At 37.3% G+C, this 72,089-nt stretch overlaps 4 protein-coding genes and 1 pseudogene across 7 annotated transcripts; 3 read left to right on the top strand and 2 right to left on the bottom strand.

Moving 5' to 3' along the window:
* The first annotated feature begins 940 nt into the window (after positions 1-940).
* Positions 941-3,742, top strand: LOC105045566 (NADPH:quinone oxidoreductase). Its single transcript, XM_010923899.4, has 3 exons — positions 941-1,105; positions 1,183-1,374; positions 3,210-3,742. Exons 1-3 carry the CDS (start codon positions 973-975, stop codon positions 3,512-3,514), a joined length of 630 nt encoding a protein of 209 aa, XP_010922201.2. The 5' UTR covers positions 941-972; the 3' UTR covers positions 3,515-3,742.
* An 11,744-nt stretch (positions 3,743-15,486) lies between these two features.
* On the bottom strand, positions 15,487-27,367 carry LOC105045565 (putative cytochrome c biosynthesis ccmC-like mitochondrial protein; annotated as a pseudogene).
* Positions 27,368-36,928: 9,561 nt separating this feature from the next.
* On the top strand, positions 36,929-47,799 carry LOC105045564 (NADPH:quinone oxidoreductase). Of its 3 annotated transcripts, XR_012141589.1 has the most exons (6): positions 36,929-37,035; positions 37,246-37,395; positions 37,493-37,684; positions 46,239-46,666; positions 46,847-46,903; positions 47,017-47,799. XR_012141589.1 is itself a non-coding variant. In XM_019850312.3 (3 exons), the coding sequence occupies exons 1-3, from the start codon at positions 37,284-37,286 to the stop codon at positions 46,541-46,543; spliced, it is 609 nt and encodes a 202-aa protein (XP_019705871.1). In that variant the 5' UTR covers positions 37,128-37,283; the 3' UTR covers positions 46,544-46,833. The 3 variants fall into 3 exon arrangements, 1 of the variants encoding a protein (XP_019705871.1); XR_012141588.1 differs by lacking the exon at positions 36,929-37,035 and having other exon boundaries at positions 37,128-37,395; XM_019850312.3 differs by lacking the exons at positions 36,929-37,035; positions 46,847-46,903; positions 47,017-47,799 and having other exon boundaries at positions 37,128-37,395; positions 46,239-46,833.
* A 57-nt stretch (positions 47,800-47,856) lies between these two features.
* LOC105045563 (NADPH:quinone oxidoreductase) lies at positions 47,857-56,071 on the top strand. Its single transcript, XM_010923896.4, has 3 exons — positions 47,857-48,942; positions 49,018-49,209; positions 55,493-56,071. The coding sequence occupies exons 1-3, from the start codon at positions 48,843-48,845 to the stop codon at positions 55,795-55,797; spliced, it is 597 nt and encodes a 198-aa protein (XP_010922198.1). The 5' UTR covers positions 47,857-48,842; the 3' UTR covers positions 55,798-56,071.
* Positions 56,072-57,792: 1,721 nt separating this feature from the next.
* Positions 57,793-71,070, bottom strand: LOC105045562 (protein RETICULATA-RELATED 4, chloroplastic). 2 transcript variants are annotated; one of them, XM_010923895.4, is made up of 8 exons: positions 70,514-71,068; positions 66,400-66,468; positions 63,563-63,694; positions 63,422-63,475; positions 63,251-63,295; positions 62,022-62,161; positions 58,318-58,443; positions 57,793-58,217 (listed from the first exon to the last, which is right to left on the bottom strand). In XM_010923895.4, exons 1-8 carry the CDS (start codon positions 71,021-71,023, stop codon positions 58,169-58,171), a joined length of 1,125 nt encoding a protein of 374 aa, XP_010922197.1. In that variant the 5' UTR covers positions 71,024-71,068; the 3' UTR covers positions 57,793-58,168. The 2 variants fall into 2 exon arrangements, with proteins under 2 accessions (XP_010922197.1, XP_073114237.1); XM_073258136.1 differs by lacking the exon at positions 63,563-63,694 and having other exon boundaries at positions 70,514-71,070.
* Positions 71,071-72,089: the final 1,019 nt, after the last annotated feature.

The following is a 72,089-nucleotide window of genomic DNA, read 5'->3' as shown; positions in this document are numbered from 1 at the left end:
ATTTCTGAAAATGAAATTATTAACCTACTTAAAGAAGAGAAAGGATGTGACTGTTTATATACCATCCGGTTTACAAGATTTTAGATGATACCATACCCGTAGATGTCCAACATGTATCCAAACCAGCATCTTAGCCTTAGAATGCTTAAAGATCAAAAAGGTAAGAGGTTGGAGCAGCTTTCAATTCACTGGTTAGTACTGAGATTGGTGAGGTGTGGGAGGTAGGTGGTGTGGTTTCCATAGAGACTGAAAAGGAATAAAAAAAAAAAAACAAAATAAAATAAAAAAATAAAATTAAAAAAATAAAATAAATAAAAAAAAATAAATAAAAGATAGAAGAGCTCAGATTCTAAATGAATAAATTCAAATTTGAAAGAGATCATTCTAATCATTGAAGAATGAAGGGTAAAGATTTTTTTTTTTTTTTTTTTGGTAATGTATGTATGGAACTTTATTAGTCAAGGGTAGTATAGGATAAACAGTATATGGTGCAGAGAATGTTCCAGCACCAGCTCCATGAACATCATCCTATCACAGCTGAAGCCCAAGAAGACAAAAGTGTGATCCAAAAAAATCGATGACTCTATCCAGATAAGCCGAAAAAAAAATTTTTTTGCACCGCATCTACAGTGATTGACTCATACACAAGGTCGGACGGTATACGAAAAAAAAAAATTTCATTGGATTCATGCGTGAATCAATCACCGCATGCATGCGAAGCACAAAAAAATTTTTTAATCCAAAATTTTTACCGCATATGCTTGATAAAAAAATAATTTTCTTTTTTAGTCTTCAATTTAAACATGATTGAAATGGGTGACACTTAGAAGTTTCTTGCAGCACCATGCCTCTGTCCTCAACGTCGAGGCGTATGTGACAGCCTACGTCAGGTTCAACAGCGATTCCCTGCCACAACATTACGTAAAATGATTTCTTTCCTTTCCGTGAAACCGCCACTGCCATATATACCACATGTGTAACCTTGGAAACAAGGAAGAGATGGAAGCAGCAGCGGCAGCGCTGGCAGCGAAACCGGTCATCAGGGTTGCAGCCATCTGCGGCTCTGTCCGCAAAGCTTCCTTCAACCGCGGCCTCATTCGCTGTGGTCAGCTTTGTTTCTTCTTTCTTCTTCTACTTGTTTTATCTCGCTAACACTGACTCCCTTTTTGTTGTGGAGTGAAGCCATTGAGCTCTGCAATGAATCTATTCCTGGAATGGAGATAGAGCATGTGGATATTGAGCTCCTTCCCTTCTGCAACCCCGACCTCGAGATTGATGGCAAGTGTCCTCCACTTGTCGAGGCTTTCCGACAGAAGATCCTTGAAGCAGACAGCATCCTCTTTGCTTCACCAGAGTACAACTACTCCATCCCAGGTAATGAATTGTTCCAGCCCTCTGGCTCTGTTTTTGTTCTACAGTTATTGAGTTGAGTGCTGGTTTCAAGATTATGTTCCATTTTTCTCATCTGTAAGGATGATTCAGTTGTTTGCTTCGGAAAAATTTCGGTAGGGAAGAACTATGCCAACTTGATGTGCATGACAATTTAATTTTTGGGGGTGCATGCCGCAACCAGTTCTTGCTTGAAGTGCTAATAATGGACGAGTAACAAAAGAGTGCATAAAGTTGTGCAAAGGTATATCATCACCAATTGTCATAATGAAAAACAATGTGAATCTTGACATGGTCTCCAGAATAAATCACTTTCAGATAATAAGTGCTCTTAAGTTATTTCTTGCATTAGATAGAAACTTAAGTAATTTTTAAACTTTCTTTATGTTTCGATTCTATTAAGGATCCAATCAAAAAGATGAATTTGCAAAAGTGTTTATATCCAACTTGGAAACAAGATTCGGAGTTGGTTTTCGATTTGAATTTCTTTCCAGACCTTTCTTGCAAATGATCAGCAAAGGGAGGATATCATGATGTTCCAGAGGCAAAGGTTGAGTTCGAGGCTGGCAAATAATCTTCCTAAAACCAAAGAAAAGGGATTAGAGGAGAAGGGAGAATAAAAGAAGAAATTCTATCATTTTTTATAGCTCTCTTTTCCTTCCTTTTTCTTTCTACTTCCCAAGAGAAATAGGATATGAGAAATGAACGGTAGTTGTGCGGCTTTCTCTATGGGGACCATATCCTTGACTTGCTACGAGCATGCAAACTTGGATAGTTGATTGTTGACTAGCAATGATCGAGGAAAATAAGCATATGAAAGGGCAAAGGTGCTTAGCATGTAGCCTCCTGGAAAAAAAAAAAACAAAACAAAAAAATAGAGAGATAGGAGTATATGTCCAAGTGGATGATGCACAGGATAATGAATTCCTGAAGAGCCAATTTAAGCCTCAGCCTTACATTTAATGTGATTGTCTGATCTAGCTAGAATTACAGCTTTATGCAAAAATTTCTCCAAGATCCTCTTCAAGAAAGCTGATTGATCAAGTTATATCGAGAAACGAGCTAGGGAAACTAATGGTTAAACTAATGGATTGTTGTACCACCCCAAACTGCTAATAAGGGGTACACCGCATCATACCCGAACGGAAATGATACGAAACTCATGTTTGGGTTGGTACATGCCCTATATCATCCTATACTGATGTGTACCGAGGCATACCAACTTGCACCGAGGTGTACTGAGATAAAAAATGAAAAAAAATAGTTCGACAGCCATTTCAGTATGAAGCGCATATCATACAGTATCGAATTAGTGAGGAACTGGTATGGTAACGGGTACCGAGATTGCAAATCTTGGTTGACCTGCTTCAACTTTTAGCATATTTTGATGAATTCTCGATGTTGAAATTCAGAAAATAAGACCAAAACACACAGCAATAAATGTATTGGTTCGTGGAACTAGAGGAACTCCAACATGTGAAATTGATTCTATATAAAACTAACGATTAAGGTGCAAGTCACCAGCTGCGATAATAGGACAACTCAGTTCTGCTGATTTTTCTGATTAACAGAGTCATTATCTCCAACTATTTCCAGTTTAAGTCTTACTTAATCAATCTTTTCTGAAATGTCAGAAGAACAATATCCAATATAGATCACGCTTTTACATAGAACTAATATTCTTGTTTTTCCTTCTACAAAATAGCAGGTACGTCAGCATTTGTAGACCTGGACAATAAGTGAATATAGAAATTTACTGTAATCTGTCCGTGGAAACATGGGAATGCCTCTAAAGTAATTCCATTCTTGTGAATTTGCAGCTCCTCTGAAGAATGCTATGGACTGGGCCTCTAGACCCCCAAATGTTTGGGCGGACAAGCCTGCCGCTGTAGTAAGTGCTGCAGGAGGCTCTGGAGGAAGTCGCGCACAGTACCATCTGCGTCAAGTTGGGGTCTTTCTCGATCTTCATTTCATCAACAAGCCTGAATTATTCATTAAAGCATTTGAGCCTCCAATGAAGTTTGACAGCGATGGGAATTTGATAGATCCTGAAAAAAAGGAACAGCTAAAACGTGTCCTCTTGTCATTACAGGCATTTACCCATAGGCTGTCTCACAGATCCTAAGTTAGAACTTTGTTGCACATCAAAATATTCTAAATTAGTCTTCTCTGTTATATTTTATGTGACCATTTTTGTTTGACCTTTTGTGCTTACTGCTAGCATCATCCTAGTCAGATATGTCTCAGTGAGGAAAATATCAGTACAGGTTTGTTAGCTGTCAAATATTTGTCCTTTTTCATTGATTTTTTGGAGAAATCTCTCATGGAATAATTCAGATTGGTATTTGAACTATACTTTTGGTGTTTATGGCATAAGATACACAGAACTACAAAAACGAATTATTGCTTACTGTTCGACTCCAGATCTATTGTATTTTTTTTTTTTTTTGATTAATAGATCTATTGTATACTTGCCAGTCATGTATAATCTTGCAATGTCATTCTTGGCACGGATTGTTTTCTTCTAACATTTTTGTTCCAAAGTTTCCTATTCTATTCTTTTTCAATTTATTCTTTGCCTATGACACCGCAGGATGAAAAGAAAGTTGATGATTGATGTATGTTCTTTGCTTGGACATCGAAGACATTGATTATAGCTGGTATCATTTCATAAGGAAATGTAACAGTTTCTAGTTCTTACACACACACACACATATATATATATTGCAGTCAAAGACTCATGGCTCAACACATGAGGTATTATCCATTCTGATCCATAGACCTTAGGATTTTATCCTTTAAAAGATGCCTCATATGGGAATGATGGTTCCATCCTATATAAATCAGAGTCTTTCTTGACTCATAACTAATGTGAGATTAATGATGCCCTCCCTTCTACACCATAACATAGCTCCTCGTCAAGGGAGAATATTTACATGGATGAAAGGTGTCTTTCTCTTTATTTTTACCACAGACTAGTGTACAAGCGGGAGGTGCCCCATAATTATTGGGGTAGTTCCTTTTCTGGTGCGCCATTATTGCAATCAAAGACTCATGATTCGGCACGTGAGGTATTATCTACTCTGACCCATGAACCTCACGATTTTGTCTTTTAAAAGGCACTTTATATGAAAAAGATATGGAAACATAGCCCCTCCAGTCAAGGAAGAGTCTGTGTACAGATAGGATTTCTTCTCCTCTTTATTTTTACCATAAACTGGTATACAGGCAGGAGGAGTCCCATAATTATAGGACTGGACCCCTATCTGGTGTGCCACTATTGCAGCCAAGGGCTCATAGCTCGGCACATAAGCCATTGTCCACTCTGACATATGGGCATCATAGTTTTGCTTTTTCAAAAGATACCTCAAGTGGAAAGGATGGTCCCCTCCGATATAAGCCTGAGTCTCTTTTGATTCACAACCAATATGGAATTAATAACGCACTCTCTTCTACACCACAACAATATATATATATATATATATATATATATATATATATATATATATATATATATATATATATATATATATATATATATACAATAATGCCTTAATGTAATTTTTTCTATCATAAGCATTCTATCTAATTTTTGTCCAACGTAGGCCATGCCGTGTTTTGCTTTTCTAAATGAAAAAGCTGGTCGGTGATTTGTATAGAACCTAATTGCATTAGAAAAAATAGATTGTTTTTTTATTTGGATAAGACCGATCATTCATATAATACGAGGATGAATGCAGTCCAAAAAATTAGAAAAAAGGATGTCACAAAAGGATATCGACAAAATAGATACATCAGACCAAATGAAAGAACAAATTATTCATCCTTTCACAAAACAGCCTACCTAACATGCTTTGTGCCCTCTTTTGGTAATTCAAGTTGCAACTAGGGTGCATGATAGATTTTGATAGTCAAAAATGAATTTACAAAAGGTTCTTTTTCCATTTAAAGTTGACTTCTTCAGTAAATTGTATGTGGGCAGATATGCAAATTCAATAAAACTCTGTTGAATATCTCCACTCTAGGAATTTTCTGAGTAGTGTTCTAGAAAAATTATACTGGCTTTAAGTGCTAATAAAAATGATTTTTAAAACAAATTACCTTTCTATCTTTCATGAAAAAGATTACTGTCTTAGTGTTTGATGTTTGTCTTATACCAGGGGTAAAAGTGGTATAGATATTATCCGTCCAGATCTATTTTTATATTTGAATCAATCTGTATATAGACAAAAATTTGAGGATCTGACAAATATCTATATCTGTATCCATATCCATCAAAGAAAAATAGATATAGATATAAATAGACAACTATCTGATCCATATCCGAATATTCGAATCTACATATAATCCTATATAATTTTATAAAATACTTATTAATTTTTTAGAGAAATATGTAATCATATAAATATGTTATTAACTTAATTTATCATCTATTTAATAATATGTTTGATTGTGTCATGATAAAGTTTAATTATCTAAATTATTATCCATAATTATATCCATACTTTTCATATCTGACCTACATCCGTATCTATTTAAAATAAATATGGATATAAATTTTTGTATCCAAATAATATCCATATGTGTATTTGTATTCGTCAGATGAAACAAATATGGATATGGATATGCTGGTATTTGATCTGATCTGATTTAAGCCTTACTTTATATGCACATTGAGTGTAGGGAAAAGCCGCTATATACGGCAAGTATACTTGGTATCATCTGGTTTTCCTAGGTCCTTCCATAAGTACTCGTGCTACATAAGATTTTATCACATGCATCCTGCATAAACAACATCCTCCACTCGTGTACAGTTTCTAGTAGTGTAACATCCCATGAGTGCAACATCCACCGTTACAATCCAGACATGTCATTCATTTTTTAAGCTGGATTATTGAGAGAAAATATGACCTATACCATGGGAACATATATTTAGTATGTACGTACATGTAGGTTTAGTTTCCTCTTGTCTATGCTACTCTAGCACAATCTATGTGATTATTTGTCTGTATAAAGGTGGCAATTTACTCCGCCCCATCAAATCCTCAACTAGATTTGAACCTAATTAGGAGGTGGGTTCACTCAACATACAGCAAATCCGAGATGGGTGTGGGTAGTGGTAAAACCCGCTCCAAACTTTATCCAGATATGTATAACTATTCGCAAATCCTCTCCCCATCTTTTGCTTTAGTCACTCCACTCATGAGAAAGGTTGAGTATATGAAAGTTTATATATTACTATCAAAATAGGCTGGCCCGACCCGGTCCAGCCCATAAGGGCCTAAAATTTCATGGGCTGGGTCGAACTAGGCCCAGCCAGAAAAAGGGACACAATATAACTGGCCGAGCCCAGCCCAGCCCAGCCCAGCCCTTTAAGGGACGTGGGCCGGGCCAGGCCAGCCCATGGGCCTTGAACCTCAAATGACTGAAGAGTGAAAAAAAATATATTTAAAACTTGATTGCTCCTAATCTTTGATGCGTGAATTACTTGTAGAATTTCAGTTAAATAGAGATTATCCTATTGTTCTATGGAAAAAAAAAATTACATATTCAAGTGACAAAAAAGCTAATTGCCTGAGATTATTGATGACTCTCTATCTTTTCTTCTTTTGTTACATAAAGTTTCTGAATACTAATATTTTCTAGCTCAATTCATTTTTCATGGCCTACTTGAAGCAAAGAACCAACTAACATAGTTCATGCATTGATAACACTATCAAGTAAAAACCAACATATGTTGAGTATTTTGTCTGCTTGCAATTCAAAGTAAAAACCAATAATCTGATAAAAAAAATTAACATATCCTCAATTGAAAGTTGAAACATCATCAATTCAAACATCTAAAATTTAAAAATTTAATCCAAACATTAATAAAGTAGAAATTAAAAGTTTCAAACATCACCAATTTAATAATTCATCACACCAAACCATGTAAAATACTAAAATTCAATATCTACAATAAATCATATTTCACTATCTTCATTGGCCTCTTCCTCAAGCTGCACAACATTTGAATCTGCTTTTGATACACTTGTCTCAAGGCTATCCTCTTCATCTAAAATTCACAATAATAAAAGAATGAGACAATCAATCCCATTGAAAAATAAAAATCAATCATTAGTCAAGACATTAAAATAAATCCAAAGAACATAAAAAAAAATATCATTTGGAGCAAAGCCATGCAACCAATTTCACGTGCAAATAAGAGTTTGGACATTTTCAGAAAGAAGAGAGCTTCTATACTTATTCAAAATATGACCTCCAATACTAAAGACAGATTCAGATGCTACTGTAGTAATTGAAATGCTTAGCACATTACGTGCCATAATTGAAAGATCATGATATTATGTAGTATCCCTCCAATACTTGAGTACATCTAAATTACTAAAGCAGTCATAATCAAGTGTTCGCTCTTTCAAATAAAGATCCAATTTAGATTTATCATCATTAGATTTAGTTACACTCCTATATTTCTTGAACTCCTAAAAAATTTTAAATACATTTACAACAAAAAAAGAAAAATAGATGAGATATCAGATATCAAATAACATATAACTGACAAAAAATTAAAATTTTAAAATAATAAATTTTAAAAAATATTCAAAACTTACACTAAAAACTTTTGTATCCTTGGTTTTAGCTCCTCCACTTGGCCTAAGCAAAATATTGGATTGAGAATCATGTGCACTTGCACTTGATGATGCACTGGACTTGCTTGCATATTATTCATAAAGCTTGTACAATTTTATCTTCACAAAATCTCTTTTCTCTTTAGCAATAGAAGGATCAATCTTTGAGTAATAAAATTCTAAAAATTCAAGCATCATGCGTGGGTCAAGAATAGCTCCAAATACAAGCACTACACTATACTCCTTCCAATATTTGTCAAACTTTCCTTTCATTCTTTGAGTCATGTCCCTGATAATTCCATCCTCACAATACAAATTATCATTCAACATACATTCAATTTTTCAAACCTGCAAAAAATATAAGTTGAAGATCGAATAAGATGAGCCAAAGATCTTATTAGTAGTCTCATAAAATAGTTTCAAAAATTCATATATTTTCTCTCCTCTCCTCCATTCATCATCTGTTGGACAATATTTTAAATTTTTATCAACCAATTGGAGACTAGCAAAAACCTTTTCATATTTAAGTACACTATCAAGCATCAAATATGTTGAATTTCATCTGATTGATATATCTAACCTTAAACCAATTCCTACATCAAGACCCATTTGCTTAACACATTCTTGAAATTTTTTCATCCCCCCATCTGATCTCCTCACATATTTGACACTCTCTCTGATTTTATACAGGGATTCACTAGCCACCTTCGAACCTTCTTGAACAATGAGATTCAGTATGTGAGTAGAGCAATGCACGTGAATGAATTCTCCATCACACAATAAGCAATTTTGCAAATAAAGATGACCTTTCAAAATATCTACCATATTGTCGTTAGATGAAGCATTATCTAAGATAATAGAAAAAAAAATTTTCTATATCCATTTTTTCAAGCAATCAAATGTAGTTGAAGCCATTTCAACTCCAGTGTGGGGAGGTTTCATATAAGCAAAATTAAGAATTTTATTATTTAGTTTTCAATTTTCATCAACAAAGTGAGCAGTTAAACAAATATAATCTTTAGTGGTGCATGTTGTCCATACACCAGAAGTCAAACACACTCTATTAGGAATCTTAGCCATAGCTTGTTTGAGCTTCTCTTTCTCTCTCAAATAAATTTTTTAAACATAAGCTACAGCAGTATTCCTAAAATTTATCACCACATCTGAATTTATATACTTTGCCCAAGCTCTAATCTTATCATATTCAATAAAATTATAAGGCAAGTCATATTTAATGATAGCTTCTGCAAGCATTTCATGAGAAATCATTTGATCTATCTTTCTAGACCTTATTTTTCCTACTTGATCCATGATCATTTCTCCCATATTATGATATTCAACCATTTTACAACTTTACAAATAATGATACAAATGTGAAGTTTCATAATTTGAACCACCAGGTTTAGGATCAACTTTATACTCAAGCTTGCAATCATTATATGTTGCTCTTTCAATTCCATCTTTTGCTTTACCAATTTTTGTGAAAAAATTTCAAACATCTGATGTTCCTATTTTCTGCTTCTTATTCATTAATCTAAAAATATTAGATTCAATTTCAGTTTCGATTAAAATTTCTGACAATTGAGATTCTAAAATTTTTCAAAAACCATACATAAAAATCATAAAATATAATAAACAAAAGGATACTATCATTGATTCAATCTATCATGACTAATGAAATAGTTATTTAATTAATAATTTAATATTAATTTAACATCAAAGATGATGAAGAGTAAACTGTAAAGCCCGAGAGCCAAGAGGGAGAGTTGGAGAGAGAGCTGGAGCAGATCATACCGAACGAGCCCGAGAGGGAGAGAGGGCTTGGACTCTGGTCCCTAGAGTCTGGAGCGAGATGGAGATAGATCGAGAGAGGCAGAGAGTCTGAGAGGGGGAGAGCCTCGAGCAGTCGTGCCTGGACAGTGGAGAGAGACCAAGAGAGCCTGAGGGAAGGCCGAAGGTGGCACAGATCTGACTCGGAGAGTGGAGAGATCGAGAGAGCCCGAGGAGGAGAAGAAGCCACCTCAGATTTGACTTGGAGGTGGCGACGCCTTGAGCGATCAAGCTTGGAGAGTGGAGAGAGATCGAGAGAGTCCGAGGGGAGGCGGCGTAGATCTGACTCAGAGAGTGGAGTCGAGAGAGCCCAAAGAGGAGGAGCTGCAATCAGATTTGACTCGAAGGTGGCAGCACCGACGACGAGGATAAGGAGGGGGATCACCCAGAGGTTGGATGGAGAGGCATCTGTCAGCGGAAGGGGGAGGGGCTTGGAGGAGAAGGGGGATCGTCCGGAGGTTGGATGGAGAGGCATTCATCGACGGAAGGGAGAAGGGGGCCGACGTATCTTGATTCATGATCGGACTCGAAGGCTAGAGGTGGCAGCACAAACGACGAGGAGGATGTAGAGGGAGGATCTGTAGAGTTGGGAGGTGAAAAGGAGAGGAACCGGTGGAGGCGATCGTCCTGCTGCTCTGCGACAGCGGCCGATGATGTGGGGCAGCGGAGCTCAGGAGTCAGGGTCCTAGGGATTAAAAAATAAATAAGATTTTTTTAAAATTTTCATGGCCCATCTGGGCTAGCCCGATCTAACCCATATATGCCCTTGAGCTGACGTGCGGTGGGCCAAACAGGCCCAGTTGTTATTTGGGCTATTCATATGGTAGCCCTGCCCACCCCATTTATAGGGTTGGGTCGGGCCGGCCCTGTAGGCCAAGCCCATTTTGACAGCCCTAAGTTTATATGCCACATACCTAGTTGTTTATTTTTTTTAGTTGATTTTTTTCTTAGTTTAAGAGATATTTGACCTTTTAAAGAATAATATTTTTGTTTGTTATGTTTCTATTATTAACTCTAGGCTTTTGAAAAAGAAAGCTCCCTATCTTGGGGTGGGAGGCTCGCCCTTGTTAACTTGGTCTTGACTACCTTCCGTCATACTCTGTCAATATTTAAACTACCGAAGTGGGTCTTAAAGAGAATTGATCGCATGCACGGGGCCTTCCTTTGGAAAGGGCAGGATCAGATTAGCGGATTCAAATGTTTAGTCAATTGTGATGTTGTATGTAGATTGAAATAGTGAATCGGTTTGGGCATCAAAAATCTTGAGCAGATGAATCAAGCTCTTCTAGCGAAGTGGGTATGGAAATACACTTTGGAAGGCAAAATTTGGATTGAGAGCTAGAAAGAGCATCTCTAGAATGTCGTCATTGTGGAAGGATATATGCAAATAGTTGAGTGCGTTTGAGAACTGTCTCTCCTTTGACTTGGGAAATGGATCACATATTCAGTTTTGGGAAGACAATTGGTGTGGCCCAGCCTCCATGTTCTATCTTCACTGAGCTACACGGAATGGCCGTGAACTAAAATGCTCAGTGGCATCTCAATGGTCTTCGAGAACCCTCTCTTGGAATACCAAGCTTAAAGGTCTGCTTTCTATGGCCCAAACAAGACTGTTGGAAGTGCTTAGAAGCAACCTTGCCTCTATCAAATCTTCCAGGCTACTTGACACTCCCTCATGGAAACTCACTTCAAATGGCATTTTTGTTGTTAAGTCCTTCTATCAGTTTATCAACAATGGAGGTCTAGTATGCCCTTATTGTTAGAAGTTTTTCCATGGATCTCATGCAGAAGATTAAAATATAAAGTAAATTATTTAACAATAGATCCCAACATATAATAATAACAACAATCATCAATCTATTATATCTTGAGATTCCTGAGCAGCCATTGATAATCACTATTGGAATGTCCAGCAGGAGAAGAAATCAAGACGGAGTAGATCTTCCTCTTTGTCTCCACCTTATGCATGTCTCCTCAATAGGATCAGTTCATCCTAAGAATGCAAAGATCTTGATGCTCAGGGTTTCACAACAGGTAGATATATATAGAAGTGAAGTGGGGGCCTAACTCAATTAGTAATGCTAATGGATCCACCCATCATAGCTCTATTAACTGAGTCAGGCCTACCCCGATATCTGCTACATCATATGACTAAGATAATAGGATCCAAAATAATATAATTATAAATAATTAAGGGCTCCTTAACTATTCATTCAAACGACAACTTAGTCGATATTTTTGTAACAAATTAGAATAAAAAATTAGTCTATAATCAATAAAAGCCCACCTTATGAGAATTTCAACATTCTTCCACTTGGACAACATTGATTAAGACCTTCCTCTTTTTTTAATTAAAAAAAAATATTTATTATATATATAGTTTGAAAATGACTCTCGGGCTAAGTGCACCTCATGTGATCGTATATGCCAATGTCTTGAATGAATAACATCTTTAGTCAAAAATCCGATCTGCTAAAACCACTAACATTTAATCATAGCAGTTTTCATACTATTTATTGATATAAGATCCCTCTATGGTTATAAATAGTAGCAATCTCATCAACATGAATTCCAGTGATATAGTGCAAGTAGTACAAACTTTATTTTCATGTGATGAAAATATACAAAACTCATCATGAATCCACTTTATAGTTTCAAATGAAATGCCTTTATATTTTCAAATAAAAGCTACAATAATTTTAAGCTTATGTCATAATTTCATCATATATCTCAAGACAAATCCTCTATATCTCAAGGCAAATCATGATATTAATGATATCAATTACAACATAAGCAATAACTTTATGCTTAAGACTTTATTTAAATAGAATTTACAATCAACCATATGTGCACAAATGTAAATATCATATTTCATTATAAAAATAATAAAAAATAAAAAAGTTTTATAACATCCATATGATGTTCCATATAAAAAATGCTCTTACTAATCAAGTACATCAAAAGATTGCAATAAACCTATGTTTTCAACATGTTTCGCAAATACAACAAATTTAAGTCCTTTAGTCAATGGATTTACCAACATTGCATCAGTCTGTATATGTTCAATTATAATATCCTCCTTTTTAACCAAATCTTTGACTACAACGTACTTTATTTCTGTATGTTTTGAGGCACTGGAACTGTTATTATTCTTTGAAAGGAATATGATTGCACTATTATCACAATAGATTTTAAGTGCTTTAGAGATAAAATCTACAATCAGAAGTCTAGATATGAAATTTCTCAACCAAACAGCATGAGTTATCGCTCCATAACAAGCCATAAATTTTGCTTGCATGGCAGATGATGCCATAGTTTATTTTGAGCTTTTCTAAGAAACAACCCCTCTAGCCATCGAAAAAATATAGCCGAAAATGGATTTTATATCATCTACACAACTAGTAAAGTCTAAATCACAATATCCAATCACATCAATATAATCATACCTTCTATAAGTTAGCATAAAATCGTTGATTTTTTGTAAATATCTCATACCCTTTTTTGCTATTTTCCAATACCCTATGCCTAGATCTAACATATATCTACCGAGCATGCTAACAGCATATGCTATATCTAATCTGGTGCAAACTAATGCATACATCAAACTACCTACGATATTAGAATAAGGCACACTTTTCACAGATTCTCTTTCTATATCATTCTTAGGATATTGATTCCTGCTGAATTTATCTCCCTTAAAGATAGGTATGTCTCTAGGTTTCCAATCATGCATGTCAAATCTGCTCGGTACACGATCGATATAAGTTTTTTGAGATAATCCCAACAAGCCACGATCTCTATCCCTGTGAATCTCAACACCAAACGCAAATGAAGCCTCTCCAAGATCCTTCACATCAAAGATCTTAGATAGCAAATATTTAGTCTTATACAACAATACTATGTCATTATTGGCAAGTAAGACATCATCTGCATATAAAATAAGAAAGATAAATTTACTCTCACTAACCTTGAGATATATGCATTGATCTACTTTAATTTTTGTAAATCCAAGGGAATTTATAATGTTATCAAACTTAAGATATCATTGTTTTGATGTTTGCTTAAGACTGTAGATAGATTTCTTAAGTCTGCATACTATATGCTCCTTTTCACTTTCAACAAAACCTTCTAATTGAATCATATAGATTTCTTTATTAAGATCACTATTCAAAAAAATTATTTTAACATCCATCTGATGAAGCTCAAGATCAAAATAAGCCACCAGTGTGAGAATTATTCTGAAAGAATGTTTACAAGAGATGGAAGAAAAAGTGTCATTGTGGTCTATGCCTTCTTTTTGTGGGAACCCTTTTGCAATCGGTTTGACTTTGTAACATTCAATATTACCATTGGAGTCCCTTTTGGTTTTAAATACCTATTTATACTTTATAGATTTAAACTCCTTAGGTAATTCTATGAAATCCCATATATACTTCATTATTAGCCATGGACTGCATCTCATCATGCATTGCTTCATCCACTTGTTTGATTGGAAACTTATAATAGCCTGATCATAAGAGACTGGATCTACTAGATGATCAATATCATAATCATTCTCATCCAAATAAAGCACATAGTTATTGGGAATGATAGATCTCCTTTCTCTAAGTGATCTCCTTGCTAACATATCATTAACTAGATGTGGAGGTGCTATGATCGGTTCACTTGTCTACTGCTCTTCAACTGTTCTTTCAATATGATGAAATATGATCTTTTTCTAAACAATAGGAATAGAAAAAATTACCTATCCTTCTTTTGATGTCATATTTTTGGTATGAGAGTATCTGCTATCATCCATATCAGACTTCAAAAATCTGGCATAGATAGACTCAACAATCTTTGCACCTCCATCAAGGTAGTAGAATCCGTATCTTTTAGAATTATCTAGATAGCCAATGAAATAACAAGTGGTTCTAGGTTCAGATTTACTTTCTATTGGATTATAAATTTTAACCTCAGCAGGGCAGCTTCAAACATGAAAGTGATTAATACTAGATTTCCTGCCAACCCACAACTCAAAAGGTGTCTTGAGAATTGTCTTACTGGAAACTCTATTTAAGATATAGATAGTGGTTTTTAAGGCCTCACCTTAGAGATATCATGATAAATTACATCCACTCATCATACTTCTAACCATATCCTTAAAAGTACGATTACACCTTTCAGCCACACTATTTTGCTCAGAAGTTATCGTGTATTGAGAAACTATCCCACACTCCTGCAAGAATTTGGCAAATAATCTCATTTGTTAGTCGGATATTCACCATATCAACCATAATATTTGCCACCATGGTCAGATCTCACAACTTTAGTAATCTTTCAATGCTATTTTTCAACTTTAGTTTTGAAGATTTTAAACTTATCGAGTGCTTCAAATTTTTCTTTTAGAAGGTAAATATATCCAAAGTTAGAAAAGTCATCAATAAAAATAACAACATATCTACTACCATAAATAGTAGGTTCCAAAGGTCTACTAATGTCCATGTGAATGAGTTCTAAAAGGTCATTACTATGTGTGGACTCCTTTATTTTAGTTTTATAAATTTGCCCCTAAGACGGTTAACACAGGTGTGAAAGTCAATGAAATCAAGAGAATGAAGAATTCCATTATCAACTAGTATTTGAATCCTTTCTTTAGAAATGTGACCTAATCATTTATGCCATAATATAAAGGATTTACTTTTGGCTAGTCCTCTTGTAGGGATAATACCATCTACATGCATAGAAGAAAAATCATTCCTAGAGATAGCATTCAGGCCATATAAATCATCACATAAAAAACCTCTACCAATAAATTTAGAGTTCAAAAATAATTCAATTTTTTCAGTATCAAAAGCAAATTTAAAATCACTAGAATCAAGTTTAGAAAAAGAAATCAATTGCAAATTCTGCCTCATGGATGGTATATAAATAGTATTCTCTAACGCAAGTATAAAACTAGACTCTAATTCAAGCCTGACATTTCCCAAGGTGGGGTGCCCCGACTCAAAGCTGTATTCCCCAATTTGCCAGCCAATGTTGTAACCATTAAGCGCCATGGATGCAACATAGAGAGAATTGTCAATCTCAGTGAGTTTTCTAGGTTTTTTGGTATTCCTTCTTGAGCTTCTATTTCTTCCATTAAGGGAGATTTAGGAAAAGATGGAATAGGAAGACATGTTTCCAAAATGAACAAGATACGGGTGGAGAAGGGAAAGTTAGCAAAGTTAGACAAGATTGGAATGGGCATAGGAACATGTAATGATGTACCAAATCGGCTAATGCTCCTAGGTTGATGCGATGTATTCCACTAGTTGACTGGAGACTTTATTATTGATATATCGATCGGTCCAGCATGGATTGAAATAGGAGCCGATTCGACAGGAAGCTTTTGAAAACACAGTGATGAATACAGAAGTTAAATGAGCATCCCACACCTGAAAGATACCCCACATAGGCTTTCCCCGAAACCCCCCAGTCACTAAGGTAAACAAAGTAGAAAAAGCATCAATTTCTGTACCAGTTCCGAAAGAGCGAAGAAAAAGGGGATGTTTTGTTAATGGGAAGAAGGAACTGTTGTGGAAAAAATTCAGTGCAGGGGTAAAATGATAATTTTAAAACTTTTTTAAAATTATTATTTTATAGAAAAAATTATTAATTAATCTAATTAATTAATAAAAATTTACCCTACACTATAATCTAAATATGATATATAGCATGCATGCATTTAAATTTGAAATTCGAATTTGAACAGTAAACACTTTACTGTAATGTGTTCAGAATACAATACCTTTGTGCGGGTAGTAGATCGCTGCAATCTGATCATCGTCGGGAGAGTCTGATCATCACGATGCAGCTACATAGTATGTCTGGCCTCTGTGGATCATCCACATGAAGCTTCTGATCTGATCGACTCCTCACGAGTGCTAGCTCGTTGTAGAGCCCTTTCGACGGTCGATGCTGATCGAACTCCTTCGATCGATGTCTGCCGATTTTTTAGATACTCCAAATCGTCAGCAGACATACTTGAGAGGATGTTGAAGAACTCTCTAAAATTTGATAGGCTCACGATACTCGTAGCTCACCTTCTCACTTCCCGAACTCCAGGCTGAAACCCTGAAGAACTCACTGAAACCCTGCGCACACTTTTTCTTTCTTTTCTTTCTTTTTCTCTCGGAAGGATATAGACCATCACCTTGCACACAAGGATTCCTCACGCCCAAATTTTCTCTCCAAAATTTTTCTTGCACCCGCCCCACTCTTCTCCTCCTTTTAAAACAATGTCAAACGTCTTATCCATGTGAGAGGATAAAGATGAGTAATTACACATTTGAATTCAAATCAAATTTTGAATTCAAATGGAAATCAATTTATCCTTATCCACTAAGGGCGTGAGAAGAGGAGGGCGTGGCTTAATTTGTGCATGAGTGATTTCATGAGAAACATTTTCTCGTATAATAAATGGGGTGCTAAAAGAGGATAAGGTCAGGGCGCTAAAAGAGGATAAGGTCAAGGCGCTAAGATTGATTGCTCATTCAAATTCAAACTTTGTTTTGAATTTGAGTGGCCAACCAATCATCCTTACCTACTCATTTGGCACATTAAAGTAGGACATGAGGAGGGCTTTGCGTGATGAAAAATTCATGAGAACTTTCTTCTCGTGAATTCAAATAGGCACAGTGGAAGTGAGGTGGCGCAGGGAGAATGGGTCAAGGTGGTTTCATTATTTAAACCAACCTAATTGAACCAAATAAGTTAGGCCCAATTAGACTAATTTAAATCCAACTTAATTAGACTTAATTAGGCTCAATAAAATTTTAATCAAATCAGAAATTGATTAAGCCCAATCCCTGATCAAATCAGGGACCAAACCATCTCGACGATTAGGTCAACTCTTAACCTAATCGGGTCAAACCCAACTGAATCCAATTCAATTGGACTTGATCCAAAAATAATTACTCAATCAAATTGAGTTAATTAGCGATCAAATCACTAATTAAACCTCTCATAAATATTAAGTCCAAATCCGATGGGTAATCGGGCATCAAAATTTATCGATATGTAACCCTGATCGAAGAGTCCCAAACCAGTGGGACTCTTGACCCCGGTACCCAAAATGTGTGGGATTCATGATCAGAGAATCCTGATTCTCGATCACAGAGTCCCAGACACGTAGGACTCATAGTCCACGAGCATTAAGACTCTTCATAAGCCATCAGATCAGATAGAAACCTCTAATGTGTGTGACCCCGTAGGTTCGAACCTAAGCCGATAGCACAGGAATCAATTTCTGTACTAATCGAAGTGACCATCTAGCAATGGTATCCGATGACCGGATAGGTCGAATAGTCGCAATTGCAACACTCAGAACCTACATGAATATGATTATTGTATAATTCATCTTTTTGACCTCTGTGTTTAGAACAACTCAGGATTAAACTGTCAACCCTGATTAGATCATCCGAATCGTGCTCAACTCAAACAGTCCTGTGACTCCTCACAAAGACTACCCTGACCAAGGTTTTGCTAAATTGAAACATGACTGTACACAGCTCCTGAACTGGAGTGGTCAATCCCATCTTGACACACGCACCGACAAGTCAAGTACTTGACTACACCCAGCAGCTTTCTGTCACTGAATTAGAAATTCAGGTAGTCCAGTGCCTAAGTGCAGTGAGTTGCTTGCAAGTCACCGTGGCGGTCTCAAGTCGGAGGGATATTTATCCCATATTCTATCGGAGTAAATCTTGACAGCAGAAATAGCTCCAGAGTCGGTCACGTTCAGTGCAGATGTACCCTTATATCTCACCTGTATGCCATACCAGTGTCTCCACACTCATTGGTTAAAAGGACAACCAACCTATATGGCACACAACGACCTATGCTTGATAAACGTTGTCGTCCTTGGTAACAACGTATCATTTGGTCGCGAACAGATTTAAGGACAAAACGACAAATCCTCCTTTGTCGAGTCTAAATAGTCCTAAGGACTTCACCACAACATAGGAGTTCATTAGAAGATGAAATATTTTATGATGAAAAATATCAAAATAATTTTTATTAATTCATAATTCATGTACATATACAAAAATAAGCACAACCGTCAACAGGTTTACGATTGACTTTGGAACACTATTCCCAACAATCTCCCACTTGGCCTAAAGTCAATCGGTGCAGTATCTAATATTCATCTTCGACTTGTAGTCATCGAACTCCTTCACCGCAATGGCTTTAGTGAATGGGTCGGCCAGATTCTCCTTTCCGTCGATCTTCAGAAGGTCGACGTCACCTCGATCCATAATTTCCCGGATGAGATGGTAGCGGCGCAGAATATGCTTCGTCCACTGGTGTGCCTTGGGTTCCTTCGCCTGAGCAATGACTCCAGAGCTGTCACAGTGGAGCAAAACTAGACCAACAAGGGAGAGTGCTACTCCGAGCTCGGTGATGAATTTTCTCAGCCACACCACTTCTTTGGCAGCATCTGATGCAGCGACATACTCCACCTCGCAAACTGAATCAGCCACTGTGTATTACTTGGAACTCTTCCAGCAGATAGCCCCACCATTAAGGGTAAAAATAAATTCCGACACACTTTTGCTATCATCATGATCAGATTAGAAACTAGAGTCTGTAAACCCTATAAGTCTCAAGTCTGATTCACCATAAACAAGCTACTGATCCTTAGTATTTCTTAAATACTTCAAGATGGTTTTAACAACCTTCCAGTGATTCTCCCCTGGATCAGATTGGTATCTACTCACTATCCCTAGTGAGTATGTCACATCTGGTCATGTACATATCATGGCGTACATGATAGATCCCACTGCCAAAGCATATGGAATCCTACCCATATGCTCTCTCTCTTGAGGTGTTGTCGGACAATCCCTCTTCGAGAGAGAAATTCCATGACCTATCGGTAGATAGCCTTTTTTGGAATTCTCCATGCTGAACCTCTTCAGCATAGTATCTATGTACGTAGACTAGGATAATCTAAGCAACCTTTTAGATCTATCCCTATAGATCCTCATTCCTAGGATGTAGGAAGCTTCTCCCAAATTCTTCATGGAGAATTGTGACGACAGCCAAATCTTTATTCCCTGTAATGCAGGGACATCATTTTCGATTAAGAGAATATCATCCACATATAATATAAGAAATATCACTACTGGACCATTAGCCCACTTATAAATGCAGGGCACTTCTCCATTCTTAACGAAGCCATACGTCTTGATCGTCCTATCAAAATGTATGTTCCAACTTCGGGATGCCTGCTTAAGTCCATAAATGGATCTCTGTAGTCTGCATACCTTAGACTCATCAGTGGATGTGAATCCTTTAGGTTGTATCATATACACTTCTTCATCCAGCTCTCCATTTAAAAAAGCTGTCTTCACATTCATCTGCCAGATTTCATAGTCCAAATGGGCAGCTATCGCAAGTATAATCCGAATGGATTTGAGCATTGCCACAGGAGAAAATATCTCATCATAGTCTATACCATAACGTTGACGATATCCCTTGGCAACCAGACGGGCTTTATAGGTTTCCACTTTTCCGTCTGCACCCCTCTTCCTCTTGAAGACCCACTTACACCCTATGGGATTTACTCCTTCGAGTGGGTCAACCAATGTCCACACATCGTTGACCTTCATGGACTCCATTTCGGATTTCATGACCTCTAGCCATTTCTCAGAGTCGGATCTCTGCATTGCATCCATGTAGGTGATCGGATCCCTATCATTTTCATCAAGTTTGATAGGATCGTCGTCCCGGACCAAGAAATCATAGTATCTGTCCGGTTGACATGGTACTCTACCAGATCGTCTTAAGGGTGCTTGAACAATGAGCTCCGGATCTAATCTAATCAAATCCGATTCAGGTTCAGCAACTTGTATCGGTTTTTCCACCTGTCGAACTTCGTCAAGTTTGACCTTAGAGGCAACAGTCCCTTCACCAAGGAACTCTTTTTCTAAAAAGATTGCCTTAAGGCTGACAAATACCTTTTGCTCATCAGTCAGGTAGAAATAATATCCTTTGGTCTCTTTTGGGTATCCTATAAAATTATACTTGTCAGACCTAGGTCCTAGCTTGTCCGTAATTAAACGTTTAACATAAGCCGGACACCCCCAAACCCTAAGGTGCGAGAGTACTGGCTTACGTCCTATCCATATCTCATATGATGTTTTGGTTACAGACTTACTCGAAACTCTATTTAGAAAGTAACAAGCCAATTCGAGCGCATATCCCTAGAGAGAGATCGACAGACCAGCAAATCCCATCATGGATCGAACCATGTCCAACAAAGTCTGATTCCTCCTTTCAGATACACCATTATGCTGTGGTATTCCAGGAGGAGTCCATTGAGAGAGAATCTCATTCTCCCTAAGATATGTCAGAAACTCATTGGAAAGGTATTCACCTCTTCGATCAGATCGAAGAGTTTTAATATACTTCTCAATTTATTTTTCTACCTCATTTCAGAATAGTTTGAACATTTCAAACCACTCCGACTTATGCTTCATTAAATAGACATACCCATACCTCGATAGATCGTCTGTGAAGGTTATGAAGTAGAAATATCCACCTCTTGTACTTGTGCTCATGGGTCCACATGCATCAGAATGTACCAGACCCAAGAGTTCACTGGCTCGCTCACCTTTTTCAGTAAAAGGTGACTTGGTCATTTTACCAAGAAGACAGAACTCACAGGTTCGAAGTGATTCACAATCACCTACTTCAAGAATTCCTTTTTGAGCCAACCTGTTTATCCTGTTCTTATTGATATGACCTAGCCTACAGTGCCAAAGGTAGACTTCTGACATATTATCTATTCTAGGGTGTTTACCGGAGGTTTGAACCACATTAACAGGTTGTGATAGAAAGTAAATTCCATTATAAAGTTGTCCAATAAACATTGTAACACCATTCAAAATGATATTGCAAATATTTCTTTTTATTAAAAATTGATAACCGTTCATGGCCAAAAGGCCTACAGAAATAATATTTAATAAAAAGCTTGGACAATAGTGACATTCACTCAGAATTATATTTCGAGAATTGATTACAAGGTTCATGATTCCTAATGCTAGAACTGAAACTTTGCTTCCATCTCCAACGTTCAGGAACCTCTCGCCTTCATCAAATCTCCTACTGACCTGCAGACCCTACATCGAATTGTAAATATGATAAGAGCTTTCGGTATCCAATACCCAGGCAGTAGTATCACAAATGAAAAAGTTGCAAGGGTTATCATATAAGTACCTTGCTTCTTCTTTGGCTTGTTCGGGTCCAGTGAGGCAATGTATAGAGGACAGTTCCTCTTCCAGTGCTCCTGCTTCTTGCAAAAGAAGCACTCCACCTGGCTCTGGTCGGGCTTGCACTTTTTGGTCTGACCCTGTGCAGACGTCCCAGCATGCAGCTGCACCTTCTTATTCTTCTTCTTCTTGTTCTTTTTTCCTTTCTTAAAGGGTCGATGACCAGAAGAAGACCCTCCCACAACATTCACCGACTCCTTATGGAACTAGTGATCCTTCTCAAAGTTCTGCAGCAACCCCCAACAAGCCGTGGTAGTTCACTGCAGGCTTTGTCATTCGAAAATGAGTAAGGAAGGGAAGGAAGGACTTGGGCAGAGAATTAAGGATCGCATCCTTACCGAGCTGCTCGTGCAGGGGAAAACTTAGTTTACTTAGATGCTCAATCATTTCGATCATGTACAGTACATGATCAGTGACTGAGGCTCCATCCCTCATCCGAGCATTGAAAATGGCACAACTAGTTTTGTGCCTTTCAACGTCGTCAGGCGTGCCAAAAGAGTCGTTCAACATTTGAAGCATCTCCTGTGGCTGGGCGTTCTCGAACCTGTGAGTGAACTCATCATTCATTGCTGCCAGCATTATGCACCAGATATTGGTGCGGTCGTTGAGCCACTTCTGGTAAGTGTCTCGGATCGTCCCTCTAGCGTTCAGGGCTGGCTCCTCAGGTGCCGGATCCATTACTACATAAAGGATCTGCTCATGCTCAAGGACGATTTTTAATTTTTGATACCAGCTATCGAAATTAGGTCTCATGAGCTTGTCATTATCTAATAATGATCGGAGCGACAGGATAGTGGCCATAGCTGCATAAAGGAAAATCAGACCTATATTAGTACATAAATTATTAATGCTAAAGACTTGGACTTTAGTCTAAAGTTTCTCTCAGTATTTTTATGAATTGGTAGCCTCAACCTCCAATTCGAGGAATTACTTTAATTCCTTAGTGGGTACTAGAATCCACACAGACTACACACGAGCCCAACTTTGGTTGGTCAATCCATGTGCATCTATGGGTAGGTTCATAACCAGTTTTTCTCTAAACAACTTTTAGTAATTAATTTTGCCCCAGAACCTAATCAGTAGGCTTTGGCCTCCACTGAAAAAATCTGGTTAGGTCCAACCATTAACATGATTTGATTTGGTGAATCAGACCAATAAATGATCACGCCCGACTTTAGTCGGCCAACCTAACCACCATCAGAAAGACTCAAACCAAATTATCATACTATGAATGATAATTCCATTAGTCAATAAGCACCAGGCCTTTGGGCCTCCAATGATTATTAAACTAATGGACTCATTATCACTCACTTAATGGGAGGCTATGACTTAGTTATCAATATAACTTAATCATTTTTAGGACCTAATAATTTTTTTTTTTGAGGATTTTATTAAAGAATAGATGAGAAGAAAATATCCAGCCAATTTCAATCCTTCCACTGACTTCACCAAGTCAGATTAAAAAGGATTTACTTAAAGCTGGTATTAGGAGCACCTAAATCAGTCAAACTGATTTACCTAATGACATGGGTGAGCCCTAATCACCAAGTGATCTAATCAAAATCTAATTCACTAGGTTGGCCAGGTAAGTGAGATCAGTGGTGGGGATAAGCCATTAACTCGTCAGAGATCGAATCACTGCGAGTAGCTCCCACTTAAAAATCACTGGTCAAACTGCCAAACTTACCTTAGACACCAACCGGTTCATTAGTTTTAATTTGATCAACTTAGTAAATAGGATTCCACCGCGTAGCCATAAATTAAGTCCATCTTGGTCTAGTTAAAGACATGGACACATTCAACTACAACTATTAGAGTTGAGTCTAGAGTATCCTTGACCTAATCTAATTCAACTTTTGATTAGATTTGATCAATTACTCTAATTTAGTCCATTTCTTTAAGCTAACCTTAGGTCTAACCCAATTATGGACCTAATCCATCTAACCCATTGACCCACAAGTTTATGCAATTATCTTAGGTCTTAATTCATAATTCTAGACCTACTAGACAATACTTAATTCTTTTAATTAAGTATTTAGGCTGATGGGTCAGGGTTTGGCATTTCAAAAATAATTTTTAAATTTGAAAGATTTTATTTTCTGTTCACCAAATATGTTGACTTATTACACAAATATATCAGCACATTTCATAAATAGCAATCTTATTGCTAATTACATAATAGAAAATAACTCAATCAAAATAAATTATGAATATTCCTTTCGCTACTTCATCTGCATGGGATATAATTGCATCGGCACCCCTATCGCCATAGGAGACCCCATCAAATGGGAAGAGAAAGCCTTTAAACTCTACTTTTCTCCTATGATCGGACGGCCATGGCAACCAACCCAATTCGATTACTTGCTACTTGGATCAAGTATATCTAAATATACCAATTTTAAAATTTAAATTTCAAATTTCAAATTTTAAATTTTAAATTTTAAATTTCAAATAAATTTTAAATTTTAAATTTTTCAATTTCAAATTTTAAATTTCAAATTTTAAATTTTAAATTTCAAATTTGAAATTTCAACCAAATTTCAAATTTTTAAATTTTAAATTTTGAACAACTTTCAAAATTCAAATTTTAAATTTTAAATTTTAAATTTCAAATTTAAACTTTTAGATTACAACTTAATCTACGTATGTAAATATATATATCATATCTAAGAACCCGCTCTGATACCATTTGTGGAAAAAATTCAGTGCATGGGTAAAATGGTAATTTTAAATTTTTTTTAAAATCATTATTTTATAGTGGAAATTATTTATTAATCTAATTAATTAATAAGAATTTACTCTATACTAGGATCTAAATATGATATATAGCATATATGCATTTAAATTTGAAATTCGAATTTGAACAGTAAATACTTTACTGTAATGTGTTCAGAACACAATACCTTTGTGCGGGTAGTAGATCACCGCAATCTGATCACTGTCGGGAGAGTCTGATCATCACGATACAGCCACACAATGTATCTGACCTCTGTGGATCATCCACATGAAGCTTCCGGTCTGATCGACTCCTCACGAGTGCTAGCTCATTGTAGAGCCCTTTCGACGGTCGATGCTGATCGAACTCCTTCGATCGATGTCTGTCGATTCTTCAGATACTTTAAATTATTAGCAGACATGTTTGAGAGGATGTTGAAGATCTCTCTGAAATTTGGTGGGCTCACGACACTCGTAGCTCACCTTCTCACTTCCCGAACTCCAGGCTGAAACCTTGAAGAACTCACTGAAACCCTGCGCACACTTTTTCTTTCTTTTCTTTCTTTTTCTCTCGGAAGGATATAGACCTTCACCTTACACACAAGGATTCCTCACGCCCAGATTTTCTCTCCAAAATTTTTCTTGCACCCGCCCCACTCTTCTCCTCCTTTTAAAATAATGTCAAACGTCTTATCCACGTGAGAGGATAAAGATGAGTAATTGCACATTTGAATTCAAATCAAATTTTGAATTCAAATAGAAACCAATTTATCCCTATCCACTAAGGGCGTGAGAAGAGGAGGACGTGGCTTAATTTGTGCATGAGTGATTTCATGAGAAATATTTTCTCGTGTAATAAATGGGGCGCTAAAAGAGGATAAGGTCAAGGTGCTAAGATTGGTTGCTCATTCAAATTCAAACTTTATTTTGAATTTGAATGGTCAACCAATCATCCTTATCCACTCATTTGGCGCATTAAAGTAGGGCGTGAGGAGGACTTTGCATGAGGAAAAATTCATGAGAACTTCCTTCTCGTGAATTCAAATGGGCGCAGTGGAAGTGAGGTGGCGCAGGGAGAATGGGTCAAGGTGGTTTCATTATTTAAACCAACCTAATTGAACCAAATAAGTTAGGCCCAATTAGACTAATTTAAATCCAACTTAATTAGACTTAATTAGGCTCAATAAAATTTTAATCAAATCAGGAATTGATTAAGTCCAACCCCTGATCAAATCAGGGATCAAACCATCTCGATGATTAGGTCAACTCTTAACCTAATCGGGTCAAACCCAACTGAATCCAATTCAATTGGACTTGATTCAAAAATAATTACTCAATCAAATTGAGTTAATTAGTGATCAAATCATTAATTAAATCTCTCATAAATATTGAGTCCAAATTCGATGGGTAATCGGGCATCAGAATTCATCGATATGTAACCCTGATCGAAGAGTCCCAAACCAGTGGGACTCTTGACCTCGGTACCCAAAATATGTGGGACTCATGATCAGAGAATCCTGATTCTCGATCATAGAGTTTCAAATACGTAGGACTCATAGTCCACGAGCATTAGGACTCTTCATCAGCCATCAGATCAGATAGAAACCTCTAATGTATGTGACCCCACAGGTTCGAACCTAAGCCGGTAACACAGGAACCAATTCCTGTACTAATCGAAGTGACCATCTAGCAATGGTACCCGATGATCGGATAGGTCGAATAGTCACAATCGCAACACTCAGAACCTACGTGAATATGGTTACTGTATAATTCATCCTTTTGACCTCTGTGTTTAGGATGACTCAGGGTTAAACTGTCAACCCTGATTAGATCATCCGAATCATGCTCAACTCAAACAGTCTTGTGACTCCTCACAAAGACTACCCTGGTCAAAGTTTTGCTAAATTGAAATACGATTGTACACAGCTCCTGAACTGGAGTGGTCAATCCCATCTTGACACACGCACCGACAAGTCAAGTACTTGACTATACCCAGCAGCCTTCCGTTACTGAATTAAAAATTCAGGTAGTCCAGTGCCTAAGTGCAGTGAGTTGCTTGCAAGTCACCGTGACGGTCTCAGGTCGAAGGGATATTTATACCCATATTCCATCGGAGCAAATCTTGACAGCAGAAATAGCTCCGGAGTCGGTCACATTCAGTGCAGATGTACCCTTACATCTCATCTGTATGCCATACTAGTGTCTCCACACTCATTGATTAAGAGAACAACCAACTTATATGGCACACAACGACCTATACTTGATAAATATTATCGTCCTTGGTAACAACGTATCATTTGATCGCGAACAGATTTAAGGACTAAACGATAAATCCTCCTTTGTCGAGTTTAAATAGTCCTAAGGATATTAATTCATAATTCATGTACATATACAAAAATGAGCACAACCGTCAACAGGCTGACGATTGGCTTTGGGACACTATTCCCAACAACTGTTTATAGCCATTGCGATATAAAATACTATACTCATCCGAGCCGCAGGAACATGTACATACGAAAAAAATCAACTTGAACTCTTTCTCCATTTTTGACAAATAGATTTACTTCATTCTCAGTTGCTTTTTATTTATTTATGAACCCTTTCAAAGAATTAGCAAAATGAATAGACACCCCACTATCTAACCACCAAGAATGTAATGGAATATCCATCAAACTAGATTCAAAACAAACAAAGGCTAACGAGTTACCTCTTTGCGTATTATTCTTCTCTAACCAATTCTTATATTTGAAATATTCAAATTTCTTATGACCTTTCTTCTTGCAAAAAAAGCACTTGAAAACTTTCTTAATAGCGGCTTGTGGGCCTCCAGGATTTTGATTTCCACTCTTAGGATTGTGACTTTGACTGTTTCTTTTGGAATCATTACCCTTCTTCTTTTTGTAATTGGAACCCTTAGGATGTGGCTGATACAAATATTAGCACTCTCACCTTTTTCTCTAAGATATTTTTCTTCTTCTTGAGTACAAACAGAAATGAGTTCATTGACATTCCACTTATCCCTTTGTGCATTATTAGCAGTTTTAAGCTGGCTAAATTATGCAGGAAGAGAATTAAGGGTCTAATGAACAATAAAATCTGTAAGGATAAGGATGTCAAGGCTCTTAAGTTTGCATACAATAGTCTCTAATCTCATGATGTAAGCCCTAATACCACCAGTACCATCATATCTCATATTAATTAATTTTTCCATCAACTCTCCAGCCTCAGCTTTATCAGATTCTACGTATCTCTTACTTATGGCATCAAAAAATTATTTAGCATTACCATTGTCGGGTATGGCATCTAACATGGAATTAGATATGGATCTCTTCATAAGCGTTAAACTCAAGCGATTCACTTTCTCCACTTTTCATAGGCAACCTTTTATGTTATAGTACTATTATCAATAGTCTGAGTTGGAAGATCATCACACAATGCAACATTTAAATCCATCAAACCTGGTGCTAACTCAATGTCATGCTTCCACCTTTTATAATTTGTTCCAATCATAGTTTCAATTGAAGCAGTGGTGTTATTCATCGTAAATGTTATAGCCCAAAACCTATTTCAGCCCACAAAAGCCCAAAATGAGAAAAAAAAAATAGAGGAATTCAAAACCGAGAAGAAGACTCCCGATAGGAGTCTCCTTCTCCGACGAAATTCGAGCAAAATCGGACTCCTAGGACCCCTCGGAGTCCTAGGGTTCCTTATAAGAATACCCCCTCCCTCTTGAGATCGACCATCAGCCTCTTCTTCCCCTATTTCTCTCCGATTTTTCCGAAGAAGAGCCGCGGGCACAGTTGGGTTTCTCGCCGTATTTTCTCTCCGACGAGGTCCCAGGAGGCCGAGGTAAGTCCTTCTCTTTTTCCTCCCTTCCTTCCTCTTTCCCTCGTGTGTTTGTGCGCAGTGGCCGACGACGAGCGTCGTCGATTTTTGGACGGGAAAAAAACTCTGTTTTGGGCCCTTTTTGCGTGAATTTTCGGTGCCGGTGATCAAAATTGACCGCCGGCCATGTTTCCTCCGTGACCGGAGGAGTGGCCCCATCGGCCGTCGGCCTCCGCCGTGGCGGCCATGGCCCGAACGGCCGATCAAGGCCTGAGGACCAAGAGTCCTCTGTTCCGGCGCGGGAAGAAGAAGAAGAAAAAGAAGAAAAAGAAAAAAAAAGGAAAAGAAAAAAAAAGAAAAAGAAGAAAAGAAAAAAAAAAGGGGGTGGAGAGAGAAACTCTCTCTCTCTAGATTTTAGGATTTATGGAATTAATTAATTAAAAAAAAATTAGCAATAAAAATAAAAATAAAATTAGGATGTCCATGGATTAATTCAAAAATCGGGATGCTGTCGACGAATTGATCCTAGTGGGGATATTAGATTTTAATAATTTAGTTATTTTTAATTCGATGAAATTTTTGATTTAAAATATAATATTTGACGTATCAGGTTCTGAGAAGGATTTTCGAGATCCCTAAAATTTCTAGTTTGGACTTTCTTTTGAGGTAAGTAGTGTTTACTTTTATTGAATTTATCTGATAAATTATGAATTAAATAAATTTATGCATGCTTGTGATTGAAATTATTTATTAAAATAATTGTTAGAATTATTTATGATGAAAGTTAATTGTAGAAAATTATTTATGATTGAAGTTATTTGCTGAGCAATTATTATGATGATATATGATCTCAAAGAAGGTTATAATTGATTTGACTTAAATATTAAATAATTTTATTATTTTGAAAATAATAAGTGAATTGGAAGACAATATGAAATTGACAATCTGACTGTGTTGAGGACCCCGCCAACGGGGGCATAGACGTTGGCAATTGACTGTCCTGAGGATTTACGTCGTCAGTAAGACCAGCGACATGTCGCCAGATAGACCAGCGACAAAACCGCCAGTTAGACCAGCGGTTCCAAAGGACTTTGCTGCCAGATGATTCGCAGCCCACCGCAAGCAGATACGTGGTATTATGACCCTGCCACAGGATAATGTGGTCATAGTCATGGTTGGTAAGAAGAATTTAAGAAATTGATGAAATTAAGAAGAAAAGCATAATTGGAAATTATGATGAATTGACTTTTATATATGATTGACAGTATGAATATGATTTCATGAAATTACATATTGATTTGTTATGCATAGTATTATTTGCCTGATTTATTTAGTTAAAGGTATACACTGTTTACTGGGCTGTTTAGCTCATGATGAGTTTTATATTTTTTTTACAGATCCAGAATATTAGCTTGATGCGGGATTTCGGTTGAGAGAGCGATTAGAGATGGAGTTAACTCATTGATTTAGGATTTTTCTCAGAATTGATTCAAAACTTTTAGTTTTACTTTTTTTTAGTGCTGACTTTGTCAGACAGTTATTTTCTTTTGAACACTGAGATTTGATTTGTTATTTGAACTAAGGTTTGATTATTAAATATTAAAAAATTTATTTAACTAATTGTGAAGATATCATGATGAGATGCCTTGCATGCTTATGGAAAAAGTATTCTATAAGTATGCGGCGGTTGCCATGACCCTCGATTCAAATCTTCTTCTTGATTATATCTCTTAGCAACTAATCTAATTTTATTTCTTATTATATTATTATTTTCACCTAGTTTATTTCTGAATACCCACTTAGTGCCAATAATTGAATGATCAAGAGGTCTATCAACAAATGTCCACACTTTGTTTCTTTCAAATTAATTTAATTCCTCTTGCATAGCAATTAACCAATTAGGATCACTTTTAGTTTCTTCAATAGTTTTAGATTCTATTTGAAAAACAAAAGCAAGATAATCATGATTTTCTCTAAAAAAAATCTCTAGTTCTTATCCCTTTAAAAGGATCTCCTATGATGAGATCTTTAGGATGATGGTGTGCATACCTCCATTCATTAGGCAAATCACCTTGCTCTTTATTAATGTTTTCTTGTGAATCCTTTTCTTGCTTTTTACCTTTTTCTTCTTTCTCTTCTTGACTTGGTTTCTCCTTCAAGTTGAATTCTTTTACTCCATTTTGGAGAATCTCTACATCATCATCAAAAGCATCTTTCTTTCTTGAGGAAGAGTCGTTAGTTTCATCAAACACCACATGTGTAGATTCTTCAATAATCAATATTCGTTTGTTGAAGACTCTATACGTCTCACTGGATGTGGAGTATTCCAGGAAGATATCTCATCCAACTTGACATCAAATTTTTTATTATTTAAAATAAAATATTTACATCCAAATATATGAAAGTAGCTAATGTTAGATTTTCTATCTTTTGAAAGCTCATAGGAGGTTTTCTTTAAAATTGATTAGATTAAAGCTCTATTAAGGATGTAATATGCTGTGTTTATGACTTCAGTCCAAAAATATTTAGGTAGTTTTCCTTCACACAATATGGTATGAGTCATTTCTTTTAGAGTTCTGTTCTTTCTTTCAACTACACCATTTTGTTAAAAGATTCTCGATGCAGAAAAATTATGTTCAATACTATTTTCATTACAAAAATCTTCAAAAAATTTATTTTCAAATTCAGTGCTGTGGTCACTATGAATACAAACTATAGTTGAATTCTTTTCATTCAAGATTTTTCTATAAAACTTTGAAAAGACAGAAAAAGCTTCATCTTTGTGTGCCAAAAATAAAACTCAAGTAAAACATAAGAAATCATCAATTATCATAAGTTCATATTTCTTCCTACCAAGGCTTGTAATCCTAATGAGTCCAAACAAATCCATGTGAATTAGTTCAAGTGGCCTAGAAGTTGAAATAATCTTTTTGTATTGAAAACTCCCCCTACTTTGTTTGTCGAATTGATATGCATCACAAACATGTTCATTTTCAAAATTCAATTTAGGTAAACCTTTAACTAGGTCTTTTGCAATCAATTTTAATAAAGTATGCATACCTGTATGGCATAACCTAGATACCATTGCCAACTAATTTCTTTGATCTTAGCATTCTTAGCAATAAGACATTGGCCACTCTTCATGGCTATCTCATCAAGATCAACCAAGTAGATGTGTCACGTCTATGTCCAATAAATTTGATACTATCATCAAAGGGACTAGTGACTACGCATAAAGATGATTTAAAAGTTACTTCAAAGCTTTTATCACACAGTTGACTTATACTAAGTAGATTATATTTTAAATTATCAACTAATAATATATTATCAATGAAGGTAAAATGAGTAATCTAAATTTTATCAATGCCAATGATCTTTCCCTTGCCGTTGTCGCCCAAGGTGACTACTTTTCCTTCTTTTTTTTTCAAAAGTAAAAAATTGCTCCTTGTCACCTATCATATGCCTTCAACAGCTGCTATCCAAGTACCATTTTTATTTTGATCTATTGGCTGCAAGGCATTCTTGCATGAAAATCAAATAGTTTTCTTAGGTACCCAAGTTTTTTTGGATCTTTTAGGGTTAGTAACTATGATTCCTTTTGAAATCTAAATTTTCTTAGTTGTTTGACCATTAGCTTTTCTTGAATTACATGCAAATGTCTTGTGTCCTATTCTTCCATAACTGAAACATGTTATGTGAGAAGTGCTATAAGTGGATGGTGATGCAGAAAAGAAGTCCTTAAGGAGTCTTTGTTTATTATTAGGTTTATAACCTAAACCAGCCTTATCATAAACTCTTTTTTGATTATTTAATATCATTTATAGTTTTTTTGAACTACATGTAAATTTTTCAACTAAAGATTTTAGTTTGTCAACTTCTTTCTTTAAGATTTCATTCTCTTCCTTCAATTTATTGTTATTTTAAAGTGTTTCTTCTTTTTCTATTATTAGTACTTCATTTTTTGCTTTATGATTTTTATTTTTCAGGCTTATCTTTCTAAATTCTTTTATTAAGTCATAAAAAATATCTTGAAATTTATCAAAGATAAATTCTAAGAAAGGTTCAGAGGTCACCTCATCATCTAAAGTCATAAAATAAAAGTTTGCTTCATTTTGAGTCTTCTCTTCACAGCTAGACTCATCACTATCACTCCATGTTGCTACCATGGCATTCTTTTTGGTTCTTTTGAATAATTTCTTTAAGGTTGGTCAATCTGCCTTGAAGTGTCCTAGTTTCTTATATTCATAGTACAAGGGTTGTTCCTTCTCTTTTTTTTCTCCCTGCTCAGCTCTCCTTTAGTCAGATTCCTTCTCTTGAATCCATGCCTTCTTGTTTCCATGAATTTTTGAAATTTTCTGATTATAAGAGCCATGTCCTCATTGTCATCATCTTTTTCAAAGGACCGACTTTCATCTTCTTCATTTGCCATAGACTTTAGGGCGATAGTCTTGTTCTTTCGACTCTCATCTTCATTGTGCTACCCTATAGCCAACTCATGCATCATCAAAGATCCAATCAACTCCTCGAGTGGCTATTTGTTCAAGTCTTTCACTTTTTGAATAGCCGTCACTTTAGCTTCCCATGATCTAGGTAAAGATCTGAGAATCTTCCTCACTAAATCACTATTAGTATAAACTTTACCCAGGCTTTTGAGCTCATTGATAATATTAGTAAATCGTGTAAACATGCTAATAATTGACTCAGTGGGATCCATTTTAAACAGTTCATATTGATACACAAGCATATTAATCTTTGATTTTTTAACTTGATTCGTCCCTTCATGAGTTATCTCGAGCCTATCCCAAATTTTCTTTGTTGAATTGCAAGTAGAAATCTAGTTAAACTCATTTGCATCAAGGGAATACATTCATTACCTTGGCATTTAGTTGGGCAAGCTTCTTGTCTATTTCATTCCAATCCTTCTCAAACTTAGGTAAAGCAATGCCATCCATAATGATTGTAGGTGTGTATGGCCTATTGATTATAACACTCTACATATCATAATCAAGAGCTTATATGAATATACACATGCAAGCTTTCCAATAAATGTAATTTGACCCATTGAAAGGTGGTCATCTATTGGTGGACTGCCCTTCGACAAGTGAGCCTCCCAATTAAATTATCATGATCTTTTTCTTGTGATCGTGAGATCAACAACTAGTAAAGAATCAAGGCTCTGATACCAATTGTTATCCAGCTAGACAACCCAAGAGGGGGTGAATTATTTTTTTTAAATTTAAAATAAATATGCATAATTATTCGATTAACTCTTAGTAAAATAGTGTAGTGAGAGCTAAAAATATATGCAAATGAGAGAAGAGATGGCACACATACAAAGACATAATATTTTATAGTGGTTCGGTGCACTCTTAGCACCTACGTTCACTCCTCAAGCTATCTCCTTAGAAATTCTACTATAATCTATTGAAAATTACAGTTGGATAGTTTTGCTGGGCTCACTATCCATAAATCCAATTGGTTTTAAATCAGGAGCATCAACCACAACCTTCACAAGCCTTAACCCAAGGCTCTCAATCCAATTCAAGGGTTGGATTCAACATTTTCCTTACTTTCAGCCCCAACTGAAACTAAATACAATAATTCAAAAATCAAAAAGAAATATAATAAATGTACTCTTCAAACTGAGCTGATTTGTTGTCGTTGAAGCTTGGTCATTGAGGACTTGAATGCCTGCAATCAAAGCTCTTTGTTCCCTCTTTAATGCTTTTAAAGAATCCAGAGAAGATTGTTTGGAGGTTGGTAAACACTCTTGATGGCAATCAATGCAGATTTTTCTCTCTTTTTCAGATGAACAATGTTCTCTTTTTTTTCCCTGGCTTTCCTTTTATCTCTTATCCATTTTCTCCAAGCTCTGAGTGATTTGAACTTGATTCTAGCCGTTTTGGACTGTTGGAGGTGGAAAATAGCTGTTAGAACCTTTTTTGGATGAAAAATGATTTCTGTAGAGCTAACAGTTGCACCTGTCAAATAGCATCGAGTCAACTCGAATTGACCTCAAGTCGGCTTAAATGGCAGTTCTCAAAAAATTAACATTCTATCCCAGTAAAAGAGCCAGCTTGATCTTGCTTCGAGCTGATTTGAACTGCAGAAATCAGAATTTCACCTTTCTATCAACTGAGAGAGCCGGCTCAGATTTGCTTCGAGCTGGCTCGAACTGCATGCTTGAAAAATCATCTTTCTGTTGATCTAAGAGAGCCGGCTCAGATCTTGTTTCGAACTAGCTCGACTTATAGAATCCAAAAACTCCTCTGTCACCCTAAGAGAGCTGGCTCGGATCCATTTCGAGCCGACTCGACTACATGCTAAGCCAAAATGACAGGTGCATACCATACCAAAGTCAGCTCAATTTTTGGATGGGTTGGCTCAAATTCTTTCAGATGGTTTTTCTTGTGCCAATGCTCTTCAAAATCAATTTCTCTTAACATAATTAATCTTCAATTGTATTCAGAATCTTTCAACGGCCTTTTTCTTCTACAAAAATATTCTTTGATATTTTTGAAAAATATTAGTATCGAATTATGCTCTAATATTTTGTGATCATCAAAATCATTCTTGGGGACAACAAACATTTAAAAGATATGCATTATGCTGGCCCCAAATTCTTCCATCAATTTTCACAGATGATGATTATACAATATAAAGAATAGAATACCAGTTATCATAATAATCATTCAAAAAAGGAAAAAAAAGAAAGAAAGATAACAAAGCATACCCCAAGGGAATTCCTTATTATGGACGTGCATGCATAAACCTGCAAAATAATAATTTTTTTCTAAATTTTATTATCTGATATCAGTGAACGATTAATTTTAACAGAATAATTATGAAAACTATTACCAAAATTAGATTTTTTTTTTGAAAGCAAAACAGTACCGGGAGTTCGGGATGGTGGGGGTGACCCTTGGAGAGGTTATAGCCAACCTGCTCCATAATTTTTTTCTATTTCTTTCTCTTTTTTTCCCACTTATTATAATATAATGGAATGAAACATTGATATGTCACCGTGTTTGCACACTCGCACCATCCTTTTATTTAATACCCTACCAAATCTATTTTTTTTTCTTTATTTTTGGTACGACACATAATGCATCTTCTTCTCTCCCATCTAATCTAAGCTCTCCACCATCCTCCTCACCATGCACAACCGACCATCTCTCTTTTAATATCCTACCAAAGTCAGATAGAAAAATAATATTTTAAATTATTATTAATAATAAAATGATAATATTTTTTTTTCCTCCTCCTCCCCAAATTTTTTTTCTTTTCCCCCCTTCCCTTCCCTTCCTCCCACCACCTCCCCCACCCCCCGCCCCCGCCACGTGAGAACTAGGTTGCGGCCATTCGCACCGCCCCCACCGCGGCCCTGCCCCACCGCTATTTGCGCCATACTCGCAGTCCATGTCGCACTTGACTCCGACGCCACCAACTCCCCCCTCCCCTCCCCTCCTCCGGCTGCAGCTCCGACGCTACCAACACCCCTCGCCTCCCTTCCCCGTCCCCGGACGCCTCCTGCGCCTCTCCCACCCAGGGCTCCGTAGCTCCGCCTCTCCCACTGTAAAAGTGGGTGTCCTCGAGGCTCGAAGCAAAAGAAATGAAAAAATGAAAATGCTACCAAAGAAAAAAATAGAGGGGAAGGAAAGCACCTGAGGGAGGAGCGCGAGCAGTCGTCGATACTCGTGCAGAGCCAAGGAGGCTCAAGTTCGCTGGGGCCGAGGGAGGTAATAAGAGGGGACAGTGATGGGATGGGGCCGTGGAGGGTGCAGGGGGCGGTCAGGAGTCTTGGTTGGGAGGCTTGGAGCAGCTGAATACGAAAGCTTCGACAGTGGTGGCTAGAGTTTTATGTTGGTAAATTTTTTTTTTCTTTTTTTTCTTTTTATTTCTCTCTTTTTCGGATATATGGGAAGGAAAGCACCTGAGATGGACAGAGGTGGGCGAAGATCTATGAGAAAAGAAGGCGATGGTGGAGGTGGGTGGAGGTGGCCATCCGCGAGAGCTCGACAAAGAATGAGATCGGCAAAGACTGGCGGGAGGTGGCGGCAAGTAGAGAGGTAAGAGGTCCAAACAGAGCAGGAAGGAGGTCCGTGTGCGGTCGCAATCTGAGATGGCAATATCATAATATTTGAAGAAATTGAGTTGTCAATACCATAATACTCTTTTACATAATAATATATATATATATATATATATATATATATATATATATATATATATATATATAAAATAAAATAAATATGATCCAATCCGAATCTCATCCGTTTTCAGCCACGGTGCTTTGCCGCTATCTTTAATGGCGGTAGACTACAGTGTCGAGCGTCCGTCACGGCCTATGTCAGGTTTTCCTTGCCTACATCTTTTTAATATATTTCTATTTTGGCCGACCTGTTCTGACCCGCAAACTTATCTTTGTATTATGGTTTTCTCGCCTTGGTCGCAATTTCTTCCCTCTTTTTCAGTCATGTTGACCGCAAGGGCTGCTGTTTACTGTTCTTCTTCTTTTAATATAGTTCATGTCTTTTACCACCACCGTTATATATGATGTGTAGAACCTTAGAACGCAAGACAGAGAAAGAGCGCGGAAGAGATGGAAGCAGCGGCGGCGACGGAGGCGTCGGCATCCAAACCAGTCATCAGAGTTGCAGCCATCTGCGGCTCCCTGCGCAAAGCTTCCTGCAACCGCGGCCTCATTCGCTGTGGTCAGTTGAATGCTTCTCTTTCCTTTGTTTCTTCTTTCTTCTTCTTCTTGTTGTTTTTTCTCTCTCACACTTTCTCACTTTTTGTTCTGGAATGAAGCCATTGAGCTCTGCAATGAGTCTATCCCTGGGATGCAGATAGAGCATGTGGACATCGAGCCCCTTCCCTTCTGCAACACCGACCTAGAGATCGATGGCAAGTATCCTCCACCTGTCGAGGCCTTCCGACGCAAGATCCTTGAAGCTGACAGCATCCTTTTCGCTTCGCCAGAGAACAACTACTCCCTCTCAGGTAATGGTTCCAGCCCTCTGGCTCTGTTTTGTCCCATAGTTATTGAGTTGAGTGCTAGTTTCAATGTTATGTTCCATTTTTCTTATCTTTAAGAATGATTGAGCTGTTTGCTTCAGAAACAAGTTCAGTAGGGAAGAACTATGCTGTCTTGTCATAATTAAAAAAAGAAGAACAAAAAAAGACAGAGTGAATTTTGACATTGTCTCCAGAATAAATAACTTCAGATGATAGGGGCTGCTCCTAAGTTATTTCTTACATTAGATAGAAGCTTAAGTAATTTCAAAACTTTCATTATGTTTCGATTCTAATAATCAAATCTGCAAAAAGGTTTAGATCCAATTTGGAAGCAAGATTCGAATCTGGTTTCAGATTTGAATTTCTTTCCAGACCTTTCTTGCTAATAATCAGCAAAGGGAGGATATCATAATGTTCCAGAGGCAATGGTCGAGTCTGAGGCTGACAAGTAATCTTCCTAAGATCAAAGAAAAGGGATTGGACGAGACGGGAGAATAAAAGAAGAAATTCTATCATTTTTTATTGCTCCCTCTTCCTTCCCTTTTTCTTTTACTGCCCAAGTGCAATAGGATATGAGAAATGAAAGGAAGTTGAGCCCCCTTCATGGGGACCATATACTTCACTTGCCACCACCATGCCTACTTGGATAATTGATTGTTGACTAGCAATTATTGAGGAAAATAAGCATATGAAAGGGCAAAGATGCTTAGTGTATAGCATCCTGGAAAAACATAACCTAGAGCAATCAACCTCTACACACCCACCCAACGCAACTGATTAGGTACCCTTCAACTCAAGCAAACTGACAAGTGTAAGATCTGACTCTACATTCTACAATGTCCATTATCACCTTCATTTTGTGCAAGATTGAGTTCCAAGGAGGATTTAAGCAATCGGACTAAATGTCCAAGTGGATGATGTACAAGTCAATAAATTCCTGAAGAGCCAACTAAAACCTCGACCTTACATTTAATGCGACTGTCTGATCTGATTAGAATTACAGCTTTATGCAAAAGGTTCTCCAAGATCCTCTTCAAGGAAGCTGATTTATCAAGTTATATCTAGTGAGTCAGGGAAAAGCAATGCAGTTATGAAATACAATGGTTGACCTCACAGACTGTTGTACCACCCCAAATTGCCAAGGATGGGGCATACCATATCATACCAAGTTGGAACCGGTACAAAACTCATGTTCAGGTTGGTGCAGGCCCCGTATCATCCTGTACAGAGGCACACCAATCTATGCCAAAGTGTACCAAGATAAAAAATAAGAAAAGGCTCCATAGCTGTTTCAGTATGAGATGCATATCATATCGTATTAAACTAATAAGGTACCTGTATAGTAACCGGTACCGAGATAGTGAATCTTGGTTGGCCTACTTCACCTTTTGCTATATTTTCATGAATTCTCAATGTTGAAATTCAGAAAAAAGACCAAAACTCAGAGCAAAAATTGTATTGTTTAGTGGAACTAGAGGAGTTCAACATCTGAAATTGATTCGATATAAAACTAACAATTAAGGTACAAGTCACCAGCTGCGAAGAAGCTTCCCTAATTTGTTGTGGCACACCAGTTGGAGTAACTATAGATGATTTTGACTTTTAACTAACCAAACTTTCTAACTACACGTGCAAAAAGTGTATTGCATTTGAGGCTTCAAACAAGAAGCGTGCAAGATATAATGTTTTGGTAAGGGTATTCCAGACAATTATGCTCAATAGTGCTACTTAAGTCAGCCAGCAGAACAGCCTTGTCCTTGAGATCTGAAAGGACAGCAAGGCTTTGGTGAGAAAGTGGTAGGGTTTTGCAAGAAATGATAATGGAGAAGAGAGAGGTGAGAAAAAACCAGGATTGGGATTGCATAAGGATCACATGGAAACTCTTAAGCAATAGCACATAATCAACAATCATTCCAATTGTCAGCCAAATATTTATAATTAATCTCAATTTAATAACTCTAACTACTCATATTTGATCACAACCTGCTGTACACTTGGGAATATTTAGGATTGACTCCCATCAATGTTTCTCTTTTAACCTCACATAAGGCCATCACAGGCTCTGCTTGTCACCTTGATGATCCATCAAGTTTACAAGGCACAGTTATTAAGCATGTTTAAGCTCTAAACATTTAAAATTCAACATCTAATTCTGAAAAACTTTCAATGGTAAAATTTATAGAGAACAATAGTGATATACTTCGGAACCGACCATAGGTGATATGGCAAAACCGACCAACCAGAGCCTACAACGAGCTCACCACAAAGCTTTCATCTCAACCAATCAGCTCTCGCCACATGGCTAGTCTAGAGATGCACAGCGATTCAAAATCTACCCCTCATCTTGTTATAGCTGTCCCACGATGGCAGCGGTTTCCATAATGGTGAGATATGCAGGAATTGGCATGTGGGTGAATCACTCGCATAATATTTTTTGGATGTACAAACGATTATCCAAAATGGCTTATTTGATGTCCCAAGATTCCATGGCAATAGGTACTGGCCCTCACCGATATAAACTGCTCCAAGGGGACTCTTTAGGCAGGTTCTAAGCCCGAACATCTAAGCCTAGGCTCTCGAGTTTTTATATCTCTACCTCGCATGCAATGTCCACTATTTCCTGGAGAGGTATCTGCCTTAGGCATCGAAGATGCCCCACCAAACACTCTCCGATAAGAGGGCTTCCCTATTTGTGGTGCTTCAAAACTAGAGCCGACGTTGGCGTCGGCTGGATATTCCACCATGATCTACTTCCCTCTCCCACCGATTGGGTGTGATCATCCTAGCTACTACCACATACGAGTCCTGGCCACCATCCCACCATCCAAGGAGGTGCATCGAGATCTCTAATCAACTCTGTTAGAATCTCTAAAATCTCTCAATTTACTTACCCAGAATAGTGCTAATTCGGATTTGATCTATTTGTTAATTGGTTGTTAATTTATTTTTTTATTTGTTGGGATTTGATCCTCTAAATATGATCATTCCTTATTCTTTGGGATTGGGATTTGATCCTTTAAATATGGTCGTCCCTTATTCTTGGGGACTTGATTCTCTAAATATGGTCATCCCCTATGTATTTATACAGCTATTATACCATTGTAAATGATAAGAAAATACGATTATCTTTTTCCTTATGGTATCAAAGCAAGGTTCCTTGGAGACCTTTTGATTTTTTTTTAAGGCCTTCATTGCCTTCGATCCTATTTCTCTCCGGCCTTTATTGCCGTTACTGGCCATCGCTCATCCCATTCTCCTCTGTTGCTGAACCATGTCAGAAGCCACTACTCCGATCTCTGAAACTGCAGCCAGTAATTCTACTGGATCGATTTTTGGCAATTCCACTACTCCAAGTGGGGAACTCCAAAGCATGACTCCCTCCTACCGGTTGGATGGAAAAAACTACCTCCAGTGGTCGCAGATCGTCAAGACATTTCTCAAGAGACATGGCAAAATTCGTCACTTGACTAGAATAGAATCAAGTTCTACAGATCCCAAGTTTCCAACATGGGACGAGGACTCCATGATTATGTCATGGCTTTGGAATTTCATGCAACCGGATATCAGCAAGAATCTAATGTTTTTGCCTACTGCTTAGGATATTTAGGACATCGTTCGCAAAACATACTCCAAAATGCAAGATGCTGTTGTTATTTATAAAATCAAGACCAAAATCTCGACCACCAAGTAAGATAATCTCTCTATTACAGAATATTACAATCTCATGAATGGATTTTGGCTTGAGTTGATCACTACCAAGATATTAAGATGCGCTACAGTGAAGGTGCTAAGGTCCTTGTCAATTTGATGGAAAGGAATTGTATTTTTCAACTTCTTGCAGGACTGAACGTAAAATTTGATCCACTCCATGTACACATTCTTGGAAAGGATCAGTTGCCTCCATTGAATGAAGTTTTCTTCATTATTCGTGCTGAAGAAAGTCGATGATTTATTATGTTAGAAACTCAGTCCACCGAAAGTTCAACAATGATCTCTATAAAGACTCTGGATGGAGGAGGCAAGCCGACTTCTCTTGGCCAAGGCCACGGTGACAAGTCAAATGATAGCTCCTCTCCAAAACAATCTATCCGAGATAATCTTTGGTGTACCTATTGTAAAAAGTCATGCCATACGAAGGAGAATTGCTTTAAACTTCATTGCAAAGCCTAAGTTCTCAATCGTAGTGGCGGATTTAAGGGCCAACAAAGGGAACAAGCCAATTTCATAAATAAGGAGGGACCTCCATCGGATAAACCAGTCTTGACAAAAGAAGAAATCCAAGATTTCAGCAAAGATAAGATTAAAAAATTGTGAGATTTACTCAACTCCCTCTCTAATTCCTGTAACTCATGTTCATTGGCTCAATCTAATAAGTTTCTCATTTCTGAAATTTTTAATGCCTACCCTATGAACAATTTCGGCTCTTGGGTCATTGATTCAGGAGCTATTGACCATAAAACCAATATTCCCACTAGATTTGATACCTATAAGCCAAGACTAGGCAATAAAACAATTACTGTTGCTGATGGTACTCCAATAACTATTGCAGGATAGGAAACCATCAAATTAATATCTTCTCTTTCCCTACAAAATGTCCTCCATGTTCTCGAGCTGTCCACCAACGTCATATCTATTCATCAACTTACAAAAGACTTAAATTGTCAAGTGATATTCTTTCCTACTCATTGTGTGTTTCAAGAATAGGATTTGGGGAAGATAATTGGATTTGCTAAAGAAAGGAATGGCCTCTATCTTCTTGAAGGTGTGAGTGGTCCTATGGATGAAGGGCTCAGTTGACTCTCTCATGCTCCTCCAAAAATATCCTCTCTAATCCTTCCACCTCATCCAATAAATCTAAAATTTGGCTTTATCACCTTCATCTTAGACATCCACCATTTCAAGTACTAAAGACAATATATTCTTTACTCTTTAAAAATATTCCTATTGATAGTTTTTATTGTGATGCTTGTGCAATTGCAAAACATCATCATGTGTCATTTTCTTTGAGTAATACAAAGTCATTCCATTCTTTTTTCTTGGTACATACTGATGTTTAGGGACCACCTAAAATTCTTAATATCACTGGTGCTAGGTGGTTTGTTTCATTTTTTGATGACTGCAGGAAAACAACTTGGTTGTTCCTCATGAAAGAGAAGTCTGAAGTTAGCCGCATCTTTTTCATTTTCTACAAAATGATAAGGACACAATTTGGGGTTCCTATTAAAAGGATTTGATCAGATAATGCTAGAGAATATTTCAACCTAACTCTATCCATCTTCTTGCAAAATGAAGGCATTATCCATGAGTCTTCTTATATTGACACGCCCCAACAAAATAGAGTGGCTGAATGAAAAAATAGGCACTTACTTAATGTCACTCAAGCCCTCTTATTTCAGTCCAATGCTCTTAAAAAATTTTAGGGGGAGATTGTTCTAACAGCAACCTATTTAATAAATCGAGTACCTTCACGACTTTTTGATCACAAGAGTCCTATACAGCTCCTATCCGACTTCTATCCGGATTTCCATTATTCAAACATTTTACCATTTAGAGTGTTCGATTGTGTCTTTTGTCCATATTCACCAACAATAAGAGTAAGCTTGACCTTAGAGCTCTCAAATGCATGTTTATAGGCTATGCAAACACACAAAAAGGGTACAAATGTTATCTACCCTCTATCCGAAAAGTCTTCGTTTCCATAGATGTCTCCTTTTAAGAAAATGAACCATTTTTCCAACCTTCCCATTCCTATCATCAGGGGGAGAATAATGCAGATATGGAATGGGGTCCCTTTTTTGATAATTCAGTACCTCTTATCTCTCCTTCTTTCCTTCGCTGGCTTCTCCCCCTTGCAGGTCTCTTCCTCTCCTCCTTTGTCAGTACCTCCATTGGAATTACAAGAGGAACAGCAGCAGTAGCTGAGCTCCAAATCACCAGTGAAACTACTAACATACTCGAGAAGGAAGAAGTTCAATCCAGAGCTGAAACAAATTCATGAATCTAAGCTGGATCCAGGTAATAAAATTTCTCTTTCTCCTACTACTATTGAGTCTGATCCTATAGAGTCTACATCCCAAGATTTGGACTTACCAATAGCTTTGAGAAAAGAAATCAAAAATTGCACCCATCACCCAATTTCACAATTTGTTTCCTTCCATAGATTATCCCCACAGCACAAAAGTTTCCTCACCACTATAAATTCAATTGACATTCCCAAAACTGTGCAAGAGACATTAAAAAATAAGAATTGGGTACAAGCCATGAAAGAGGAAATGAATACACTAGAGAGGAATAAGACTTGGGAGATTGTCACTCTCCCTAAAAGAAAACAACCGATAGGATGTAAATGGGTTTATACATTGAAATATAAGGCTGATGAGTCTCTTGAGATACAAGACGAGTTAGTTGCAAAAAAATATACTCAAACTTATGGAGTGGACTATCAAGAAACTTTTGCACATGTGACGAAGATGAATACTGTGCGAATTTTATTATTTATTGCTGCTTTGTTTGATTGATGTTTACAATAGTTTGATGTCAAGAATGTGTTCCTACGTAGGGACTTAAAGGAGGTCTTCATGGAACCTCCACCCGGATTTGATGAGAGTTTTGGGGCCAATAAGGTATGTCGTTTAAAAAAGGCACTTTATGGCTTGAAACAATCATCCAGGGCATGGTTTGGGAGATTTACAAAGGCCATGTTGAGAATAGGATATAAATAGAGTCAAGGGAATCATACATTATTTATCAAACATTCAATTAAAGGTGAACTCGCTACTCTATTGGTCTATGCAGATGATATCATTGTGATAGAGAATCGATGAAGCTGGAAAGGAGTCCCACAGGAAACACCTAGCTTGAGAATTTGAAATCAAGAAACTAGAGAAACTCAAGTACTTCCTAGGCATTAAAGTAGCATACTCAAAAAGAGGCATTTTCATCTCTCAAAGAAAATATGTGCTAGATCTACTAAAAGAGACAGGGCATCAAGCACACCTATTGATCCAAACCATAGAATAGGAAGGACAGAAGAAGGCAACATAGTGGACAAAGGAAGATACCAAAGACTTGTTGGAAGATTGATCTACCTTTCTTACACACGGCCAGACATTGCATACTCAGTAAGCATGGTAAGTCAATTCATGCATAATCCAAAGAAAGAACATTTGCAAGCGGTTCATAGAATCTTCCATTACCTCAAAGCAACACCAAGAAAAAGAATTTTATTTAAAAAGAGAAAAGGATTGACTCTGGAAGCCTATATAGATGCAGATTATGCAGGATCCAAAACAGACAGAAGATCAACATCTAACTATTGCACCTTCCTTGGAGAAAATTTGGTTACATAGAGAAGCAAGAAATAGAATGTGGTTGCGAGATCTAGTGCTGAAGCTGAATTTAGATCTATGGCTCATGAAGTATGTGAACTTTTGTGGCTAAAAATAATTTTGGACTATCTCAGAATTAAGAGAGAAGAAACTATAAAGTTGTATTGTGACATTAAGTCTGCTATAAATATTGCGTATAATCCTGTTCAACATGACAGGACTAAGCACATTGAGATAGACAGACATTTTATAAAAGAGAAGCTGGACAGTGGCTTGATTAGCACTCCTTATATGCCATCAGATTGTCAATTAGCTGATGTTTTAACGAAAGGACTGCCTACAATAAGATTTCAGGAACTCACAAGCAAGCTAGGAATGGAAGATATTTATTCACCAGCTTGAGGGGGAGTATTAGAATCTCTAAAATCTCTCAACTTACCTAAAATAGTGCTAATTCGGATTTAATCTATTTGTTAATTAGTTGTTATTTTGTTTCCTTATTTGTTGGGATTTTATCCTCTAAATATGGTCATCCCCTATGTATTTATACAGCTATTTTGCCATCGTAAATGATAAGAAAATATAATTATTTTTTCATCAAACTCCCTCAATCCGTGCAGCACCTTGTCAAGCCCTCCAATGCACCAACCAGCTCGATGGCCTAGTCAGACCGTTTCCCAGCAGCAACACATTGATTCTTGATATTCACATATATTAGGAGACATTGTATGTGTGAGCATTGTCAATGAAACCTAGCATGGAGATTTCACAGCTATAAGTAAACCTGGCACGATCTGTTAACTATACAATTTATGAAGAACAATTTTTAATGAATTAGATAAACATTCAAACTTTTCCAATGATGCCTGTCCCATTCTAAAAGGGCTCAGAACATTTACTAGATAAAAGCACAACACAGTTCTGCTCATTTTTCTGATGAATCATTAATATTTTGTTAACAGAGCCATTATAGCTGACTGTTTCCAGTTATCAGTCTTATTTAATCAATCTCTTCTGAAACATCAAAGAATATTGTCAAATATAGTTCATGCTTTTACATAGAACTAATATTCTTGTTTTTCCTTTTACAAAGAGCAGATATGTCAACATTTGTGAAACTGAGCAATAACCAAATGTAGAAATTTACTGAAATCTATCACTATAAAGCATGGGAATGCTGTTAAACTAATTCCATTCTTGTTAATTTGCAGCTCCTCTGAAGAATGCTATTGACTGGGCCTCTAGACCCCCAAATGTTTGGGCAGACAAGACTGCTGCTATAGTGAGTGCTGCAGGAGGCTCTGGAGGAAAACGCTCGCAGTACCATCTGCGTCAAGTTGGAGTCTATCTAGATCTTCATTTCATCAACAAGCCTGAATTATTCATTCAAGCATCTCGGCCTCCAGTGAAGTTTGACAGTGATGGGAATCTGATAGATCCTGAAATAAAGGAACGGCTAAAACGTGTCCTCTTGTCATTACAGGCCTTTACCTACAGGCTGGGTCACAGTTCCTGAGAACTTTGTTGGATTGTCACAATATTCTAAAATAAGCTTCTCTATTGTATTTGATGTGGGTGTTCATTTTTGGAACAATTCAGATTGGTATTTGAACTATACTTTCAGAGTCTATGACATAAGGTATAGACTTGGCACGCCGAACTACCAAAACTAGTTGTTGCTGACTGTTTGAATCTCAGTCTCTCTTATGCTTGCCAGTCATGTATAATCTTGCAATGTCATTCTCTAAGTGGATTGTTCTTGTTCCAAGGTTTTTTATTCTATTATTTCTCAATTTCTTCTTTTTTTGTGACACCATAGGAGTTGGTGATTGATGTACGTTCTTTGCTTGGATACTGAAGACTTCGATTATTGCAGGTATCATTTCATAAGGAAATATTGCAATTTCTAGTTCTTATACATATATGCAACAATGCCTTAGTGTAACTTTTTCTACCATGAGCATTTTATCTTATTTTTGTCCAATGTAGGCCATGCCATGGTTTCTGTTCCGAAAGAAATAGCTGGTCGATGATTTGTATAGAACCTAATTGCATTACAAAGACCAGATTGCTCATCCTCTGACAAAACAGCCTAACATGCTTTGTGCCCTCTCTTGGTAATTCGAGTCTGCAACTGGGGTGCATGACAGATTTTGACAGTCAAACATGAATTTACAGAAGATTCTTTTTCAGTTATAGCTGACTCCTTCAGTAAATTGTATGTGGGCGGACCTGAAAATTCGACCACTGCAGGAATTTTCTGTGAGTAGCGTTCTAGAAAAATTATACTTGCTGTTGAGTGCCAATAAAAATGATGTTTAACATAAATTACCTTTCTATCTTTTAAAAAAAAAAATTACTTTGTCGTAGCGATTGATGTTTGCTTTATATGCTTGTTGACCGTCGGAAAAAGCCGCTATATGCAGTGAGTTTGCATGGTATGATCCTGTTTTTCTAGGTCGTGAATACTCATCTTGTTTTTAGTTGTATGTATGTATGTATAAGTTTGTTCTTCTCCTTGTTGTCTTTGCTGCTATAGCATAACCTGCATGAGTGTTCATCTGCATAAGGGTGGCAGTTTACTCCATCCCATCGGCTATCTGGCCCGTTCTGATCCCAATTGGATGGGTTTTAACGACCTCCAATAGATTTGGTGCTGGTGCAAATAATGATAAAACCTGCTCTGCACCCGATCTAGATGTATATAACTCTTCACAATTCCCTTCCCCACCTTTTGCCCTAACTGCTCCACTCTTGAGAAAGACTAAACATAAGAAAGTTTACATGCCGCGATGCTTAGTTGTTCTTTTTTTTTTTTTTTTTTAGTTGATTGTTTTTCTTAATTCAAGAATAACTCAATTTTTTTAAAAAATAATATTTTTATTTGTTATATTTTTATTATTATTGAAAATTTAGTTTGTTATTTATAACTTTGACTCTTATTTTGTATAATATAATGTGAACTACTAAAATTTAATTTTATTTTTTATTTATTTAATTTTATGCAAAAAAAAATGATTTTTGCTATTTATACCTAATCCAATATGTTCAATCCATCTCATTTAACTTTACTCACCTCGTCCTTCCCAGAGACATAGTATAGGGTAGATACAGACAATGGCCATTGCAACCAATATCTGATTCATTGCTATCCCTACATTTATATTCTTCTTCATTAGTATAAAAATATTACTATGTATGCTTACACAAATAAACCTCTCTACATTGATATATATTTTTCAAATGAAAAAGCACACTAGATCTAGTCCAGTAAAGACTAAACTTGCTTAAAATGAAATGACACTGATGCCAGTCTAGAACATGCATGCTAGCCAATTTAGGGCAATCCAAGACCTCATCTTAAACACGCCAACTATATGACTACCAATTGAGATTCCTGGCTCAAACTAATGTAGGATTAAACACAAGCTCACGCAGGTCCTCCCATATTTTACGATCTTATGCTTCTGTGTTTTCTAACAACATGGATCGTCAAGTAGATTGGTTTCAATATTAACTCAAAAGGTGATTGATTGGTGTCCATACTGTTTATATATCCAAAACCTCGTCACATGTTCACAATTGTCTCAATCACATGTTCACAATTGTCTCAATTGGAGTCCCCGTATATCAGACACTGTGATTAGGCCCAAATCCTCTCCTCATTCAGATTTGTACACAAGATTTCGTCAAGTTCTTAGGAAAAAAAAAAAAAAGTAACTATATTTATCCCAATTGAAGTCGCCGTCCAAACCCCTGGTGGCGTCGCTGTAGCAATTGAAAAAGCCAGGAATTTGGTAGATAAAGAAAGAAAGATGGCGAGAGCGGCGTTGGCAGCCGAACCCGCCATCAAGGTGGCGGCCATCAGCGGCTCCCTCCGCAAAGCTTCGCGCACCCGTGGCCTCATCCGCTGCGGTCACTGCTCTCCCTCTTTTTCTCTCTCTCTCTAACTGTTCTCCTCTCTTTGCTGACTTCTCTTCTTTGGTGAAGCCATGGAGCTCTGCAACGAGTCCATCCCTGGGCTGCAAATAGAACACGTCGACATCGAGCCTCTTCCCTTTCTCAACACCGACCTCGAGATTGCCGGCAAGTATCCTCCTCCCGTCGAGGCCTTCCGCCGCAAGATCCTCGAAGCCGACAGCATCTTCTTTGCTTCCCCGGAGTACAATTACTCCCTCTCAGGTATTTTTGGATTCTTTGGATAGAATATCAATTTTATTTCTTCTTCTGGTCTGATTTTGTTTTCCATTTTCATCTTTATGTGCACCTGGGTTTGGTGTTTGGGAGTTTTTTAGCATAGAACTGGTAGGGAAGAACAATGCTGTGTATACATTCAGAACGATTCATTTGGTTGCAACAAGTTCGCAAATTCAAAGGCATGGTGCCGTGTCGATGCATCACAAAAGAGTGCATAGAATTGTGCTTGGGCATTGCATCACTCATTTTGTAATGAAGATGATGTGATTTTTGAAACCGTGTCAATATAAGCCATTTGAAATGATAGAGCCACATTATCTCACCATGATTGTTGATGAAGTAATTTTTTGTGTTTCATGTCTCATGTAGACCTAATTTGGAATTTGATTTCACAAAATGGTTGGTTCCAATTTGGGATCAGGTCTGGATTTTGTCCTTATCATCGAGAAGGCACATCAAATGTTTTAGAAGCCATGATGAAGTTTTATGTGATGAAAATAATAAGCCTGAATCAAAGAAAAGGTTAAAAGAGAGTTCAGGGAAGAAGAAAACCCAAATTTCATCACTCCTCTGCTTATAGTTCTAAAAGAACCCACAATGGGGATCCGAATTAACAGAATGGCGGTGAACAAAAGGAAAAAGGAAGAATGATGTGAATCCTTTGAGTGGCTAGTTAAGAGTGAGCGAATGACATGCTGATGTAAAGGCTAGGCTTTTCTTCTCTTATAATTTTTTTCTTCCTTTCCCCATCTATTCCCTTTATTATCCCTTTGGTTGCTGAAAATGAAAGATCAGAAATGTAAGAGAATAAAAGAAAGTGATAAGAAAAAGAAATTAGGAATTTTCTCAAGTTTGGTTGAACTAAGAAAATAATAAGACAAAGTGAGTTGAGATACGATTATCTTGAAGGACCTGCTTATTTGTCAATTCTCTTGAAGTTGCAACTTCTTGGAGAATTAAAAAAATATAGGCCTTGGAGAGAAAATTTTAGCCCTTTATTTCCTCTCTATTTTTTCCTCCTATTTTTTTCATATTAGTGCCACACAATGGAACAGAAAGTTCTTCCATGATAAACTTCCTTGCCTTTTGCTTTGTTAGGGCTTATTTTGTATCGCTTTTGTTTTCTGTTTTTTGTTTCAAAAAACCCAGGAAGAAAAATGAGATTGACTAAACAGCATGTATGATGAAACCTTTTTGTTCTTAAAATTCTTTATAAAATCTTTAAACTTTGAACTTTTGGTTGCAAAGGTTTATTGCTTTCCGAAAAGAGTGAGAATGAAAGTGAGGAACAACAGAAGTATTTTGGAAATGCTATCTTCAACAACAACCTCCTTGTGATATTTTACTAATTTGTAGTGTAAAAAAAACACAAAGTCAACAATAAACAGTCCCTTAATAACTGGACCATTCTCCTACTCTATGCTCCCATTCTGTCATTTTTCCATCCAAATGAACTTGGTGGTTCCCACATCTGTGGGCAACTGAAGGATAATGAGGAGCAGTTCTCCTCCTTGAAGAAAATGGAGCCCATATGCTTGACTTGAAACTAGCATCCTAATTTGGATGTAATTGTTAAATACGACTAGTTAACAACTAAGACAGGCATACTAAAGGCCATGGTAAGATGTAATTTCTACCATTCATCACATAGATGCTTAGCATAAAAACCCTGCAAAAACATGAAGTTAAAGTAATGAACCCACATACCTAAACAATTGGTTAAGCACCCTTAAAGTTCAAATCAATCAACAAGGTAAGCATTACTATGACTTCACTCTATCTATCACTTTGCTCCTTATTCAATGCAAGCTGGATCAAATTCTTAGCTTAGATTATGTGAAATTTGCATCAACATTAATGGCACCAAGGAGGCTATAGGCAATGACTTAATCCAAGAGGATGATGGAGAAGGCTATGAATTCTTGAAGAGCCAAGTAACATGTTGAGCTAACATTTTTAGGAGACTGTCACATATGCTTGGAATGATATTTTAATTATAAATTTATCCAATATCCTCTACAAGGAAGTTAATTTTGTGAAATTATATCTTGGAGTGACAATGAAAAGTGATCATCTATTATTTCTTGGATACGATGATTTACCTCCATCTTTTCTCTTTTGTGAATTCTTAATGACTTTGAACATTGCAAACCAGAGAACAAGGACTAAAAGTTGGAGCAAGAAGTAACTTGGTTGGTGGAACCTGAGCAGGTAAATTGTGAAAATAGGGTTAGAGGGTAAAGAAGATTTCCTAAGATGTTGTGGAAACAATCACCCCTATTGATGATCATTGTTATATAGATCTGTCATTATGGTGCATTTTATATGATTAAACTTTCCAATTTAGTGTGAAAGTCTGGAGCCTTGAGGAACCTAAAGACAAGTTTATGAACTCTAGACATGGAGATTATAATTAGATGAAGTTATAAGTTAAGACAAAGAACTCATTTATGATTAATGTATTACTAACCATATATTACAAGTATTTTCGCAATTAATACGGGGTTAGCTGGTATATCTGGACTATTATGATGTGATGGATGCAATACTTCATGCCTGGCTGAGGGAGTATCTCTCTTACCTTTCTAGAGAATCAATCTATTGAATTCTAATGGGCCTTGCAGTTTTGTGTGGCCAAGGAACAGCTTATGTCCTTCATTTCTTCTCCTTGCCATTTCTTCCTCTCTTCCTTTCTGCACTCTCCTTTCTTTCTTCCCCCTTTCTTCTGCTTTCCTTTTCTTGGAAGATGGTGCTTTATTGTGCCCTTGCTTTTGTAGATACAAGGTGGGTATCTTATGATTTGTAAGGGAGCTATCGAGTAAATGAGAATGCTCGCATGGGTAGTGTCAAAGGGCATGATATACAATGAGACATTGGGTGAGCTCGCATAAGTGGTGGAGGCTGACAAGCTCGCATCAGTGCTGGAGGCGGTAGGTTATCTGGTGGGACAACCTGGTAAGAAGGCACAGTGATGAGGAGATAGGTGCTTGAGTGGAAATGTGGAACCTTGCCCAAGGGTGCTTGAGATTGAGGAGGACTGGATGGTGGTTATAAGCTAAAAACACACACACACACACACAATGCCTAGCTCAATGTGAAGGTTGGAGAAAGCTGTCGGCAGTGGAATGTTTGGTGATGTTCTCAATGTAGTTGATGGTGGAAAGGAGGATGGAGAGGCCGACAACAGCATAGTAAAGGAGATGACTGGGTGAGAAGTTGCCACAGTGATAGAGCTTGGTGATGGTGCCAAAGCCGAGGCACAGGATTTGACCAGGGAAGGCAATAGAGTTGAGCCAGTGGAGGAGCCAGGATGATGGAAGAGGTTGGCACAAAGGTTGGGAGGCAGAGTTGCCTTCCTTTATAGTGTGGAAACGCTGCTTTGAGGCACATGGCAGACGATCCTTGCAGCTTCTTGGATCTGTTGAAGGTGGCTAGCTAGCTGGAGTCCAATTGGATTCTGTTTAACTTTGGAATTGGTGGTCAAGCTGTGCTGAGTAAGATGGCCTTTATGGTTATTGAACTAGCCTGGCTATTCAGTTTGGGCTACAACTGTATGTCTAGGGTTTGGGCTTTGTCTCATAGTTTGTTATCTGTTTGGATTGAATTGGCGCATGGGCTGGTTGGGCTCCCTTGCCTTTTCCATTCGTCCTCCTTTTCCTTCTTTTTCTTTTTCTCTTTGGCTTTTGTATTGTTTGCTATTCTTATCTCATTTAATTATCAATGAGTTGTGAGTTGGCAGGTCACCATTTTGCTTAAAAATTAAAATGAAAAGAACAAGAGGTAAAAGATGAATGGATATCTTACATCATAATTCTGATGAGGATCTTGCCATAAGAAAATCATCCTGTAGCATGAGGAGAATTTGATCTTGTTTAGAACTCCTAAGCATATGCACCATATGTTAGAATTCCAAGCTGAATGCTAGTATTTATGATGTCATCCATAAGAAAGTTGTCATTAGAGTATGGATAAGAACCTCCAACCTTGTATTTTCATGGTTCTGTAATTGCAAGAAGTGAGCATACCTTCCCCTTTTTTTAGTTTCTTGTGCAGTTGAGTAAACTATTATGCATTGAATGGTGCTACATAAGTGAAATGGATGCACGAGATCTGTTGTTGGCAGAGCTTGGTAATATAATGGTTATATGTTATATAATGAATAGGAGTATCACATAAATTTTATGAAAGTAAAGGGCATAAATTTTCTCAATATGGTAAATTTTCAGATAAAGCTCAAGAGAACACAATAATACATGCACTGGCAACTTGTGACTATGTCATACAGACTACAAAGTTCAGTACTCAAGGACCATAGGCCTTTAATAGATGCATATGCATCGAAATGATGAGTTACAAAGGCAATTATTAGGATTATGAAAAGGGGAACCATTTTTTTTAGCATGGACTCTTGTGCAGTAACATCTGGCATCGAAGAAAAATTAATTCATCACACTTGCAAATAGCATACAAGGCTATTGTGAAGCATGAATTTGCTTATATTTTGATGAAGCTTATATTGTATATGACTTTGTAAAACCTCTGAGTGCCTTTTGATTCTCTTCTTCTCCAACATAAGCATCATCCTACTACCCAAATCTGTATCATCAAAATAAGAGTTGTTTCCTGGAACCTCCAGTTGGATGTCATATTCAATGCATTCAAGAATTTTAGATTATTTAGTAAACAAATTCCCAGAGTGGACACAGCAAAATGCATATCGGACTTAAAACTAATAACAAGTAGCATGTGAAAATACCATTTGGACAAAGGCGATCCAAACGTATATTCTTGTAATATTGCTCCAATAAGCTGGCAAAATAGCCATTGGTGCAAATAACTGAAAGGAGAAGAAGGATTAAATGTGAAAATAAAGGAAATTATGGTGGGCTGTTATGAGCAATGACAACAAAGGAGAAGACAGGAACCAGGGACTGGGGCTTGGAACTCTAAATGATAGAACATTATCACCACTCCTATGCCAAGTTTCCACATGTAGTCTCACTTTAGTTAAGCACTGACTAACTGGTATGTAATAACTGCTGACAAAATACTCAGCTTCACATGGACAGAAGTTTGACGGCACATGCAACCATATAGTCTCTCGAAGAGCTCAAGTTGGTAGACTACGTGGGCTTTGATTGAAAATACCCAAAAAATGATACATCAAGAACTGAAATAAATGGGACAATAATTGATGATCTGTTAGTCTATACAACAATAATGGCTGTGCCATTTCAGATCGGGATGGAGTCTACTATGAAGCAAAACTCAAAATCCAGAATCTGTAGGCAAGGATCAAGCAGGATACCATGACTAGTTGTCTATGTGACGCAACTCTCAAATTGTTAAAATTTCTTCTTAGCAGATATTCAAGTTGATGTCTAACTCAAAACAATGCATTGAACACAAGAATGATGGGGAAAAAAGATACCTAAATACATAAATTCTTCTTGAAATTTTCTCCTGCAGTTTCTCTGCCACTGGCACTGTAGGCTTATCCTACGATAGGACAATCACTCCAAAAGCCTGGCTATTTGATTTGTCTTGTATTTGGTGCTTCAGTGTCATATTTATCAAACATTAGCTCCATTGAATTAACTCAGTTGGCATTAAAAATACGGTAGGACATTACATGCTTTTCTTGTGACCTTGATTTATCAAGTTTGCAATGTGCACCATTTATCAACCACTTATAAAAGATGAGCATTTAAAAAAGCATATCTATTCTGAAAAATCATAGAAAGTAAATACTACAGAGAAGACCAAATTCTTGATATTCAATTCTGATGATGGGCATTAGCATTGTTAATTAAACCTAGCAGGAAGGTTCAAAAGTGGAGTATCTGTGGCATGATCTGTTAATTATATACTGCACAGAAAATTTTTTACCTTATCAATTAAATGTTCACACTTTTTTTAAATGATGTTTTTTCCATTTTACAATGACTTCTCAGCACATTTGTTAGATTGAAGGACCATCCAATCATGTATCTTCCTTTTTTTTTTTTTTTTAAAGCATAGCCCTTATAGCCAATTGCTTTCTAGTGATAAAAACCCTATTTAATTCATCTCTTCTGAATAACTTTAAAAAATAATGTCAATGGTAAATCATGATTTTACATAGAATTCATGATATTTTTGGTTTCCCCTCTTACATATCTTGGTCATTGCATAATTGGATGACTTACAATTATTGAAAAATAGTATAGTCTATCCCTGTAAGTCATGTGAACGCCTTCGGATTAAATACCTGTTTTGAAACATGCAGCTCCTCTAAAGAATGCTATCGACTGGGCCTCTAGACCTCCAAATGTTTGGGCAGACAAGCCAGCAGCTATAGTTAGCGTATCTAGTGATTCTGGGGGAAAACAATCACAGTACCATCTGCGTCAGATCGGTGTCTTTCTTGATCTTCATTTCATCAATAAGCCGGAATTGTTCATTGTAGTGCAGCAGCCTCCAAAGAAGTTTGATAGTGATGGGAATGTGATAGATCCTCAAACCAAGGAACAGCTAAAACAAGTCCTTTTATCATTACAGGCTTTTACACACAGACTCCGCCATGATTGCTAAATTATACTTGGTTGGGCATCTCTTTTTCGGCTTCTTGCTACCAATATTCTAGTTACAACTATTAAGTATCACTGAGGAAACAAATCATTACATATTTGTAATGTATTTGGGTGCCAAATAGTATTGTGTTCATTCAACTGTCTGGGTGGATACTTGAGATTTCCTTTCTATAAGACTAGAAACCTTTCTTTTTCTTTTTCTTCCTACAAACATCTGAACGTTGCTGCCTGTTTGAATTTTAATATTACTATTTTTTTCCTCCTTTCTTTTGAGCAACGGATTGTTTTTGTCACAAAGAGAATAGAGGCCTTTCCAATTTGTTGGGCGAGATATGTTGCTTTGGAGACGTGAGTGTTTTTCTAAAATTTTTTTTTTCTCTAGTACTCTATGATCTCCACAATTCAAGATAGTGAAAATCTCTATCCTTCTCCGACCGTGATGTTTTTTCTCTTGACTTGATGGCTTCCCACGTAAATCCTGTGCATTTGCATTGACCTTTGTCTCTTCAATTTCTTTTTTATCGATGTCTTGCTACAACAGAACCGTTACCTCTTCTTCTCCCACGGTGGTGTTATTTCTAGTTTTGCAAGAGCCAAGTGGTGCCTGCCTCTATTGGAGAAACTTAAAATTTCCAATTGATTAGTCTATCTAAACGGAATTCCAACAGCAGACAACATGAAGAAATGAAAGTGGAAACATTCTCAGGTTTGCTACCTTCGTATCACCGGAAGAAGAAACAGCAAATCACATCTTTCTTTCTTGCTCCTACACGAAGAGGATTTGGCAAATCATAACTACAAGTACTTACATCAACACAATGATGGAAAACATCGATCGAGCACATATGGGCAGAATGGAGAGAGATGGATGCCCATACAAAAGGAACAAGAAGTAGCAAGGGACTGCCTTATAACCACCGCCTTATGCTGCGACATTTGGACAGAAAGGAATAGTGGAGCTTTTAATTTCGAAGTGGTTTCTGCCTCGAAGCTACTCCAGAGGAGTCTGAAGCTGCTGCAAGACTGGGCATTAGTGAAGCAATAAAGAAACCTTAATGCGATAAGTACGCTCCTGCAGCACCTTTCTGCATCCCTTACCTTCAGATGATCTATACCTCCCAAAATTGTCCACCAGATCTCCTTCAGTTCCTAGTGCGCCTGCAATCCCCAAACTGCTCAACCTCCCTTCGCACAGCACCTTCTTTATTGGCTCTCCCAGTCAACACTTCCTTGAGCTTCGCAGGTATCTGCTCCCATAGCGAAGCCACCTTCTTAGCTCAAAAAGAACCTTACTTTGCATCCTTTGGCCTCACCAATGCTGGTTTGTATCACCTTCTTTTAAGCAGTCGCCAGACCAACTCCCCCCCCCACTCTTAGTACACCTTCATAACGCCTCTCTATAAATACGCTTTTATTAATACATCCGGTGAAGTGATAGCACAAGGTCCCCAAGGCTATGGAAAGAATGGTATCAGGATTGGTCTTCCGCATGAAAAAATTTTGTTTTTTTAATCACATGTTCCAACTTTTTTAAATGACGTTTGCTGGCATACTACATGAGGCTCCTGAAATCATAGGGTCTAAAGATGGTTTGACACATACAGTCTTACCGGTTACCCCTGTATGTGGAGAGGCTTTTTCATATCGAGAATCCGCAGACTCTGAGTCACAGTAGAGCAACCTTGCTGTTGTGCCGTGACTCATCTTCTCAATTGTTTTCCAATTAAAAGATACAATTTAATTCATCTTTTTTGAATAATTTTGCAGAACAACGTCAAAGCAAACCATGTTTTTTGCATAGAATTCTTGATAATATTGGTTCTTCCTCATTGATACATTGGCAATTGCATACCTGGACGGTTAACAATCATTGAAAAATAGTACTCCATCTCTGTAAAGCATATGGAATCCTTTAGACCAACCAACAACGGGTATGCAATTGGAAAAACAAGCAGAAGGATAGAATTATGAAGTTTGAAAACCCCAAAACACTGCCTAAAGTGAAAGTAGGTTGGCTGACTTGTATACAATTGAAGACTTGATCTAGGATTTGGTACATAGAAATAAACATAGTACAAAGTTCTGCAAACCATAACAGAATTGTGTTGCGATAAATCAACAAATCAATTATCTAGTTTTAGAAAAGGAAAAATTTAAGTCTTGCCACTGCCGCAAACACAAGGGAAAACAATATGAGAAATAATTTATAAAGTAATATTGGCAGCCACAAATGGCCTTTCACATTGATCATCAAGAGTTGTGGATTTCCCAGAACAACGTGACTGTAAAGCACCCTTCTCCAATTAAGCTTTCACCAAATGTTTTTGTCAGAGAGAAAAACAGAGTAGCAGTATTCAATTGTGTGCTATGAACTACTCCCGGATCTTTTGGATTCCTATCCAACGGGCATAGTCAACCCACCTGCTCAATAGAAAATGGAGTGTCAACCTAGAGAGAGATATAGAAACTTCAGGCAATTTATAGTCATCAAATTTTCTAAAAAACCCTAAGGAAATCTCACATTAGAGATCCCAAAAATGTGTTTCCTGTACGAACTGCAAAGCACGATGCACTTAAAACAAGTTTGCGGCTGTGTAGCAGTGGCTCCAAGATTCGCTGTTCTATTACACCCGCTACCATCTGGTACCTGTTGAGTACAGGAATTGACTGATTCATCAATAAAAATAACAAGAAATGACTGATGTACACCCTTTTCTTTCGCTCCTGATTCATTAGTTACAGCTAGAAGAAAAATAAGGAATCACAAACCAAATAATGGTTCATGTGAAAGCTGTTCAAACAAAATTAAACTTAAATGCTCTTTGAATTCATATTTAATTTCCAAAAGGACATGTGAATGCATATTCCTATACGATCATACACACTAACAAGATAATGAACTTAAGTAGTGATTGGGGGGATGAGTTGATCATTGAAATGGATTCTAGATTCCATGATAGACAATTTAGTGATATATTATAAAATATTTGTATTATATAAAATAAGGTCAATCTTACATATGTTTTCATGGCATAGAAAAATAAGTAATAACCATTCCAATAAGCCCTATGCTATGTTGATGGATGCTTCTTCATAGCTTTATTATCCATTCCTAATAAGTGCCCTCTGACATTAGGTCAACTTTATAGATCAACATATAGTCCTTTAAGAGGGTGGTGCTCGGTGTAATAATAAAGTTGCACCATTGTGACCTAGGTACCATGGAGTCAAAACATGAAAATAACCTCTTCTCATGTGGGGTAAGGCTGCATATACCTACCCCTCCCTAGACCCTATAGTGGCAAACTGTTGTACATTGGAATGCCTTTTTTTAACATATAATTCTTTAAAGTTTGAGAGTTCCTATAATCATAGAGCAACTTGATATCATTATTTTATTATTAATCTTGAAATTTTTGAATTGCTTTTCATTTAACTCTTTGGCTTACTTTCACCTTTGAGACCAACTTAGCTTCTTAAATCCAAAGTTATCATCTTCCCCCTTTATCTAGACTCTTTTTCCTAGTTCTTTTCTAGAGGGTGTAGAGGTTAAACCAGAAAAGTCGCATTATACAAGAGAAAAGGCAATAAGAAGCATCATAAATATCTAGACTCTTCCCAGCAAGTTTACAAATATAGTTGAGATCATGAGGCATTCCACTTTCCCAAATGTCAGGATAGGTACTGCCCTGAGTGTCAGGAAAGGACGAGGCAAGAAATGGACCAAGACGAGATGAGGCACCCATCATCCCAAGTGTCTAAATGCAAGGCATCCCAGATTTTGACCTGTTTTCGAGTATTAGAATGGGATGAGTTAAGAAATGGACCAGGACAAAACAAGACACCCATCATCCAACATGTGGGGATGTGGGATACCCCATGCCAGGGAATAATCAGGATACCCCCACCTCACGATATTGAAACCTTGCTTCCAAGCCTATGAAATATTGGAGGATTGGACCTTTGTAGCCTCACCTAAACTCTACCTTTAAGGTAGATATATTTGACCATATAGGTTTCATGGAAAGCCCCTCTCTTACCTACAATTTGCATTGTCTAGGAATTTAGTATTACTTTATTGAGTGTTGAGATCAGAGTAACAACGGGTAATTATTTGCTCAATACATTAAGTTTTCTTAAGTCCTGCTCTATGCCTATCCCCATATACAACTATCGAAGGCTTGGATGACGATCATGATTTATAGATGTTAAAGTCTTGGCTAAGGCAACTTTGAGCCAAGGGGGACTTGTCTTGGAACTTAAGAGGTCCAAATGATAGGAAGAACATTCAACTTCATATTATCAATGAGAAACCCTCCAAGATTCCCCCTATAGTTGGAAAGGAGTTTACCAACCAATTAAAGACCACACATAGTGAATATGCAATAGAGTGTTACACATGGAAGAACATTAAAATCAATGCCATCATCACTAGAAAATGACAGTGCGATGGCCTAAAGGCTCAAGAGCTCCACATGACAAAGATAAATATATGGTGATCCGCGAAGAACTCAGAAGATTTGTCTTTAAGAATTGCATCTCAACATTGCATGTGAAACACTATATTACAGACAGCAACTTCACTATGCCAATAACCATGTAGAACATGTGCAAGCTCCCTTATGCATAAACCAGCATTCTCACTTCTTGCACATGCTACTTTATCCTTAACATTAACCCAAGCTCCCTAGAATTAGGCACCGACCCCCATATGAGAGCTTCAAAAAGCATAGGATGAAAGCTTCTTAAGTAAATGTATGGCCAGGGACTTGCATGCTTCAAAGAAGGTTCTCACTCCCACAAACACTTCCAACCAATCCTCAGGGCATAGATGGTGGAGCCATGCTGCTCCAGCTGGATCAAGGCATGCCACATCAGACCCATCGGTTACCGGCACGGTTTGGTCCATTAGTTAGAAATAGAGGGAGAGCGAGAAGGAGAAAGAGAGATGGAGGGAGGGTGAGGAAGGGAGAGAGGGAGGGGGATGGGGGGAGAGAGAGAGGGCTCGAAAGCCCTCATTTCATCAACAGATGGTTTCCCTATTTCGTTTCGAAACAAGGGATGCCCTTTTTTTTTCTTTTCTGCCATTTTTAAACGAAAGTTGGCAAATGGTTTGCCGACTTTAGTTCAAAAAAGGTACATTACAGGATGGCACAGTATGGACCCATACCATACCACCCACCAATTGGTATGGGTTCTAATACCAGTTCGCTAACCCTTTCCTCGGGGCCTAAGAATTGAACAAATTTGTATTCACCAATTGGTTTAGAATATTGTATAAATCCATATGATATTATAATTTCCTTTTGTACATGAGGCATGCATGATTTCTTACAAAGAATTCAAGGAACTTGCACTATGGTGATTTGAGGTCAAGTTATAGGCACATGGAAATCCATGATCAAGACTCCAACAAAGACCATCTACTGTTGCATCTCTATCTGATCTTATGTTAGAAATTTGTTACATTCCCCTCAGGTTCATGTAGTAAATCTGTATTATAGGTTGGTTTGTGTGTGTGTGTGTGTGTGTTTATGGTGCATATGATGTTGCGACTTGAGGTACTTCAGGCAAATAAATGCTCCCTCATTACATTTAGCTTAATAGGCTCTGTCATCTAGCTATAGGCCTCAAGTTCACTGGCAAGTCTCTTGTTGGTTCTAGAGCCTTGGCTCTCTCCCTTTTGATATCCTTTTCACTAATTGAATGAAGGTCCCACCATCTAGTAGAACTTATAGGAGCCCTTTCCATTTTAATTCAAAAAATCCCACAAAGTCCTTTTGTTCCTTTTAGCACAATTATATTTCTTGGGAATTGGGTATTATACAAATGAGGGGCCCATTTACCAACTACTCATCCACCCTGAAAGTTTAAATTATTTTGATATATAGATTGAATTATATGCAAGATTCTTCTAAAATATACTGTAACCATATGACATAGAAGAAAGCTTATGTCAATGAATGACATGAGAAAAGAGAACCTGCAAAGATCCTGAATACAAAATAATAAAGGAACGTCAAGTTCATTAGCAGATACAAGGATGACCACCTATAACCAAGAAGTCTATTTTTGAACTTTTTCAGATACTTGATAAAAAGATCTGGAATAAAAGATTTTATTTAGAAAGAGCAAAATGCATCAGAAGTTGCAAAATGTTGACCTTCTTATTTAAATATTGGAAGAAAATTTTAATAAGTGTAAATGCTCAAGAGGTATACATACCTAAGGTTACTGGACACCGCCATATAGACACCATAGGCAACACTAGTTGATAATATAGGGACATCCTCTGCTTCAACAGCAAAATTCTTATCCAATGCCTTCCTTGCATTAATCAAGGCATTCGTTATACCAACACCAATCTGCAAAAAGACTAAATTCAGCTGACAGCTGAAAATTTAGCTTATAATCTATTTGGTTATCTATTGATTACCATGAACTAATATGCTTTATTAATTTACTAAAATGATAATAAATGAATATAGGATTTACTGATTGGCTTGTTGAGCAGCCATTTCAACTGTTATATTTTGTACAAACCTCAGAAGCTTTGGGGGTACAGAAGTATCAATTAATTCATACAGATATCCAGAATGGTGATGAATTAAAACAAAAAAAAAAATGCTGAGGAAATAATTGATCTCTTAGGAGCAGACAATTTAATTATACCATAATTTTTCTTTATTTATTCATTAACTAAACTGTGTCCTTTGGAAAAAGACAACTTCCAGAAGAAATTGTCCAAATAAATATAAGCTATTATTCCAGAAAAATAGGAAGTAGCAGTACTAACACAATCCAGGGTGAAATGAGAATGTAGACACTGCCAGGGAACCAGAAAAATCAATTGCCCAATTCATACCATGATGCTTAGTCATTAACCCATGGGAAAGCAAAACATGAATGATATGCACAGTAGCGAAATGAAATTCCCAAATACAAAATATGCTTTTAGGTCTGATTGTGTAATGTTGATCACCAACCAGGCTTCTTTACCCCAAACAATTAACATCTACAAGTTTTACAGCAGTGGATAGTGGCTAGACGAAAAGCAGGTTATCAAAAAGTAGGAGCAAGCTGACAGACACTCCTGGCACCTTTTAGACACCATCAGGATGGACTTGACTGAAGGGTAGGGCAACTGTCAAACACAATTACGAAAGGCAGTTGGACATGGCTTACTACCATGTTGCTAGAATTACAGAACATTTCTATTTCTTAACCTTCTAGAACATAAAGGAATCTTGAAGATAAACATTGCAACAATGCATCTATATGTGTATGACTGAAATACTACAAAAGATTATAACATATGAAAATTTAGAAATATCAAAAGCTACCCCACTTTGCCAAGAAGAAAATGCTGATGTGACTGATATCATGGTAAAAGATTTAAGAAATGCTGAAATTTGTCACCGAAACCCCCTAATTGGTGAAAGAATCTGGCCTACCAGAGAAGCACCAGTCCCAACAGCAAATAGCTTTAACCCATTTCTCTGCACATAAAAAAGGAAAAATAAAGAAAATTACAATATGAATATGAAGTAGTAACTAAATTAGTTATTTAGTTTTTCACAGATAGCTGATCGCAACAGATCAATGTAGCATTTTTGAAAATTTACCACTATTGCACCAACTCTCTGCAAGAATGAGTATGATGTTCCAGCCAAAGCAACCTGGAAAAAAAGAGTTTCAGCATTATGAAGTAAGAGTTACACATGATCTCAAATCATTTTTTGGACTCATTGACTAGTAGCATTCACCTGGAAAGCATTATCAGGGCAGTTGTAAAAGAATTTGGCAATAGGTCCAGCACTGAATGCAAGAGGTGGTCGAAGAGAAACAGTTGGCGCAGGAAGCCAGACAAGCATAAAATCAGCAATTATTGCCATCAGCTAAAACAAAAGGTTGATTGGCATGCGATTAAACCATGAGCAAGAACCAGGGAATGGTTCAGCTAATGAAAAACAAATTATCTAAGAAAAACATTTTTTTTTTTAATGGGCCAACCAGCCTTTTAGTTTTCATGGCAGGCACCTTTCATACCAAAATTTTGCTTAGGCAGAAAATGTGAACCAACTGGCACCAAGGTCAAAGCTGGTCATGAAAAATAATCAAACTTTAACTAGCCTTATAGTTTACATGGCAGACCCCTTTATTGCCAAGAGTCACTTACCTATACATAAGGACATACATACATATATACATATGGAAGTGGGGGTACGGTGCACTCTGCAAAAATTAGAGAGGAAGATCCTAAATATTTTTTTCTTGTTAATTTTTTTTGAAAGAAGTAACCATCATAAATTGCTACACTACAACACTTAATGTAAGACCTTTTTTTTTTCTTTATTAAGTTATTCATGCTGATGTCTTACTTAAAATATAGTGGTGGTTCATATAACCACGGATTAGAGACCGATGTGCTGGTCCGTGCCATATTGCACGTGCAGTGACAATGTTGGATAAGCATGTGGCGGAGTTGCATGCCCAACCCCTCCTGCAACCAAAGGGGTTCCAGTAGTCATGCATGTCACACATAATGTTTGTTTGAATGGTCATACGCTGGCATGCATTACTTAAAATCTTATGTACAGTGCTGAAAGAAATAAATGGCACTATATTTATGGTCATTTGCTGCTGAAGTTAAAATTTGGTAGATTGATAAGGGGGTTGAAACATCAAAGGATGAGGGCTCAAGATTTTGAAGTGGTAGTGGCTCTTTCAGTATAGGATTACAATACTATGTGCTAATTCATACGACATTATGAGCAATACTGCCATCTTGTAGAATTCTTTGAGTCTTAAAATCATGCATCAATCTGTTAGCACCCTAGATGCACCTTTTGCTTGATATCTGTATCAGTAAGACCGAGAAAATTTTCCCAGCATAGTTCCAATTTACCATTTAACTTAAACTACATATCACTAATTAGCACTAAAACATTTCTATACAACATTAAGATCATTTACAACAAGTGTTAGAACCTCAGAAAGGGCTGGAAGGCTACTTGTTACTCCATTACTATTTTCAAGGGACACAACACCATACCGAACTAGACAATATGAGACGTACTATACTATACTTGCTCGTACCAGGATGCAGCATAGAGGGTGTACCGACTCTCAATACACCGAACCGGCCCTAATACCCGGCGTACCACCATAGTAGTAGGGTGGCACTGCTATATGGCCTGGTACCGAGATGGTGTACCTTGATTTTAGCTCATATTTTAAGTCCTCTTTTCATATTTAATGCCACTAGACTACCTCTCTTGATGCTCTATGTATGCTTTCGTCAAGTCAACAAGTACCAATCCTCTCTTTTAAGTAGCTCCAAAGCAAGCCAAAGAAACAAGACTACTTTCATAGCACACAACCATATTGGTTCCTCGATATTGTGATTGCTGTTCTTTGTCCTTGTCCCCTCCTTCCAATTCTTCTCTCTTTCTCATAACTTCACAACGTGCATCACAAATGTATGATGGATGGTTAGTTTAACTGTTGTGTCACTTAGAAATGTGCATCTCAATACATTTTCTCCAATGACATAGCAAAAACCTTAATTTTTATTTATAATAGTGAGCCAAGCTACCAGTTAGCCAGGTACATACATTTTCTCCCATACGTTCCTGAACTCTATTCATTCAGCCCAAAAGTTCACCTTAATCCAAACATCTGGTTCAAATATTTTGTTGAATAATTGTAATCATACCAAATGCCTGATTGAACGTTTACTGAATAGTTTGCCTGGTTAAATTCTCATTCAATAACTTACAAAAGCAACAGTCCCATCCTTCTTTAATCTTATTATCTCTCATTAAAATTATATTATATCCTCTCTCTCTCTCTCTCTCCTCTCTCTCTGCATCTGTGCATGCACACGTCTATGTGTTGTGATTCTGATCTAGCTGATTGATAACCTCTTGCTTACCTTCTTCCAAGCCCAGCCTATCATATCAACTATCATAAGGCGTAGACCACATTTCTTTCTCAAAGGTAACCATTAGATCTATGTTGGGCGTCATAAATTTCTCCATATGTGCCTTAACAAATTCTATAGAACAGATAGATATGGTAATAATGTTTTTAAAAAAGGCACACTGTCACCCTTCCCATTTTGCCAACCTTATGTAAAGTATTGTTCCAGCTTGTTTCCACAATAAACAAGGGATATAGTTTTCATTTTTTTTCCAAAACGCCGGCTAGGCAAAAGCTATTACTTGAGGATTCCTAGTCTCCCTGCCATTCAAGCAATTTTAGCTTCTTGTCTAAGAAACCTTGCATTAAGATCACACAACCTCATGTTCTAATAGACCGGAACTACACAAGTTCTGAAGTCAAGTTCATTTTATTATTAGTGAGAAAAAGGTGATTCTAGATGATAGTGCAAGCTCAATTATTTTAAAATCATTTACCACCATAGTCACATGGAAAGCTTCATTTATCATCCTTGACATGATGATTTTATATTGATGTATGTAATCAAAAACACAATTTTTCAGTGTATGACAGATTGGGAAGAAAAAAGAAACTAAGAGAAGAAAGTGAAAATTTTCTCACGGTAAGATATAGGAAATGCTTCTAGCAAAACTCATACCACATCTGCAAAAACAAAATCCAGTTCCTTGACAAATTTCTCTCTGCGACGTTCCCACTCGGCAGCAGTCTGGAAAATGTAAGCCCAACAGATCAGCACTATCATGGCAGTCATAAATTCTTCTACAAAACTAATCAATGAAAATTATATAACACAAAATAAATGCAAGGAAACTCAAAAGGCATCATTTTTAGCAAATAAAGAAAATTCATCCCAATAGATTTCACAAAAAAAAAAAAAAAAAAAAACTTTTCTCTTTTTTTTGTGTGTGTCTCTGTCTCTGTGTGCATGCACATGCCTTTTTCTCTTCTTCTTTGTTTTGGGGGGGAGGGTTTTATAAACCTTGTGCAGAAACTAGATCCAGATCTTCTCAAAACAAAAAACTTTGTCAAAATTTGGACAATCTGGGTTCTTATTATAAAGCTTCAAAACCAAGTCAAACAGTAAGATTGCCCAAATTACAACCAAACCAGGAAAAAAAGCCTACTTGTTCTATAATGTTGACCAAATTAAAACCGGATGCCATTTCAAAGGTATGATGTTCTCCAAGTCCATATCAAAGAAAATTGTAATTTGAAGTTATTTCCCAAACTAGAACTAAACCATGCATGGTTTTTTTTGCCACCTAGACTAAGAAATTCTTGATAATATAAAAAATATTATGATAAGCAACACCCAAATATAGAAAAGTAAATGTCATGATTTGATAATAGTATGCAACACAAATTGTTTCTTATCCTTAAGAAAAAAATAGGGATATTCAATGCATTGAAAGTTAATGGCAGAGAATATGGAAAGTCCAGTTTTGTGTGTGTGTGTGTGTGTTGGGGAGCTTGTGGGGGAAGGGATGGGGCACGCGCAATGTGGAGAGCAGCTTTTACTAATGCAAAAATGTCGGTCATCATTAGTTTTTCTGGGTATTAATTAGCTTTGATTGGCATCAAGATCTTGCAACATTGTAGAACTTAAAAAGAAATTGTAGGCTATGCACTGAAATGAGCCAAAACTTAAAACTACAAAACAGCTTTAACCCACAAGAACAGAGTTATACTTTGGTTGTCCATAAATATCAAGGGTTACATACATTGTTATCATTCTACCAATTCAAAAGATATGATTAAATTAGTACATTTGATTTTTGAATAGCTTGTGGAGTAATCTCTAAGTAGGATGTCTAATCAGCTTCTAAAACTATAAAAACTACCTCGCCAGCATTTTTTTTGGCAGAACCTCACCAGCTTTTCATCTCCTTATTTACTTTTCCTGAATTACTTTAAGTCCCAGTACATCAACCTTTTTTCAAACAATTAGGAAGCAGTAAATGTGATGTAAGCACATATCTGTCAAAAGCCAGAAATTTAGGAAAAGAATCTGGCAGCTATTGGTTATCAATGATTTTCAATGTTCATGTGCTCGCATCAGCTTTCTTGAACAATGTTCATTTACCTAGACTTTATGTAGTCAAGATAGGCTTCAAAATGAAAGAAATATAGTGGTCCCAAGGTCATTTTCTTCCCATATTAACCTTTTAGTTTATTGATGTGGCCCAATCTGCAATCATAATGCATAAAGAATCGCCAATGTCAACAACATCAAACCGTGCAAGGTAAACAAATGATGTTCATAAAAAGGTGTATAAGAAGTCTATATGAACCCAAGCTTTGAAAGGCCCCACTATGGGGGTGTATCAATTATGTATGGATACCAGGGTGTACCATCTTGGTACCGGAATTTGTACCGGTACCACCTTGTTATTGTGTTGGTATGCCTCCCATGCTATGTACCAGTACCAAACCAAAACAGTATGGTATGGCCCCTAGAGCCTGATTAGGTACAATATGGTGTACCCTAATGGGTACAGTATGTACCACCAATATTTACTTGTACCAACTCGTGGTCTACCAATATAGGGTGTCATCACATGGTATGTACCACGGTGTGAGGCTCAATATAAGGCATTATAGACAATAGTACTGTCAGTTGTTTCAATTCTTATATAACCCAGAAAATAAAGTACCAATGCGGCTCCTAACTTCTAAAAAAAGAAAGAATAGTCACTATTAAGTAGACCTGCTCAAAAACCAAATAGCCCGCCCGGCTTGCCCAAGCCAGATCATTTCAAATGGTTCTAGACCTAATTTTTTAAGCCCAAAGAACCAAACCGGGCTTAAAATTTAAGAACGGGCCAGCCTTAGGTCTACATCGACCCAATCTGAGCCCAATATTTATATAATATATAATAATATAATATAATATATGTTTTTATCTTCTTTCTCATCTTATCCTTTCCGTCCCTCTCCCCCCACTCCCCTCCTCCTCCTCCTCCTCCTCCTCCCACCACCCTGGCCTGGCCACCCCATATCCCACCTCCCCCTCCCCTCCTCCTCCCACCAACCAGGCCGCCACCCTATCCCACCTCCCCTCCCTTTTGCCTCCTCCTCCTCCCCATCCCACCTCCCCCTCCCCTTCACATCCCCCTCCCACCACCTAATCCCTGTCCCACCTCCCCTCCCCTCCTCCTCCCCACCAATCGAGTCACCCCGGCCAACCCCCGTCCCAACTCCTCATCCCACCTCCCCCCTCCTCCTCCCCACTAATCCAACCGCCCCCCTTCCCTCCCCAAGTGCTATTTTTTTAAGAGAGGGGTTCTTTGGCAAAGCCCACAACCCGGCTCAAAAGCCCAAAGCACGATAAGCAATGGCATCGAAATTGAGAAGTAAGCCCGAACGCTAAGCTGGGCAGGACCTAGGCCTGAAAAAATTAAAGGCTAGTATAGACTGAGCCCGACCCACCCATTGAACAGGTCTACCATCAAGTTCTAGAATAAAAACATTAGATGCTTTCAAAATCTGACATCAATACTGAGAGAGTTGTAGTATTTATGGTGCACTTTCAAAATTCAACATTAATCAGCAATTTAAAATTACACAAAGGAATAAGGAATAAGTTGTCTTTGCGAACCTATTTCTTACTGTAAAGCATTAGGTTCTGCCCTGTATTTCATACTAGCAAATATTTCAGAGCTTTAATATTGTGATTAGGGAATAAGTCTCTCTTCAAGTCACACTTTATACTTGATGCAGTCTTTTTCTTTTAATATCTCACAAACCGCAATAGAAGTTCCTGCTGTAACATCTATTGTTAGCAGGATTTTAAGCCATGGCTGCACATTTATCTATATCACCAACATGACTACATGGTTTGCATTTTATCATCACTCATTTGGAACTCTTTTATCATTCTACAAACAAGGTAAAATGGTGATTAAAAAGTATGCATATTATAAGATATTTTGCATGGCTCGCATGTGATTGGCAGTGGGTTGACAAAGAAAATGGACAAGAAGGCTACAAGATTATCTAGGATAGTTATTTCAGTCACATTTCCAAAGACGCCGGACTCTCATTGTCATTATCTGCTCACATGTAAACACTTGCTATTATTTTTAAACAACAATTTGCCACCACAGCAATGCTTGAATTGGAGGAAATCAAGTTTTGCTGCATCTCTCATATCATAATGAACCTATATAAACGCAAGGGCTAAACTAGTGATGCTTGTTACTTTGTGTGCTTATGCGAATGACAAGCTTAAGCAACTAAAACATATCTAGGTCAATAAATCCCAATACACACATCGTATTCAAAATATATGAATATTTTGCAAACAAATATTAGAATTTAGAAAGACTGTAACCAAGGAAGCAGCAAAAGAATCAACTTGCAATTGTTAAGATTACACAGATTGCCGTCAATCATTAGATCAAATACAACCATAAACCAAATCAAAACAACTGTTTTTCTACATATAGTACAGATGCGTCATTTTTGTTATTAAAGTAGCACACAAGAAACAATAGAAAGATGCTGCAATATGCTTCAATCGAGCGTTGATGCCGAGGTGCATTGACATAAAAGGTATCTCAAAATGCCTTTCTTCCAGACTTCCATTTAAGTCAAAGTCAACGGAAAATAAGCTACAACTATCAAGAACTAAACCAAGCTAAAATTGGCAAAAGATATAAGTAAAAATCATGGAAAATATCCAATTAATGGAACCACAACATAAGAAATCAAGTCAAAAACCAGCAAAAAAGAGGAGGAGGGGGGAGGACTTTGGTAAAGATGCCGACGCCGCACTCCATGGCGACCTTGGCCAAGAAGAGGTCATCAGCCAGAAGCCTTTCCTTGAACCCCCCGAACTGGAGCAGCCACCGGAAAAACGGCGACTTCTCAAGCTCGACGAACCGGCGCACGATCACCCCGGGGATCCTCCCAGCCTCGACGGCCGCCGCGAGGTCCTTGGGGAGGCTGTCCAGCGTCCGGCCGAGCTCCGACAGGGCCAGGAGCGCCTCTGTCCGGTTCTTCCGGCCGGAGTCCCCATCCTCCCCTCCACCATCGCCGCCTCCTCCGCCGCCACCGCCGGTGTTCCCAATCCCGCCATCGCCGGATCCGGAGAGAACGGTGCGCCGGGCGCGGCGGGGAGGGAAGACCCGGAGGCGGGGAGGGCGGACCGGGGGAAGGAATCGAACAGCGGAGAATGAGCAGCGGCCACCAGACGAAGGGCTGGAGATGGACGGGAATTGAAGGTTAGAGGCGGCAGCGGCGGAGGCGGCAGCTGCCATTGGTGGGAGGCGGGTGAATTGGTTTCGAAATCTGTTTGGTAGAGTTCTCCATTGATATATTTATATTTTGGTGAGAAGGAACGGGAGGGGGTCGTCGAAGATTTGGTGGGGCATGGGCAGGAGGGCGCCAATTTTGGACCTCAGGTGTGCGGGCCGATCCCTTTGGATATGGGGGAATTTGGGGATTTCGGCAGATGCTGCGGGGTTTTTAGCTTATGTGGACAGGAAAGCAATGAGTACAGTGAATCTGGGGATGAATCTAGGATGTCAGGAGTTGCATTCAGGTGGAATCCAACGAAGATTCGTGCCTAGATTCAGAGAATTTTTCAGATTTGCATTTATTATCCTCGTATCTAATCGAATTAGGTTCGGATAATTATGGTCATTATTTTAGTATTCTCCTTTGCGCAGATTGTGCATCATAAATGATTTTATAACTGGATATCTATTAACTTTCATGTCAAAGTAATAAATAAATTAATGAAACTATTGGTTCAGTGATTTAAAAGGGTGTTTTGTTAACGATGTTTTTAATTGAATCCATGTAATTCCTACCTTATAGAGATGAAGTATCATTCCTTCTTTCAGAGATCCTCCTTCTGGATTTTAATTATCATGAAAAAACACTTGATAAGAGTGAGTCATGGGGGAACATGAAAAATTAAAAAAAGGCAGAGAATTTATGATTATGGCTGGTATGGAAGTATATAGAAAGATGAATGCTCATACCATGACTTGGAGTTAATTGTGATCTTGTTATAAAAAAAATAAAATCAAAAAAATAAAAAAAAGAAATCAAAATTGAGTAGCCAATGTACTAGATTTTTTTTACAAGTAGCAGCAGCTTGGAGAGAGTTTTGCAAATAGAAGACATCTCTTACCAAAAAAAATAAGAGTGAGTCATGGGGGAACATACATGCATTTCAAAGTTTATTATAAAATCTATAATATAGTAATAGATAAATAAAAATTGTGCTAACTTCTCTCTAAATTAAAAAATGATAATTATTATTAATTAGAATATAGCATTGGAACACACTCCATTTTGGCAGATATAAAAAGGCAC

This window comes from Elaeis guineensis, chromosome 5, assembly GCF_000442705.2.
Source record: "Elaeis guineensis isolate ETL-2024a chromosome 5, EG11, whole genome shotgun sequence".
In the NCBI taxonomy this organism is placed as follows: Eukaryota; Viridiplantae; Streptophyta; class Magnoliopsida; order Arecales; family Arecaceae; genus Elaeis; species Elaeis guineensis.
This window is presented reverse-complemented; position numbering and strand designations above follow the sequence as displayed.

Coding starts and splice junctions, on each gene's coding strand:
- LOC105045566 (XM_010923899.4), top strand. CDS start 973: ATGTGTAACCTTGGAAACAAGGAAGAGATGGAAGCAGCAGCGGCAGCG. Junction 1,106..1,182: donor CCGCGGCCTCATTCGCTGTG/GTCAGCTTTGTT, acceptor TGTGGAGTGAAG/CCATTGAGCTCTGCAATGAA. Junction 1,375..3,209: donor GTACAACTACTCCATCCCAG/GTAATGAATTGT, acceptor GTGAATTTGCAG/CTCCTCTGAAGAATGCTATG.
- LOC105045564 (XM_019850312.3), top strand. CDS start 37,284: ATGGAAGCAGCGGCGGCGACGGAGGCGTCGGCATCCAAACCAGTCATC. Junction 37,396..37,492: donor CCGCGGCCTCATTCGCTGTG/GTCAGTTGAATG, acceptor TCTGGAATGAAG/CCATTGAGCTCTGCAATGAG. Junction 37,685..46,238: donor GAACAACTACTCCCTCTCAG/GTAATGGTTCCA, acceptor GTTAATTTGCAG/CTCCTCTGAAGAATGCTATT.
- LOC105045563 (XM_010923896.4), top strand. CDS start 48,843: ATGGCGAGAGCGGCGTTGGCAGCCGAACCCGCCATCAAGGTGGCGGCC. Junction 48,943..49,017: donor CCGTGGCCTCATCCGCTGCG/GTCACTGCTCTC, acceptor TCTTTGGTGAAG/CCATGGAGCTCTGCAACGAG. Junction 49,210..55,492: donor GTACAATTACTCCCTCTCAG/GTATTTTTGGAT, acceptor TGAAACATGCAG/CTCCTCTAAAGAATGCTATC.
- LOC105045562 (XM_010923895.4), bottom strand. CDS start 71,023: ATGGCAGCTGCCGCCTCCGCCGCTGCCGCCTCTAACCTTCAATTCCCG. Junction 63,296..63,421: donor AGAGAGTTGGTGCAATAGTG/GTAAATTTTCAA, acceptor TTTTATGTGCAG/AGAAATGGGTTAAAGCTATT. Junction 58,444..62,021: donor GCGGTGTCCAGTAACCTTAG/GTATGTATACCT, acceptor TGTACTCAACAG/GTACCAGATGGTAGCGGGTG.